This window comes from Elaeis guineensis, chromosome 5, assembly GCF_000442705.2.
Source record: "Elaeis guineensis isolate ETL-2024a chromosome 5, EG11, whole genome shotgun sequence".
In the NCBI taxonomy this organism is placed as follows: Eukaryota; Viridiplantae; Streptophyta; class Magnoliopsida; order Arecales; family Arecaceae; genus Elaeis; species Elaeis guineensis.
In genome coordinates this window covers 15,685,172-15,754,873 of record NC_025997.2, presented here as the reverse complement: position 1 = coordinate 15,754,873, position 69,702 = coordinate 15,685,172, and the positions used below count along the sequence as shown (strand labels likewise).

Below are 69,702 nucleotides of genomic sequence, written 5' to 3'. Positions count from 1 at the left end.
AAGGAGAAGGAGAGAAGGATGAAGAGAAGAAAGGAGAGGGAGAGCACCGACTCTAGTCCAACAAGGAGAATCCGAAGACAAAAGGCAATCTCGAGCAAGGAGGAGACATGAGACTTAGCACTAATGCATGATCGAGATTAGAGGCAGCCAAGGTTAAGAGTAAAATAAATGGGAAACCAGCTGACTTGTGATCTCCTAATATTTGATTTAAGGGACAAGATGTAAAAGAGTTGAAGGCACCGATTTTATTTAGTCCCACATTAATTGTTTTAATGAGAGTTTCTCACTTTAAATTAAAATTCTCACAGGCAAGAGCAAGATGGCCGGAGAACCATTGATTGAAAAATATCCAAGACAAGTCACTAGCTTAATTTGAAAATATATATATATATATATATATATATATATATATATATATATATATAAAAGAAAAAAAGCCTAAGTCATATAGCCAAGCCAGGTTATCAGGTTTTGAATTCAAACATAACAACATCCAAATTCGATGGATAAGAAATCAGATCCTATATGTAGAATCCAACTTTGATTATCAAAAACTAAATATGCTCCATCACAATAATAATCTTGTTTCTGGAACACCTGCTCAGTCACTGCCATGGCCCCATCAAACATTTAATAAACTAAACGTCAACAAGAAATCCAAGTGATGAAGTAGAATTACATCGTATAGACCACATTCGATCCCAGATAGCTCCAGCCTAATCTGCACACCCGTTTTTGGTGGAATTTGGGATCATATGCCACCACATCTGGTATCCGCTCCCTTACTCCCCCTACCAGATATAACTTTACGGGCCAAGCTAACAATAACTCTCCACCCCCAGTTATTGGAGCAGTTGGGAGTGATTGCTATTGCTAATGTACGGCAAGACACTAAATAGAAGAACACTGGAAGGCCCACAAAAATTTGTGGAAAGATTGAAATTAATTACTCCAGCACCAGCAACAGAGATTGTGGCCCTTAACGGTCCTACCCACGTAATCATTGCTGATGACCGTGGGAGCCTCTGAATCAACAATCAGGTATGGAACGGGACAAGATTCAACAAGAACCCACCCGATTAACATGTTTTAACAGTAAAAAAGCTCAGATCTCAAAGAAATCAACTAAATCCATGTATCAACCAGATCAGTTTCAAATTCAATGGTTTGAACCCTCTAATCCATTTCAACCCGATCATCAATGAAATCAAGTTCACCAGTCCACAATTCCACCCATCTTTTTGAATAATCATGCATGTCAAGTACATATGACTCGTATGGATCACGAGAAATTTTTTTTTTAAAAAAAATAATTTTTCAAAAAAAATAATTTATGTTTGACTGGTCATGAATAAATAACTTATTAAAAAATAATTTATATTTAATTAAATATACATATTTTTAAAAATACTATATAAAATACCGATTATATCTTTAATATATATATATATATAACCTTACATTTTACTTCTAAACTTTATATAAATAATAATATTATAAATATAATATTATATTTTTACTATTCAGGATTGCACCCTTAATTATCCATGATATTTTGTAAAATTTAAATTTTAAAAGAATATTTTAGATAAAAAAAATATCCCCATTTTTCATCTCATAAAAAAATGCCGACCTCCCACAAACCAACCGAGTCCATAATATAATTTGTCTGCATGTCATACAAATTTATTTAATAAAAATTAAACTGAACACATACTTTCCACCCACCTCTAAACTGTAAACCTCCGGCCCAACCAAATCCAATGACCTTCCCAAGTATACGATCTATAATAGAGGACCATGTCTAGCAAATTAAGGCTAGACCTCACTGTCCCACATCGAGGTTTTAGTTTTGACTTGACATTATATAAGGCCCATGCCAGACTTAAACCCTGCTCGTTTTCAATGCCAAGAGAACTTTATTTTCTCACAACCATTTGCACAATCACCTAGCAACCAGTCACATGCATGCGAGTGACAGGCCACCATTCTGTGATGAAGGATAAATCATTTTGCGAAAAATCCAGCGGTCAGCACCCAGCATTCACACAGACAGATTAAATTCGCAGGAGTATCAGAGCCCATCAGAAACCAGAAAATAAACACAAAACAACATCTGTTTCAGGTGTGATCAAACTAGTATTCTTTAAAAATTCAAGTACCAACGAAATCTTGGACTTTCCTAAATTTTCATAAGACAAAAATAATCTTGTTGATTGAGACAGAATTACAAACAATCTTACAGACTTAAAACTATCTAAATATCCATATTTCAGTTATACGCTTCTTAATTGCAAAAAATCTAGACCAATTTCATTTTCTCCAAAGAACCTGCCCACCGATTTCTTCCAAATTTTGAACTCAAATATAATTAGTTTTTAATAAATCAGGGGACTAGATTTAGATAAAATACATAATAAGAAAAATTTTAGGGAAGAGAGAGAGCAATGTCAGACAATGCTTTCCAGGCAAGTGCACTTCCATCAAAACTATTTGCAGATACACTGCTCAGAGCCCAGTGCATTTCATCATCCTATTTATGATAAAGAAACCGGAAAAAGTATTTTAAACTTCGTCCAAAAAAAAAAAGAAAAACCATTATAAACCGAAAATATTTATTTTCTTCTAGAGGATCCTCAGCTTATAATTTTCATCGCTAATTTAAGATCAGGTCTCAAAGATTTCATGCCATCATAGGATCCCCCATCGAACACAAAGCCAGATCAAATCCATCACCAAAAAAAGAAAACAAAGGAAAAAAAGAAAAAGAAAGATCAGAAAACTATCGAAAAACGAATGAAATAAATTTCGGAGAAATTATTCGCTGCACCTCACAGAGATATCGAGTGGTGAAGCGACTCAACATCTCCTGAAATACTAATTTAGCCCTTTCGAAAATCCTACCCCTAGGAATCAAAGAAAGGGACGGGTTCATCAAAAGGGCTCTCTCTATATTTACTGATAGAATATTAAGCAAAATAACATATTTATTCGATCCAACAGAGAGGAAATTATAAAACAAAACAGAAGAGCAAACCTCCACCCGCCCGCCCCCCCACCCACCGGAGAAGCCGCTTCGCTTCGCCCCACCGCTCCTTTTATGGAGCATTTTAGGGTTTCATCTGAGTCGGGGAAGAAAGACCTCGTTTGGATGTAGATTTTACGGGAATGCCACGGTTTAAGAGGTCTACAAACCTCCAGATCCGTGTGGGGGTCGAGCTGATCGGACGGCCGGAGGTCCACCGTCCTGTGGGGCTGTAACATCATTCCAGAACAAGTATGATACCCGCGATGGACGGAAGGATGATATAGATATGAATTTATGTAATAGAAAAATAAATAATTTCTCAAAAAATGATATGCAAATTTCCAATAGAATGTACTTAAGATTTTATTGATAATTTTAGTTCAAATATATTATTAAAAAAATTACAAATCATTAAAAAGATTCCGGGCAACTACAAAAAGAAGGCACATAAAACTCTTATTTAAATAGTTATTTTGTAAAAGAAATACAGCAGGTAGTTCTATTCATGAATAGAAAAATTCAAAATCAAGGTAAAATGCAAATTGATGAAAATCATTTGAAGGGATGTGGTTCATGTAAGGATTGAATTCTTTTAAAAAAATTATAAAATAAAATACCATAGGTTCTAAAATTATTTTGTTTTATATGATTCCTCCCGTTGCTATATGTTACGGCCAATCTCTTATTGTGCCTAGCTCCAGCAAAGAACCATCTACAAAAAAAATTCACCGATCAAAATCGTATCCAGCGAAGACTCTCAATGCTTAAATCAGTGAGGAGTGGTGAACAGCAGATAGAATATTCAAAGTGGTAGAGTATTAACCCAAAAGAACCTTACCAATGCTGCTCATTTACCTTCTTTTTATAGGTGAGTTGTTGGTAACCGTATGTAATGGTTAGACACGTGGATCCCACTTATTTCGGTATTATGTGATTATGGGATAGACAGTTAATGCCCACTAATGATTATAGTATGTGGTCGTTATGCACTTTCTACACTGACGATTTCTAATATGCCAATTTTATATCGTAGTCAGAGTGCGCTGATCGTAAGTCGGCAATTATAAAAATCTGAATGACCATCAGTTGGAGACTCTGGTATATCGATTGGCCATCGATTTTGAAGTCGGTAGAGTCGCTATAGTTGAATTGTCTCTACCAAAGAAATTGGTTGAAAGTTACCGACTGTTAGTTGGCTTACTGATTGATAGTCGATAATTTATGCTATTAGGACGATTGAAAGTCAGGTGGTATGTTATAATTGAGTCGAAACTCATCCCGTAGTGTAGCTTTGACGGTCCATCACCTGCAACCGATAGATGGTCAATTGACTGACTATGAATCGGAGAAGCAGATTGAATTACTCCAACAGTTGCCCCCCCCCCACTTCCAAATCCAAGGTGGCCTGACATGTGGATTGACACGTGGCTTGATATGTTGAATGAAAGAAGTTGTCACGTGTTACCTTGAGCCCCCATTCAGCTGCAAACATTAATGATTCTTCAAAAAATGAAGAGTCTTCAGTCGTTTTGTTGCTTCGATAATCATAAGATCATCATTGGGATGTCGATTCAAGAAGACGATTAGGCGGCCGGACGATTCGATTGATTTGATTCTGACTAGTCGATTGTTGCTATGTGTCCAAGTATTATTGGCTTTTAATCATTCATACGGATAGAGATGATATGGCATGATCTGACGATTGGTGCATCGAACCATCCGATTAGTGGTCGGTCTTGATATAGCTATGTGTCAAAGTATGGGATAATTTTGATTTGAATAAATTCATCTCGACCATTAACGGATCCTATATATATGATGTCACTTTCATTTGAATTTTTCTGTTTCTTTACTTGTTATTCACTCTTGCAACTGAGGACTTTGTTTTGGGTGTTAAGAGCTTCAAGGTTCTTGGAGCTTTCCTTCTTGTATTTTTGTGGTCTCCAAATCATCCTTTAGTTTCAAGTTAAGTTCCTCCTTTTCTTCCTCTTCTAATCTTCTTCGATTTCTTTTCCTATCATTTTCAATGGCTAGTAGGAGTAGGAAGGATAGAGAGAAGGTTTGAGTATATAAGGCCCCTCAGGATAGTTGATAGGGTGATCCGATTGATGATTCTCCTTTGGATCCAGACATAGAAGTTTTTTTCTTATCTGGATCCAATGTCGATCAATTTCGAGAACAATATCGTATCACAGAGCAGTTTCAGCTTTTTGTACCTGGTCCAGATGGTCGGGTGAGTTTTCTTTCTCTGGATCAGATGGCGATTTATGTGGAGGACCTTTGGACTGGTCTTCATTTTTTTATTTCGGAGTTTGTTCGAAATCTCCTTCATTATTACTGTCTTTGTCCTGCTCAGCTAGCTTCGAATTCCATTCGGTTGATCATCAGTTTCGCTCTTTGTGTCACATAATCCTGACCAACCCTTGGCCTTCTCTTTTTCATACTTTTTTCATTCTTCGTCCCCACCCAAAAGCTAAGGGCTAGTGGTTTTTCAACTCAAGAAAAGATTTGTCTTTTATTTCTGATTTTCCTTCGTCCATCCACGGGTTGAAGAACTAATTTTTCTTTATTTCTTCTTCTTCATCCTAGGGCTTTCTTTCATCCTGGAGAGATCCGAGAACAAGTCCTAATAAGCATAGTCGGGTCAAAGTTATTGATCGGGAGGATTTTCTCTAACTGAAGGATATGAAAATCCCCGCTCAATGAGAGCTACTGATGGAGCAAGCTCTCTATAATGTCGGACTTAGTCTGATGACTTCTTTAGGTATAGCCTCATCGATCTTTCACTTTATTTTTTGTTTATCTTTGAACTTTATAACGGAGTCATTTTATCTTTTGATTGCAGTTATGCGACCAGCGGTGCAAGTCTCAGCGGCTGATATTCGACAACATACCACTAAAAAGAGAGTAGCGACTGATGCCGGACCATCCCGAATGACAAAGAAGAGTTAGGTCGATGGGAAGTTGGCATCAATGAGGGAGACCAAGATTCCATCGATGGTCATCCCCAAATTCGAGCCTATCATTGCGCTGTCTGCTCCGACAGTGCTTCCACTGGTCAATGCACTGCCTGTTAGAGAGGAATCGGCCAGAGATGGTGAGGTCGCAACCATCATGTCGGTATCGGCCAAGACAACGCCAATCATGGTTTCGTCAGTGGAGGGCCTAGTAGAGTTTGCTGCTGCGCCTGAACTAAAACCGACCATTGCTGTGCCAATGATACCTCGAGCACCTTCGACTAGGCGAATGCTATCTCGGGCACCATCAACACCCGACTGGATGGCAACTTCGAGTGAGCGACCACCAATTGGAGAGCGAGAAAAAGCATCGCCATTTCTTCTAAAGATGGATCATCGATAGGCTTCACTGCACTTTTCGACATTCAGATTCCTGCAGATGAGTCGGTTTTAGTCAATCCAAAATTGGTCAAGCGACTCATCGAAGCTGCGCTTCTTCTGACTGACAAGGAGAACAAGAAAGATCGGATTGTGTCTGAAATATTTTCATCTTTCTACTCGATGATGCTCAGCATAAGTTGATGATGCTCTTCTTCTTCTTCTTCTTTTGATCTGACTTATTCTCTTTTCTTTTCAGCTAGCACATGATATGCAGGTATGAAAAAGTGGATATCGAAAAATTACCGACTTTCATCAAATATGGATGGAGAAAGTCCCGGTTGCAAATGCTGAGAAAGCTGTACCCACTGAACAACTTCGGGTGGCAGTCGAGCGAAAGGTAAATTATCAAGGGAGAACTCTCGCATGAAGATCAAACTGGAGTCGGCAAGAGCCGAGTTGGAATTAACGAGAAGCGAATTGCAGTCAGCTCGTACTGAGCTGGAATCCACACAGCAGACTGTCAAATCTTAGGAGTCCCGAATAAAGAAAAAAATATGAAATCAGTCGCTCCAAAAAGATCATAATAGTTACGCTAAAGAGTTGCAGGAGGAAAGAAAAAGGCATCGGGCTACCGAATCAAAACTGGCACTACTTGAGGCAGAGTCGGCCTCCGCTAAGGAAAAAACACAGTCAGCCAAAGATGCTCTGAGTCGGGCATGGGAGCAGGCCATCGAGGATTACAAAGAATCGCAAGACTTCAAAAATGAAATCCTCGAGGATGGCTATGCTTCTTATTATGTCGGCTATGAAGATGGCAGGGATGTGGTCGGCAAGTTGTACCCGAACTTGGACCTGAGCAGCATCACCGCCTCTGGTTTGGAAGAGAAAATTGTTGAGGAAATAGTGCCGACTGAAGAAGTTACACTGGCTGCACCAGAGTCTGTTCTCGCTGCTGAAGAAGTCGTACCAAAGTCGATTGCTATCAAAGGCCATAAGATTGATGTTGCGATGACTGTCCACAGAGCCAAGGAAGAGGCCGACTGGTGATCAGTGTAAAAAAAAATTTCTTTCTTCATAGTCGACAATAATCCAACTCGATTTGTAATCGGACTTTTGATCCAATTTTATAATCCTGTCATTTATGAATGAAAAGATAAATTTTTTTAAGTATCAACTTTCTTTCTAATCTTGATGTATATTGTTGTCGATATTGCTGAGTACCAGTTGGATAAGTGAATGTCTATCGATAATCGAAGTTGTAGAATTCATCTGTTAATTGTTTGCTAGCCAAGTGATTGTGGGTAAAAAAATTTTCAAGTATTGTCAGACATCAACCGACTAAACTTTTGAGATAAATTAATTTTTTTTAAAAAATATTTGATAGATAGACTTAGCTGAATATCCTTCGACTGATCAAAGTCAATCGATTTGTTATTCTGTTTAATCATAATTGAATCGGCATACTGTTCTGCTTAGCCATAGCTAAGTCGGCATGAGTAGTCATTTGATTTGAGTTGATTTCCACAGTCGTCCGACCAAGATGTGTTTGGTATATGTTGGTCGATTATTTATCAGTCTGATGTAACTTTTGCAGAAAATCGAACATTCGAAGAAGTTTCTGAATCCAATCATTCCATTTCAAATGTGTCGTATATGTGAACAACTTTACTGATAATATATTTTCAAATTATCGACATTCCAAATCTGAGGAATAGTTTTCCATCGAGAGTTTCTAGTCGGTATGCAACTGGATGAAATATTTCGATCACCTTGTAGGATCCTTTCCAGTTTGGAGATAATTTTTTTTGGTCCAAAGGTCTTGAAATTTCTGTCTTTCTCAAGACCAAGTCTCATGGATGGAAAATCTTTGGTTTGACTTTGCATTGTAGTACCGGACTACTCTCTGTCGATATGCTACCATCCAAATTTGAGCTTGTCAAACTTCTGGGAGCAAATCCAGATTAGCTCTTCGCATTCAGAATTACTTGGCTTGACATGCTGTTCGAACCTCACCGATGGTAATCCAATCTCCAACAGGATTACTGCTTCTGTCCCATAGGCCAAGTTGAATAGTGATTCTTTCGTTGGTATATGAGGAGTTATCCGATATGCCCACAAGATCGGATATAATTCTTCCATCCAGAGACCTTTAGCTTCATTCAATCTGATTTTGATACCATATAAAATCGTTCGATTTGTCATTTCTACTTCATCGTTAGATTGTGGATAGTTGACTGAAGTAAGTTTGTGTATAATATAAAATTTTGTACAAAATTTTTTAAAGTTCTGATTGTCAAATTATCAATCATTATGGGTAACAATGGTATATGAAAAATCGAACCTACATGTGATTGATTTTTGGATGAAGTCTTCCATCTTATTTTCAGTGATCCATTCCATGCCAAAGGTTCGATTTTCACCCATTTGATGAAGTAATCTATGGCAACCACTATAAATTCTCTGACTAGATGCTAGAGGAAACGGATCGAGTATATCGATTTTTCATAGTACGAAAGATCATAGTGTAATGATTGATGTCAATTGGTTGGCTGGTTAATATTGTATGTTGGTATATTTCTGATATGGTTCACACTTTCGAATAAGTTCGGCTGCATCTTTCTTTATGGTGGATCAATTATATCCTTATCGCATGACTTTATGAGCCAATGATTTGCCTCCCAAGTGATTTTCTTAAATTTTCTCGTGAACTCCTTGGAATGCATAGTCGGCGTCTGTAGGTTTCAAGCATTTTAGTAGTGAAAGAAAAAATGACCTTTTGTAAAGTTGTCCATTCATCAAAATATATTGTGAGGCCATCCATCTTAGTTATTTGGTCTCTGAAGGATTTTCAGGTAGAATCTCGTCAGTCAAGTATTGGATGATCGGATTCATCCAACTTGGTTCACCATTTATTTGTAGCACTTCATCAGTTTTATTAATACTCGATTGTTCAAGATATTCAATGAATGTTTGGCCGAACAAATTGGATAAAGTAGTTATGAGTCGAGAAGGTATATCAGCTCGAGCATTTTTTATTCTTGGGATGCAAAAAATCTTAAAATATTTTAAGATTGATGTAATATTTTTCACTTTCTGTAAGTACTTTATCATAATCGGGTCTCGAGCTTCAAACTCACCCTTGACATGTCCAGTAATCAATTGTAAATCGATGAAGACCTTTAAATTATTTATGTCGAGTTTTTTGATAATTTTTAATTCGAATAAAAGAGCTTCATACTCGATTTGGTTATTAGAGGCTTTGAAATTAAACCGAAAGACATACTCAGTCACGATTCTTTGAAATTGATGAGGATGAGGTCAGCTCCACTACTTTGAGCATTGGATGCTCTATCAACATGTAACATCCATACCGATGCTAAATCGACCTTAGAAGTTTCAATTTATTTCGATTTGTCATCGAATTTATCTTCAAAATTATCATTGGATATATTGCATCCAATGATAAAGTCAGCTAAAACTTATGTCTTCATTGATAGTCGTGGGTGATATTGAATATCAAACTCACTAAATTTAATTGCACACTTCATCATCTAACTAGAAGTATCAAGTCGATATAAAATTGCCTTTAAGGGTTGATCTATCAAGATGACTATCGAATGTACCTAGAAGTACGGTCGAAGTCATTATGCCAATATGATCAGAATGTAAATCATCTTTTTCACTTTTGAGTATCATATTTCAACATTGTGGAGTACTTTGCTAGTATGGTAAATTGATCGTTGAATCAGATTTTCATCCTCTCGGATAAATACCGAACCGACCACCTCTACTGAGGTCACTAGATAAAGATACAATGTTTCTCCTATCTTCAATTTTATGAGTAATGATGGAGATGTCAGGTATTTTTTTAAGTTCTCGAAGAATTGTTAGCATTCATCTGATCATGAAAAGTCTTTCATTTGTCGCAAGGTCTTGAAGAAAGGTAGACATCTCTCTACTAATTTTGAGATGAATCGACTGAGTGCGGTGATCCTTCTGTTGAATTACTGTATCTCTTTCTTGAAACTTAGATGCTTCATGTCGATAATAGCCTTTATTTTTTTAGAGTTAGCTTCGATCCCTCGTTACGACATAAGGAATCCAAAAAAATTTTCAGCAATTACTCCGAATGTACACTTGATCGGATTCAATTTCATCTGGTGTTGTTGAAGTGTGTCGAAGATTTTTTCTAAGTTTCAAACATGATTATAAGTTTTAAAATTTTTTACCAGCATATCATCGATGTAGACCTCCATATTATGTCCGATTTATATTTTAAACAGTTTGTTGACTAACCATTGGTAAGCCGTTCCAGTATTCTTTAAATCAAATGGTATTACTTTATAGCAGTAGATGCTTTTGTCGGTTATAAAGGCAATATGCTCCTTGTCTTCAAATGCCATTCGAATTTGGTTGTAGCCTGTGAAGGCATCCATAAAACTTAAAAATCGATGTTCCAAAGTCATATCGACTAGTTAGTCGATCTTTGATAAAAGAAAACTATCCTTTGGACAAGCTTCATTTAAATTAGTGTAGTCGATGTAGATTCACCATTTTTCATTGATTTTTCTCACCATTACTACGTTAACGAGCTAGTCTGGATAATTAGATTCTCTTATAAAGCCAGCTGTGATGAGCTTATCAACTTCTTTATCGATGACTTTCTGTCTTTTAGGAGCAAAAGATCTTTTTTTCTACCTCATTGATCTAACTTTGGGGTTGATGTTTAATCGATGAGTTATTTCTTCTGGAAAATTTCTGATATATCGATTGCCGATCAAGCAAAAATATCAGCATTTGCTCTTAGTAGGTTCATCAGTTATTTTCGCTCCAGATCAAGTAATTGCGATCCAATTTGGACTGTTTTTACAGGATCATCTTCTTTTAGCGAGATTGAAACCAATTGTTTAGTTGGTTTATCTCTTTCTTCATTTTCTCTTTGATCTAGTTTATCGACCGACAGAGAGTCTTCAAGTTTACTGTTCTTCGTAGAAATCATAAAATAATATCAGACCAATTATTGATCTCCACATATTTCTCTAACTCTATTTTTTATTAAAAATTAGATCAATAAATGGTATGTCGACACTACAGCGCCACCCCTTACAGCAGCCCCTGGTCCCCCGGCCTGCCTTCATGTGACCAGCCCCCCTTTCATCTCCCCCAGGCCTCGATGGCCGTCTGCGGGAACACAAACCACCCCATCCTTCACCCCTCGGCCATCCGTACTGCCACTCGGCCCATCACCATCGCCCCCCACCCCTCGTGGTGCCCCTCCACCTCACCCTGTGGGTCCGCACCCATCACCACCGCCCCCAACCCCCACCCCATCCCCGCCAAACACCCCCCCTCCCTCTCCTTCCTCCATGCCCGGGCACCCCCCCACCCCCTCCTCCCTTCCCTGCGGAGCCAAAAAAAAAAGGTTTACTTTTGAAAGTCGATGGCGACAGCGGGAACTAAGAGAAGCAGGTGACTTTCAAGAGGGGGTTTCATAGTCTAATCAGATTTTTATTGAATTTTTAGTGACGCAAGGTGATTTTTGCTGCTAAAAATTATTATTAGCAATGGATATTCTATTTCCGTCGCTAATAATTTCCATCAAATTTTTTTTCCACTAAAAAATTTTTTCTCTAAAAAAATTTAACCAAAAAAAATTTATAAAAAAAATTAATTTACAATAAAAAAATAAAATTTTCGTCACTAATAAGTGTTATTAATGATGTAAAATATTTTTTTGTTGCTAATAATTTTTGTCAAAAAAAAATTTTCCTCTAAAAATTTTTCTGTCTAAGAAAATTAACCAAAAAAAATTTATAAAAAATTATTTTGTGAGGAAACAAAATTTTTAGTCACTAATAATCCTTATTAGTGATGAAAAAAATATGTTGCTGTCGCTAATAATTTTTGATAAAAAAAATTTTCTCTCTAAAAATTTTTTTCTCTAAAAAAATTTTACCAAAAAATTAGTGATAGAAAATATTTTTACGTTGCAAATACTTTTTGTAAAAAAATACCTAAAAATTATTTTTCTCTAAAATAAATTTTATACAAAAATAAATTTTTTATCGTAAATAAATTTTTGTTCGATGCATGGAGTGTGTGCATGTCGTTCGATGCACTACACACATGCTGGCTCGCATGGCATGCGATGGATAGGTGGAGATGCACACCACCTATATTATGATTGTAAATAGAGATGACGAGAACTCCGATGTGATGCAGAGAGTATAGAAATTTCAATAGTTTTTGAATCGTTCGATGCAAAGTAGTATGCACATCATTTGATGCAATATGGGATGCATGCTATTCGATGCTCATAATCTTCGAAGTGATAATGAGCCACTCGTGACCCAATCTAAATCAATCCGATTAGATCGATCCAAAATTTTTCATCATCAATGATAGAGCATTAGCGATGGAAATATAGTATCCATCAACAATTCATCCCTCTCGACTTTTGCCACGCTCGAATTGATATTTTTTTCGAGTAAGCCTGACGGTCCAAAAATCCTTAAAATTTGAGAGTTAGTATAAAAGGAAAAGAGTAGGAGATGAATGGGATGAGCAGAAGAAGAAGTTTGGAGAGTTGCAAGTTGGACTTTGCGGCTAGTTGAAGAGAATATTAGTACAACAGAGGGACAAAAGTCAATAGAAAAAGAATAGCAGGACAAAAGTCAGTAGAAAAAAATTTTCATCACAAATAATCTGTCATTTATTTTTTTAAAATTTTAATTTTTTATCAAATATTTATAATAAAAATTTTTTGTCAGAAATAAACTAGTATTTGTGATGGAAAAATATTTCACATTATAAATATATAATTATTTGTGATAAAATATTTTCATTATAAATAATCTATCATTTATTTTTTTTAATTTTAATTTTTCATCAATTATTTATGATAAAAATTTTTCATCAAAGATAATTTAATATTTATAATGAAAAATATATTTTCATCGTAAGTACGAAAATATTTATGATGAAAAATTTCATCATAAATAATTAACTATTTATTTTTAAAATTTTTAATTTTTCATCGATTATTTATGATGGAAATTTTTCATCATAAATAAACTGTATTTGCGATGAAAATATATTTTCATCACAAATACTCTATTATTTATAATAAAAAATATTTTTTATTGTAAATAATATATTATTCGCAACGAAAATATTTTTTCATCGTAAATATAGTTATTTGTGATGAAAATATTTTCATAGCAAATAATTCCGTCACAAAAATCTTATTTTTTTGTAGTGACTTGAGCGATTAGATCATTCTCATCGCTCATAAGTTATCCTCTTATTTTGTGTACTTGATTCCATAGGGATTGATGGTTCATCTATATAGCCAAATCCAAATTTCCAAACTCCAGAGTCAAGATAATCTTATCTTTTCGATTAGCATAATGATCATCTAATAATATTGGAATACAAGAAAAATCATTAAAAGAAGTAGCAGTAAAAATAACTACAATAACCAAAAATAAACATACATCAATACTATGAAGCATAAACTTGATTTGAATTAATCAATTATTAAATTTAATAGTAAATTCTAAACCTTCCCATGAGTAAAGGTTGCAAACATGCATAGAATTTACTTAATTCTTCACTAATAAAACTTGCAAACATTAACATCAAAATGAAATATTCCTTACCTATGGGTCTAGAAAATTTTTATTTCGATGTATAGTTTACTATCTTATTCCGATTAATGCATCAAAATAGCTATCTCCCTGTAGGGCTGAATGACTATGTCATTAAATAATCACTTATCTATATACCATTAAGATTCATCACACATCATAATGACTTAAGATGTTGGGGCTACTCCTTAGTTTACAATGTTTCAGAATTTATACTGTAAATAAATTATCAACTCATCCAAATATTGATAAATAAATAAATCAATTATGTAATGCGCAAAACAAACATGTTGTTACATATAGGTCCCATCCTTAACTGTGAATAGAAATTCATAATAGATCCTTCGAAAATTATTCATAGATCTCTATTTTCTTTATTCTATGATAAATCCTTTATGGTTTAGATGAAACGAGTTAGATTGATTCACATGAACAACAGTCAAATTGGATCAAATAAAAGTCTATCTCAAACTAATTAGACAGAATTAATTAAATATTATATGAAAGATATAGGTAGTCATAAGTTAGGTTAATGAAATTTGGTTTGACCAACAACTAAAGTAGGATATTATCTTTTTATAATTGATGTGATACCATCGTATCAAGGTACAACCATCAGTTATCCTCCACAACTATCAATTATCCTCTTTTCTTTAGGACTCATTTAGTTCACAAAAAGTAGAGAGAGGAAAAGATAATTTCTGAAAAGTAGAGAGATATCCTCTTATTTGGTTGAAGTCTTAAAAAGAGAGAGAATAAAAAAAATCTTTCTATGAAAAAATAATTTTCATGTTTCATAAAAAATAAAAATTCACGGAGGAAATGGATTTTGAAACTTTCCATAGGATGAAAATTGATGTTTCTTTTTTTCTAAAAATATACTTTTAAAATCTAGGACTGAAAGTCTATAAATTATCAATGGATGATTAAGATGAAATACTGAATAATAATATATTTCTAATATTTATATTAATATAACATAATATTTATATCAATATAAATATTATAATATTTATAATATATTAATATTATTTAAATATATAATATTTAACTAATATTAATATAATATTCATATTAATATGTTAATATAATATTTTATTAAATATTATATTTATATCTATGTTAATAAATTTATTATATTAAAATATTAATATAATGTTAGTGTATATTAGTATAATATTAATATAATAAATTATTTCGATGTAATGTTATATTATAATATATTAATATTATATTTATATTAATATAAATATAATATTACTATTTATATAAAGTTTGTGAGTAAAAAGATATTATCTTATACCTGTTAAGGATATGATTGATACTTTACATAGTTTTCTAAGAAAAGTGGATACTCAACTAAACAAAAGTCACTCTTGATAAGCTATTTTAATTTTTATGATTATCTAATATATGATATATCAAAATTATATTTTTAAAAAATTATTTTTTGAAAAATTATTTTCTTAAAAAAAAATTCTTCTTGCGAACTGAATAAGCCTTTAATATATTGTTTATAGGGGTGCATCAAGTTATGCATCAATGGCATTAGGCGACGTGAAAGAATCACAGCGGAAAGCCACTATGAACGGGCCCATACTAAAATGGAGATCCCATCAGATAGAGAGTTAGACTCAAAGATTAATAAGCCCTGGGTGATAATTTGTAATTAGATGATTGAATTTAAACGCTAATAATTTAAGCTTATCCAAAAGTGAAGTGCGATTGATGGGATGCCTTATTGGTCGCATGCAATACAACCACACCAATAAATGCACACAAGCTTTATCGCGTGGGAATGAGATCTTGGAGACCTCCTCCGCTCCAACATGGTCGAGATTTTCTGCTGGTTGGGCTTGACGGCAGTGCATGATCTGTTAATATCCATGCTCCCATCCATTGTGCGGTTCGTTATGATTCAAAGTATGCTTATCCAAGCTTTCCATAGTGAGAGGAGCATTTTTCTTATTTCTTCCCGCTACTTCTTGACTATTGGAAAGGATAACGTAGAATTCAAAGGTTTTGGCTGTGCCATCGCCGATTCTCTTTTCACCTCCATATTATTATTATTATCAATATGATCAAAACAAAACTTGGATATTCCACAATATTATTTGAAAATTTTTAGTATACTAAAATAAACAGACAAATATAGCATATATAAAATTAGCCATGTAATATCAAGATCACGTTTTTGATTTAAATCTAAATACTAAACCATAAGACTAGGAGGTCCTCTGATACCACAATGAGAGAAAATATCTGAAATAAAATAATTTTATGTAGTAAAATTATTAGTGGTGCATATCTATAGCCATTATTGTTCAAGTATTTGAATAGAGATTATCCAAAAAAAAATTTGAAGGAGAAAGAGTCTTCTAATCTATGCCTCTATATTAGTCATTCACTGATGGATCTCGTAGGCTTGAATAAAAAGACTAGGCTTGAGATTCTTATCAGAAAATTAAGATATCAACAGTTTCCTTCTATCGTGAAAATTGCCTTTGTCACACTGGCGACGGTGGATAATTACAAACCACCCAAAAATATTCCATCACAAAAGCTTTGTATGTGGGCCACATAAGTAATATGTCCAACAGATTCTTCTCATTTGATTGGTAAGCTAAGCTTGGGTCAAGTCTAACTCTTTTGAGTAGTCGGCTTGGAGGACTAGGCGAAGCTTACCACTAGTAGGATGGTGGACTTTAGAATAGCCATGGGCACTATTTAAATCTAGATACTATAAATAAACTAGAGCGAGTCTTGTAAAATTTCAATGGATCCTTTTGAATCTGTTATTCCTAAATTAAATTATAACAAAAAGGTGGATCATATATTGACAAAAAAAGAACTTCATAGTTAGGAGATCCTTTGAATTATGGAGAATCCAACAAATTTGATTGTTTCTCCTCACACTCTTCTGAGCAAATATAAATCCCTCTTCCTTAATTTGGAAGGGAGAGAGATTTTACTTTCTAAAATATCTCTTTCCTATGCATAATGATTTTTAGCATATTTAGATACATATGGCTTCCTAAAATATATTTTTTTATTAAATAAACATTCCTCTTCCTTAATTTGGTAGAGAGAGATTTTGCTTACATATTTAAACATGTATGACTTCCAAAATTATTTTTTCTCTAAAATTTTTTGTATGTAACTTTTATTTTTTAAAAAATATTGTTGATTTTTAGATGATTATTTTCATTTTTCTAAAATTTGGAGAGCGGTTTAGTTTTTTCTCTCCTTTGTATTTAATAAGTATATATAGATACATACATAGATAGATTTTTCTAAAAAAACTATGGATATTTCAGATTATTTTTCTATATCTTATAACAATCTTTTTGAATTTTGGAGAGGAGATTTATTTTTAATAGGTATAGATATTTGACAAAATTTCTAGATTGGTTAAGAATGTCGTCTAACAAGGATGACAACTTATTTTGTCCCATTGGATACCCAATCTGACCCAACCCTAAATGGAAACTAGTAACTTGCAATGGATTTCATGGGGGAATGAATAAGGATAAAATTCATCTAAAAAATGTGACCCATATATATATTGCTCACAAGGATGACAACTTATTTTGTCCCATTGAATACCCAATCTGGCCCAACCCTAAATAGAAACTTGTAATCTACAATGAATTTGATGGGAGAATGAATAATGATAAATTCATCTAAAAAATGTGGCCTATATATATATTCGTCTAAAAACTACTACTCACGATAAAAAAAATAAAAAATTGATTTGCATGCAAAAGAAATGATTTTATAGTGTTATTCAACAAATCCATTGAATCCACCCTATCTAACTCACACTTCGAGGCTCTATCCACCCTATCCCGCCATAATGTAAATACAAGCATGGATAATAGCTTACCAACCTATACTCGATATGTTGCCGTCCATAATTGATAATCCAATTGATAAGATCAACTCATGTGAGCTTTGAGCTCCTAATGTTTACACTGGGACAAGTCTGGTTGGGAATAATCTTGTATGGCCCTATCAAAGTTGCCCATATTGCATGTAGGAGTGGCCAGTGGATCAAGTTTGGATTGGATGCAGATGGCTCAAAAGTTTATTAGCCCAAACTTAACTTGTTTATTAAACAAATTAAAAATTTAAATATGAATTTAACCTGTTTATTAACTAGGTAGTCAGATCTAACCTACATAACCCCTTTACTGTATAGGTTGAGCCAAGTTAAATGAGTTTGGTAGGTTAAGTATATCAAAATAAATAGGAGAGAAACAGATTAAGCATATTTTGAATGAGTTAGATATGTGTTAAACGCGTTAAACAAGTATAGTTATAACCTGATCCAAATATTAAATAAATCAAAAGTATAAACATGAACCTAACATGTTTAATAAACGGTCTAGATATCGATGAGCTTATGTTTCAAATTGATTTATATTAGATTGGAACATGCTTAAAATGAGTCATTTGTCGGTTCAATCGTTCGGTGGAGTTATAAATTGCCATCTCTGGTTGCACACTTCAAATTGCTTACAAAAAACGTGCATTTGAAAAGTGTAGGTTTTCTCAAAAGAAAAAAAGAGTTTAAAGGTGGAATCTTACTAGATATGGTCTAGTACGCGAATCAAAGTCTCCAAGCCTCCAACATTGGGCTTATGTAGGATCATTTTAGTCGGCTTTAGCTTACAAAATACCTTACCAATTTCTACCCAACCAAACCAAATCCCCAAAATTGAGCATTGAAACTTAACTAAATCACATTGAATGATATAAGAGATTTATGTCAAACCAAAATCTAGGCTAAGTAAAACATGATCAAAATTCTTAAGAAATTCATTCCTGCACAAATTGTGTTTTGGATTGTCAATTTGGGACGCAGATTAAGGTTAGGAGTCGGATAATCACGCCCATCGTTAGGCCATGCCGTAGTCATTGGCCATTTCCTTTTCGGGAACCATCCCTTCTCTAGATACTAGGAATATCACAGGCCATTTAACCTTCGAGACTCAAAATAAAGAAAAACAAATAAAAAAAGCAACAGACCACCTTTGTAAGGAGCCAATCGCGTCGAGCCTTTGGATGGCCACGAATAACCGGCCAACCGTCATGGAGAACCAGGTGCCGGTTCCCTCACCGAGAGGCGACGACGTCTACCTTCTTGGACCCACCGAGCAACATTGCTCGCGAGACCCCCTTCTCCTATAAAACCCACCACCGCTTCGTTTCAACGCCAGCCCAAGTCCTAGAGACCCCTGACAACAATTCCTCCCCAGAATAAAAGGAAAGCCCCCCAAATGTGCTCTTCCGATCGATACCCTAGCCGCGGCGATGCGGTCGCCGGGCCGGCGGCGGACTTCCGGCCGGCCTTCGACGTCCTTGACGCCGACCGCGATGGCAGGATCAGCCGCGACGACCTCAAGGCCTTCTACTCCTCCAACTTTGCCGCCTCCGCACCCAGCGAGGACGACATCGGCTCCATGATCTCCGCCGCCGACGCCGACCGCGACGGGTTCGTGGACTTCGACGAGTTCCAGCGCATGCTCGGCAGCGGGAGCGTCTCCGGCGGAGCCGGGTCGGTGATGGAGGAGGCGTTCCGGGTGATGGATCGGGACGGGGACGGGAAGGTGGGGTTCGAGGACCTGAAGGCGTTCTTGGGGTCGGCGGGTATCCCCGCCGGGGACGAGGAGATCAAGGCGATGATCCGGATGGGCGGCGGCGAGACGGCCGATGGTGTGAGCTTCGACGCCCTTGTGAATCTCCTGGCCGTCGATTCCGACAGCTCCAGGAATTGAATTGAATGCAGTCGCGGGGGTGCCGTGACTCCCCCAAGTAACTGCTGTCATGATGCGACTTTTGCCTTTTGGACGGTTCTGATTAACTTGGTTGGTCGGTACGTATCGGTTCCATGAAATAACTGTATTGTTTATTTTGGTAAAAGGTAAAATTTTCTGAACGGGAACGGTAATGGTCGGTTGGTCGCAGCAGATATCCCGTCAAAACGGAGGTAAATCACCCAAATCCATATCATTTTTCCAGTCCTAACGCAACGTAGTAAAATCTGTCATCTTCTTGGAAAATTCAGCCAACACCGTTACAATTTAGCTAGGTTGGATGGTTAACATATTCGCATTTCTAGTATGAAAACAGCATAAAGATAGTATCTTCTGCAAGAAATTAGTCACCTTCTTTCGTAGGAATCCATTATTATTAGACCTTGCAACGGCTGCTTCAAGATCTACATCGGCAAATAAAATAAAAAATTCACAATGTTTTGAAAATTATGCAAAATGCGATCCAATATTTATCACAAAAAAAAAAAAGGTCAATCATTCTTTCATGCAAAGATACAATTTGAATCCGAAATCAAGATATACTGAGGTTGGCATTGATGGATCATATGGGAGCTAATATGTCAGCAAAAAACTTATTTATTTGTGAGAAAAATACAAGTCTTACGAGTACTGAGGTTGACATTGATGGATTATATGGCACGCATGTTGTGGCCCATCGTTGAGATGAAACCGAGAGGCAATCAAAAATATTACTCCACAAATAGGTGCCCTCATTATAGTTCTTGGTAAGATAAACTGCCGAAAAAATGATGTTGAAATCCAAGCGATTGTTCCTCGGCAACTTCAACATTAATCGCCAAACTTCGCATTTGGATACATGGTTGGCCGTTCAAGGATAATATGGTATACCCGATGAACAAGCACAAGTCAAGAAACTAAGCAATAAATACAAAGTAGAGCCTTGGAGAATCCAAGCAAGGAGTAGCTAAATTATGAATGATGAGCGAAGATGGTGGTTCATAATAAACAACATCACCATGCCCTACTTAAATACTGGGATGGTGTAAAAACAAGAACAACAAATGTAACCAATATTAACTTGCAAAGGAGATTGCATCAACGGAAATATGTAGTCATGAGAGGCTATCAGGCTTCTTCGGATAAAGCACAGGTCCACAGCAGCTCCATACACTTGCAAATCGACAAGGTAGACCTTCCAAGTTATCCTTAAAGATAAGGTTTCGAAGGGGCTGTTTGGGATGCGATGATAACCCCAAGATAAAGGGTGATATAGATGACGATAATAAGATTACAGTGTTTAGTTATACCACAGTGATCTTTTGTGACAATAATCTCAAATTATCCACATTTTTTCGGTCACCACTCAACCTCATAATAGAAAATCTTTTCTTGAGAATGAGTATCTAGGATCATCTAAGGACAGTGATTTGGGACTTTAATTTGAAGACAAAAATATCCTCAGCCAGTCCAGTAGAAAAATTAATATATCATTAATATATTATATCAATATTTATATATTATAAATATATTATATATATTATTTATAATATTATATTATAATATATTATTAATTATAATTTACATATTATTTAGTTATATTTTTAAATTATAATAGAAATATATTATTGTACTTTATATTTATATTATATAATTATTTAATGTTTTACTTCTATTTGCCTTAATTTTTTGATCAAGAAAATATTAATTTTAATAATAATTAATATATTTTTTTATAAAATTAATAATTTTTTAGGATTAATAAATATATTTTTATGAAATTTATTAATAAATATTAATTAATATATTAATAATTTATTATAATATATTTTATACGATTAATAAGTATATTTTTATGGAATATATCAGAGAGTAGTTTTAGTATTATATGGTGAATAATCTCGAATTTTTATAGAATATCAAATAAGTTATTCGTAGATATCCAAATATTTTTAATTACCGATACATAGCATACTAAATACGGTGATCTTAAATCATCAGGAGTTAAATTATCCTAGTAGAAAGATTAGCAATAATCTAACATCACCTAAGTGATCCATCTTTTTGCTCTTCTCTACATTGCAAGACTAGTTCAAATCAATGTAGAGATCACATACTAAATCACCCCATCAATAAATAAAGGTGTGGTATGTATGTGATATTTGGAATGTTGGTTAGTGCTGTTGGCTCGTTCTTAGCAAACAAGTGAACTAGGGTGCAACGTTGCCATGAATAGACTGGGGAAGTGCGGGAAGCGAGAACAAGAAACTGTGACTATGATCATTAGCATTGAAGAGATCGACGTTGTTACAATAAACAGGCTGCTGGAGGGAGCAAAAGAAATAAGAGGATAGGTTGTTGTTGCAAGTGTTGCCTTATTGGAACAAAGTAGATGTAGGTTGCATCAGCTATGTTCCAGTGGCCAAAGAGGAGATGGGATGGTCGAGCTCGCCCTTGAAAGCCGCGGTGCGGTGGTGCAATAGATTGGAAGGAGGGCTGGCCCGATTGCACGGTTGACTATCAGACGCGCGAAACAATCCTGGCCGTCCATTTCGGAACACAGCCGGTGAAACATGCTTCGCGGGGGCTCTAGCCGTGCCGCTTTCCAAGTGCTCGGGGCATTTCCATGAGATTGTCACGGGAGGGCGGTCGTCGTGGGGACTAATCCACCCTTTATAAGGGGTGGCTGCGGTGGTGAACTTTTTATTTTTAAATTGTATGATAGGAACGATACCAACATATAATTTACATACCTGCGGGTTATTTGTAAAATTTTCATGCTAATTTCAAATCAGCCGGCAAAGTACTTACCGATTCTATTTTAGAAAAAATATACAAGTAACCCCCTATAGAACGCTAATCTATTATACATATATATAAATGAAGCAGCTGTGTTGAGACGTCCTCATTTGACACTTTGCTAAAAAAAATACATGATGCTTGGCTATATATATATATATATATATATATATATATATATATATATATATATATATATATATATATATATATATATTTTTTTTTTTTTTTTTTTTATGCGGAGGTGTTACCCAAGAGCTCCGCGGGGTCCCAATCGCGGAAGTCGACGGAAGCAGGGACTACGGCTGGGATGGAGACGGGATCGGTGGCAGAGGAGGGGAGAGGGTTTTGCTTTTGGAGAATCCTCCCAGACGGTGACGTCGGATGGACAGTGGCGGGGAATGTGAAGGTAGGGGGCTTCTTGGGGTTGGGCTCACAGGCGGTGAAGGAGTGGTTGATGTTGGCGATAGTCGTCTTTCTGGACAGCACCAACAGCGGGGGTACGATCTTGCTGGACTTTTTGGATACCAACGGAGGTATTGCCCAAGATCTCCGCGGGGTCCCAATCGCAGAAGGCGACGAAAGCAGGGGCTGGAGTTGGGGCTAGGATAGAGACGGGACCGGTGGCAGAAGAGGGGGGAGGGTTTTGCCTTTGGAGAATCCTATTAGACGGTGATGCCGGATGGACAGTGGCGGGGAGTGTGAAGGTGGGGGTCTTCTTGGGGTTAGGTTTGCGGGCGGTGAAGGAGCGGTTGATGTTGGCGACGGTCGTCTTTCTGGGCGGCACTGGCAGTAGGGGTATGATCTTGTTGGGCCTTTTGGATACCATGTATCCAAAAAATCACGTGCGCGGAAGTGGATCATAGGAGCTGGGGCCATCGCACATCATCATCGGAGTGCTGCCTGGGCTCAATGTGTCGGCCGTCGTGCGTCGGCAGCGGCGGTCGTTGCCCATCATCATCGACAGCCTCTCCCTCTCCGTCGTCGTAAGTGTTCGTGGAAGTGAATCGAAAGGAATTGAGGCCGTCACGCGTCGTTTCTCGGAGCTCTATCTTTCTCTATCGTTTGATCGATGGACCTCAAGTCGATGATGGACAGTCCCTAGATGGAGGAAAGCCACTCATTCTTTCTCAACTAGATGAAGGAGTCCTTCATCTGCTGAATGGTGTAGACCTCCAAGCATCATGTTCCGCCTTGACAGTGCCATCGAGTCCACCCGCGACTTCCATGGTCCATGGCAGAGCTGCGGCATTGGTTGGCCCGAGCAATCGCTGGTGTTGGTAGAGGAGGAGCCAGGTAGGGCCTAGGATTCCACTGCTTTTTTGATTGAAAATGAATCATTGGCATGGTACAGCATTCTCGATGGGAAAGTGATCGGAGACCATTTGCTCGATCACATCAGGATCCGATGATGTCGAGAAAAGATTAAAAAAATAAATAATGAATTATGAAAATAACCTCAGATATTTTGAGTTTGTTCGGTGGCCTTTTATTTTAGAAGAAGGGGTTGTTAAGAATTGACGTTTGTTATGATGACCACAAACTACTTGCTTTCGAATCTGATAAAATATCTGCAACTCTCTTTGACATCTGCACTCAATTGTTTACAAAACATATCTGTCGTTTTGTGATTCTTTTGATAGAGAAATGAGAAAGAGATAATATATACTTTCGATTCTTGATTTATGGGACGATGAGATTAATGTTGATCGAGGATTGCTGAGAAAATTTAAAATTTTTGATGTCAAATAATTTTTAACCCTTCAAATTTTTGTTTCTTTCTATTCAAATATTTTTTTTTTACATATTTGATTATATTTTTTATAATTTTTTTTGATGATTTTAAATAATTTTATTATGATATAAAAATAATTGATTATGAGCTTTTTATGGCTTTAGTAACTGTTTATGGTGAATAGTGAATGGCTTAATTCATTATGGATATTTATTTTTTAATTTTAATTTTTTAAAATTTAAATTGAATGGTAGATCAACTCAATAACTACGTACCGCGCATTGTACGGATCTTAAGCTAGTATTTTTATATAGCCTTCGGCATCCGATTCAAGCGCAAAACCACCGCGATAGAATATGCCTCCCTTGCTGCTGCGAAAGCTTATTCAGTTATTCTTCCCCCTTTTCCATCCCCTTGAAACCCCGATCTACCGTCCACGTTCCCACCCCCTCCAGTCTTCCCCGTCTTTCCTGCTTCTCCACCGCTGGGAAGCATGGCCCGGACGCTAGCCATGGCCTCCGGCCGCCGGCGGAGCAACGCCGCCGCTCGCGCCTCGCATCCCCAGCCGCAGAAAGTGGAGTTGGGCAAGGTCTCGGCCGTCTTCTTCAACACTGACGGAGTCCTCTGCAACAGTGAAGAGGCGTCGCGGATGGCCGCGGTTGACGTTTTCGCCGAGATGGGCGTGTCCGTCAGTCTTCTTGAGCAACGGTGGATTTGTTTCAAGGTTGATGCAAATTTGGCTGCTTCTGGCTTGGCCATTTCCATTTAAGTGCTTTCGCTTCTCTTTGTTTAATTGCTTGCTTGGTAAGTTATGTGTCTATATTGGCCTTATATCATGTAGTAAGGACTGGGAGAAGATAGAAGGTTCCAGTGTTTTTCAGTTTCTTTAAAAAAATGTACATGATCTGCAATATATCACAATCAAATTGTCGAAGCATTTTGTTCCTATGTTTCATGTTAATTTTGTCCAATTAAAAACCCCTAGGGACAAAATCTTGTTATTAGTTGTTGGACTTGACAACCAGAACACCTGAGCTTCTAAACTTTTGGTAGCAAACATATTGTTTGACACCTAGAATGCTAATAATTCTCAAATTGAAGTAAAGGAAATTAATAAGGAAAAAACAGCCAGTATGGTTAGAATTATGTTTCTAGATCTTGATGAAAAAAAAAAAGTTTCTTCAAGGAACTTCTTCAATATATGACATGTCAAACCATTGAAGTAGATTGATAGAAAGTAACCTTGGAGATGATTCTGGTTCTTTATTTGCTACACATATGTGTATAAATATTTACCTACATGCATACATACATATGTACATATATATGTATATGTATGGAGAGAGAGTTAAGCTGGAATGTTTTTGACAGCATTTGATATCAAATGCTTCCTAGTCGAAAACAATGAAGGACCTCTCAAAATGAAAATCAGGACAGTTAAGTTTAACCTAAGATATATAACATGCTTATAATTTTCCTTTTTTTTTTTGGTAATTTTGAGTTATTTTCCTATGCATCAAACTAGGAAAATATGAATGGTAGAAATATACTTACTGTTGAAAAACATAGCATAAATTAACTGTTTTCCAATTCTAGATCATTGATCCTAATTTACATATATTAAAACATGTACATATCAAATTTTAACTAATTTGCGTGTGTTTCCAAACTATAGGGCAAGCTGAAGCATGATGTCGCCATTGAAATGGTCAACTTTATTTTCATTTGACCTGCAGGTAACAGATCTCAAAAATGCATAATTTTTTATTTCTAGCTAATTGAAAGACTATAGATCATGATCAATGGTGCTGATTTTCATTTTGAGAGGGCATTCATTGTTTTTAACTAGGAAGCTTCTGGAGCCAAATGCTCTCAGAAGCGTCCTAGCCTTACTTTATTCTATTCTTCTCCCCACCCGCCCCTCTCTCTCTTCTATATATATATCCATCCATCCATCCATCAATCTGTCTATGTGTATATGCATTTGGAGCCAAATGCTCTCAAAAGCATCCTAGCCTAACTCTCTCTCTCTCTCTCTCTCTCCCCCTCTCTCTCTGTGTGGGGGGGAGAAAGCTTCTGTATGGAAGGCATATTGCCATCCATGAATAAGCACTATGCTTTAAGCCATTAAATTTTTTGATTGACTTTTATGCTGTCAACTCTAGATATGGTCTTTACAAAATATGAACTACTTATGATGAGTGACTCCATATGAGAGAACAAAATGGACCATTGAACTGCAAAGTAACAGTTCTACTAATTTACTTGCTGCAATGGCAAGGGTATATGTTTACCCTTTAGAAACTAAATTGTACTTGCAGACCCTGAATTATGTAGAGGAACCATTACATATGCTGAACTTTTATTCCCTTTTATAGTTTTATCCCCCTAGATGCACAAGGATTATAGTGGTTTGTCTTTCTTTAAATGCTACAAGTTTCATGGATTTGGTAATGGTGTGGAACCTGTTCTGCATATCAGATTTGATGCTATTGCTTCTGCTGATGCCTTTGAGAACTTAAAGCCTGCTCCGATATATTCTTAGCCACATCAAAGAGCTTGAGCGTACCCTCAAGTTAGGTAAAGGATGCCATTTATCTTTTATTGGACTAGAGCACATTTATTTTTGTCATCACTCACTGCTAAGGAATCTAGCATTTTTGTCAAGAAATTTTGCTATAATTATGAAACTCAAGATGATTATCAGTATACTATATTTATCGTTTATTTATTTATTCATTTTTAATGCATTTCTTACTTTTTTGATAATATTTATACTTTTCATTAATGTTGCTGCATTTTTGTGTACATTCTAGAGATTTGGAGCTTGCTGCGCAGTATATCTTTATTAACAAGTTCAAAGCTACAGCCTGGTATCCATGATCTTCATTATCCTTTGTTGTGCTGAAGTGAGGTTAGATACTCAGGCCATCTTTTGTGAGGTTCATTTTTCTCTGCTCTCTAAACCTCCCAATGAGGATGGTTATCAATCGTAGCCAATTCACATTTCATTTGATTATTGTTGAATATGTCAGTTGACCCTTCTTGTTATACAACTACTAGATCTATAATTAAATATGATTAATGACAAGTATCTTCTATTCAGAAATGTGCAATAACAAGATCATCACAAAGATTGGCTTTCAAAATCACTTTTGGTTTGTAAAGTTCAAATTAAGGCTTGCTATGTAGGATCGAACTATTTCATGTGGACTAGATGTCTCCAAAGCAGATGAATAAAGTTATATCTCTCTGGATCAGCTTTATGTAAGAAAGAAAAGAGACCGGAAAACTGGGACAAGGAATATAAAGAGATGACCTAATAGAGCTAGTAATCAACTGGTGGCACAAATTTGGCTGTGTTGTATACTATGACTGCATGATTGTTTTGGGGTCAGCACCAAGAACTTCTCAAATGATTTGAAAAAATTGTAACAGTAGGGTTATATGGAGTCAGATAACACAAGGAAGAGCACCTAATGTTCCCTTATTGATTGTAAAAACTTGAATGCAATTTGGTTTCTGTAGTTTTGAAGGCATCCCAACAACTCTAGGCTTATTTTGATATTGGCTACATGATAGTTTTGTTGACTTTCTATAAGAAAAGCCAGATTTTGTGATGTTAATTATCATTCCCTATGTGGACACAAAATTTCATTGGTTGAATCAACATGTAGTAAACGAGAATTTAGACTTTTTATATGACTCTTAGAAGCCATTTCAGGATCCTTGATGCAATATGATTTGGGTCTTGATTTATGGTAGTGATCGGATTCTATTGGTATAGTTTTAGTTAGTTGGATGCATCCCCCTATGCGTCAGACTTGGCGTCTTTCCACCCTGCATCCTACACAGAGTATGTGAGCAAAGGTTCTCTTGGGGCTCTCTTTTTTGATGACAATTGTTTGGGCATTTCTTGGGTCTACTTGTGTTTGACATAGGCAACCTCATTTCTTCATCATGAAGTTCTTTTGGTAGGAGACATTGTTCCATATTTCTAATGAAGTTGTAGAGTTAATAGATTATTGTCACATTTTTTTAAGCATTGTCTTGTCTTGATAGAGATCAGGCTATACTCAATAGCTGTTGGAAAATGGATAGACTAATTAAGAAGCTATGGACTTAGCTGGGTTTTGGGTTAATATTTTGATCCGGTATTTCTAGTAGGCTTGTTTATGGGCTGGGCCTGGTTAGGTTTTGCCAAAGGTCAACAGATTTTCTTGGGCCTAGGCTTGGCCGAGCTTAGCCTTTGGGCCTACCCTCTAGGTCCGAGCCGGCTCTTACTTGGGCTTTGGGCCTCAGGCTGAGCCTTGGGCTTCATGACTGCTCTAATTTTTTTTAAATAAAAAATAGTTAAAAATATTTTTAGAAAATACTAAATATAAATAATAAAATATCATCAACAACCGACAATATGTCCCGTTAATCAATAACAATTGTCAATTAAGTCTATAAACACATCAAACATAAACAAATAACACAAGAAAAATAAAAAAAAAATCAGATCGGGCTGGGCTTGGGCTGGCTTCAATCCCCATGTCCAAGCTCACCCAGGCTTTAATCCCCAAGCCTGATTGCTTGTCTAATAAATGACTTCCTGAAGAAGGAGTGTCTTTTAGAAAAGTAGTAGCCTAAATGCTATCTGTTTTGTTGATGAGATAGGTACTCTGGACTTAGAAGGCATGCATCTTTGTAGCTTGTAGTTTAATTGTTCACCATTGTAGATTGTCGTGCTAGAAGACAAAGATGAACCAATCTCTATGGTAGGCCTTTCTAGTTAAGAATTTGATACCTTGTGACATGAATTAGTGCAGAAGTTTGTACTTATATGAAGCAAGGATGAGCTAATCCGTCATGGTAGGTATTTCTAGCTACAATGGACTGCTTGCAAAAGTGACTCCTCGCTATTTAAATTTTAGTTGAGGAGCAAGTGTTTTAAGACATTTGACTTGCTTCATAGGACTTAACACCCAATCTTAAACCAACCCCAATACTTGCTCCTTTACTCCAGCATAAGCATCTTTTATCCAAAGAAGTTATATAAGAGTTAGTTCAGGTAAAACTTTATTCTCTATTTGCAGTCTGTGGTAATCTGTCAAAGTAGGTATTTCTAGCTACAATGGATTGCCCACAAAAGTGACTGCTCACTATTTATGTTAGTTGAGGAGCAAGTGTTATTAAGACATTTGACTTGCTTCATAGGACTTAATACCCAAGCTTAAACCAAACCCAATATTTGCTCCTTTACTCCATCTTAAGTATCTTGTATGCCAAAGAAGTTATATCAAAGTTAATTCAGTTAAAACTTTATTGTTTACTTCCATCTGTGCCCTGAATATGTCGAAGTTCACAAAATAGTTATCGCTGTTGTATTTGCAATTCCTAAATGCTGTCTTGTATTTTCTACGGGAACTGTTTGTCACAAAATAATTATCACTGTTGTATATGCAATATTCCTAAATGCTGTCTTGTATTTTATATGGGAACTGTTTGCCTCTCATATTGGTTCCTCTTGAAGCCTACTAAATGGTTAACTAAGAGACATTTGTGTTTATCGTTAATGGGCTTTGCGTGACAGAAGCACAATAGTCATCTTCTAATATGATAAAATAATAGATGCCTCATTTTTTTGATTCTGAATGGCAGGAAGCCCTTGGCAAATTTGATGTGGAATCTGAGCCTGCAAATGCAATTAATATTCAACTTTCAAACAGAAATTTAAACCAGGATGGAGCTGCATTGCTTCATTGCAGAACAATTCCACCTGCAACTGGTAGAATGAACTGTGAGGTATTCTTTCTGACAAAAGGTTCCTAGATTCAGGTAATTTTTGTAAACTAAGAGAAACACAGTTATCTATCCTTGAAAATTTTTTGAGCATGAGGATGTAAATGGTCCACAATTTATGATGTTTCAACTTTCATGGTAAAAATAGACTTTAACACGTGTAAATAGGAGAGATTCAGCAATTAATTGTCCTTAATTTATGTAATTCGTGATTGCATAAACTCTATTGGTCGTTAATAGATCCTTGAAATTAGCATACTAAAGGATAGCAGTGGACCCTTTAAGACAAAATTGGTGCATCCATTTGTCAGTAGAACTACTCATATCACATCATCATCATCATATATTGATTCTGTATCATACATCTTGGTACATGCTAAAGAATTGAAGATTATTCTAAATGCCTTTTCTCAAACAATTAAGGTACTTCAGTAGATTTAAACTGCAGGTTTTACTCCGTTCTTGCTGCTGTTTCTGTCATTATCACATTATACCCATAGATCTGGAAATGGCAGACTTGTTACTGCTAATCTTGGAAGCTATTTGAGACAAATAGATGTGAGAGTTCTAACTAACAGTGGTATTTCTGACCGTTGATACTATCTCGAGAGTGGAATCGGTGCTGTTGCATTTGACTGGTTTACGACTGTAAGGAGGGCGAGGTTTGCCTACACCGATCTCTGGTGTTTGATGCATCATTCTGACAAGGAGAGTCAGAGTCTTCAAAGGCCAAAGTCTCACACTCATATGTTGTTACTTCCAAAGTCCCTTCAGGTACATCATAGTTAATATCTAGCAAATAGGTCATTAAAAATATAACATAATAACTATATGTTTTGTTCCTTTATTGACATCTTTTACTTATTTCATAAGTCCATAATGGCAATAAATGTCACGAGCTTTTCTTTTTTTCCCCAGATGTATGGGATTGATAAACATTAGGTCTAATAATTGTATGTTCTGTTCACTTATTGACGTGTTTTGAACTTATTCATAATTCATAAAGCCACCATCACATTAGACATCCCGAACATCTTTTGTTTTTGTTTTCCAATTTGTTGTTTTGAAAATGTTGGGTTTATGATTGTCAGTTTATGCCCCACATATTGGGTGAGAGGATAAATGTTGAGACCCCGAATCACATTCTGCAACTCTAAGACTACCAGAGAAGTTTTTTTCATTGAGTGGGAAACCATGAAATCATTTCCCTTCTCTTAATTTGCTGTATTGTATGTCTTATTTTGTGTGTCAGCCTACGGACTTAGTTGTTTTTACACTACCAGTGATGGCTCAGGAAGGACCTGCTCTGCCTTGTGTCTTTGGAATTTGTACAGGTGCAGTCATCTTGAGGTGATTTGGCCATGTTTGGTGCCTCATATTATACAAGGGCATATGAATATCTAGCCCCCTCCATGCCTAGCTAAAAGACATCTAAATGAAGACTCCTTTCAGTCATATTCTTATTGCATGATTAAGGTATGTCACTCTCTTTCGTGGGGCCAATATTTTATTTAAACAGGGTAGACATGGTATGTACCTAAACTTTTAAGTAAAGCAATCATTTGATATGTTCTCTGATAGATTTAGAGCATGAGACCTAAACACATGCTTGCCTATTTGAAAACTATGATTTTCTAAACTGTTCCCTGTCCTTGATCTGAAACGAATAGGAAATTGGAGGATTAGCAAGAAAGTGGGTTGGATATATATTAGAATAAGGTTGAATTTTATTGCTCATCGCGGAACCATTAGGTCGGTAATGGTTCTTATCTAATGTTGGCTGTTAGGAGGGATCAAAACACCAGAGAAAACTCATGATCTGCTTGGACCCTACAAATTGACATGTACAGGATTAAACAATCCTTGTTCAGCTGGATCACATTATCCAAAAGATTCATCTAAACTTCCTGTCGCTTATGATTCAGGTCTATACAATAGTATGCTTATTAGATTGGGATCAATACATCAAGGAGAATGTTTTAGTATTCAATCTGGCTTTTGAACCTTTGATTATATTTAATTTATGCTACAGCTGTGATATGCCTTGCCCTGTCAGTTTTCTGAAAGCAAAATAGTGGCAAAAACAGGAAATCCTGTCTTTAGAGCATTCTAATCTTACCCAAGTTAATATCTTTTTGTTCATAGTCAATATATATATTTTTTTAACCCATTGCCAACCATAAAAATGCATTCAATCCCAATCCAGTCGTATGATGCAGGTGCCCAACATATTGCATGTTCTATAGGGAATTTCTCCCTGCTTTCCGTATTGAAGACTCACAGGTTAGTTTTCCAACACCAGGGCAAGCAAGAAAATCATATATGGTGGAGGCCTTATGGAGAAGCCTAGGTTTTTTGGTGCAGCTAGACTACGGACAATGATTTCCACTTTGACAGCACGTTTTAATGTAATCAAAATCCAATATCGTCATGACATGATGTCTTTGCAAGAGTCGGTATGTGGGGTATGGACACCAAGTGCTAAAGATTTATCCATTCCATGGTGCGGCCATGAACCACGTGTCAGAACAGTAGAATGACTAGGTTAATAGCCTTCACATCCTATAAGTCACTATCTTAGCGTCGGTTGTTTCAGATAACCAACAAGTGCATTTCTTTATTGTAGGGTCTTGTGAATTGGAAGTGTTATCTGAACCCAGATAATGGAGGCTATCAAAGTCATCCCTTTAGTCTTGCTTTTATGTAGATCGTTATCCATCATGATGTTTCGCCCTCTTTTGTCCGGTGCTCTGTTAGTTATCAGATGACCACCAAATAAGAATATTTGTTTGAAAGATGGACCTGTTTCACCTAAAAACTGAAAGGAAAGGATATGCAAGTAGGCGTTAGAAATACTGCTGTTGGAGAGAAACATGATGAGTACATCATAATAGTTCCGAGTGCTTAATCTCTGATTATGTGGAATATTTAATATTAGAAGCATCATAATCATATTTTATTAAATCGACAACATTATTATTTGAGGGAAGATTGGCAGTAACTGTTAAACGAATTGCCAAAGGTGTGTTATCTTGCGTCATTAATGCCTTTGCATTACCTCATCTGCCTCATAACTATTACATGATTCACTTGCTTCACTTGGAAAGGGTCATTTAAGTTGAACATTTAAACAAGTTAAGCTACGACATAGAGCACACATGTGATTTTATACGAATATTTATACTTGGATATTCCCCACTAATCGTAATGCTCGGGATTGTGATTTATGGTGGAGGGTATGGTAACATATTTATCAGCAAGTTATAGGGCAGTGACCATCAGTAATTTTGTTGCATGCTACTTAGTTAGCATATGGATGTGTCCCTGCATTGATCACCAATTGCTGTTTTGGATATTTTTTTTTATTTGTTTGTTCAATCTCCATTGGATGATGCACTTGCTTACGTTAAATATAGGAAAATAATTTTTTGATCTGCCTTTGTGACGAATATGTGGAAGAACTCTTTCCACTCCGAGAAAGCAGGAAAAGAGGCCAAAACCTGGAGATGATGACATTTAAATTTTTGCATCGAGAAAGAAAATTATAATAAAGCTGGCGAAAAGGAAAAGGGGGAAGAAGCACAATTATGAAGAGGTTAGGAAATGGGGCCGAGCAAACTATATAGTTTCATATGCATGTCGTGCTTCCATCACCCACCAGTCATTCCAAGGGGACAAAACAAAATGGTTATCATCCCCAGGAAACCGTATGGTGGAAGACAATGACAGGGAGAACAGCCACCGAGACAATTACACGGAATAATCTTAGCTTTAGGAAATCGTGATTGTTATATAAGAGGTTAGAAAACAGGGTAGCGGCTATGTGGGGACACCATTCGGTGGGATTTCCCGATATGAGAATGTGGGTTCCGTTCGATCGTTGCATCAAGAAAACTAGAAAACTTGAAATTTGTCCATTCCATCAATCCAACAAATATAAGCAAGAAAGGGTTGTTTAGCTATTTTGCCACTCCCTCTAAAAAAATTCTTCAGGCGAAAATGCGCATCCCAGCACATTTGCAAATGCTTGTTCTCTAATATAATAATGGGACAAATGAGAAAAATATCAACTTGTTAAAGGTTCCACTGCCAACCAAATGGTTCAATTGATTCTGTCATAAGCACACAATGTGATTCTCTCTAGCGATTTTAAATTGCTTTCTTATTAGCTTTTCAAATCCGAAAACTTTAGTAGTAAGGGAATATTTTAAGTCACAGTCTATTGCAAATAATAATTATGGGAGCCGGATTTGGGACGTACTATTATGACCCAATGCGTCATGTATCTCACTATCGTTGAATATCGTGGGAAAAGTGCAGTACTAAGGGCCGTTGGATCGTAACAATGCCCTGCAAATGTCATTTTACAACCCGTTGCAGTTGTGGTGATTTGTAAACTAAATGGATTCCTAGTAGAAAAAATTAGTTGTACATTATGAAGAATGTAAAACATGAAGCACAAAGAATTTCATCATATTTTATTTTGGACCACGGGATTACCAATGATGAATTAGTCAAGATTGTCTGCATCAATCATGTGTTAACCCTGTCATGGCATAAGATATTGAGGATAACGAAGTGAAATGGCATCAGAAACAGACACTAGCAACTACCTTGATTGGTGCTTTAAATTATTGCCCTATTAGTCAGCCACTTTTTGGAGAGCGAATTGATGTTAACTCACATACAAAGTTTTTCAACAGAATGAGTTCCGTAAACTTATCCCCAGTACATAAAGTGTAGTTTTATTCTTGGCTAGAAGATTGAGATCACTTTCTAGGATGAGCAATGTATTAAATTTGGGGATGCTAAATGGAAGGTTATCATTTTTTGTGGAGTTCAGCTGTTCAGAACTTTTGGATCATGCTCCACATGACGCAATGGGGACCATATGGCTCTTGAAGTGCAATGCAAAAGCTATGGGAAGGAAACTGTGACTTTGCGCACTCAGACAACTTGCTAGATTGGCCTATCCATTGGTTATGAAAGTTTAGTGTGACTTCACTTATATCACTAGTGTTGCTATCCTTGCTAAATCTGGAAACATGAAAGTCCCTCCATTCAGTAGCAAGACAATTACCTCAAAAAAATGAAAAAGGACAATTATGATTCTCTTTTATTCTAAAATAGCAACCAAATCATCCATATCCACTTGCCCTCCTATCTCAAAAGTGCAAGAAAGAAGGTGTAATAAGAATCCTGTAAAAGATTTTCTCTTTCATGCAGAGTGCATGATTACCTTTGAACTTTCTTTTCTGAAAATGTAGCTATTTGTTGAAATCAATGGAACAAATCTATAAAAGAGAGTTTATTAATTAGATTGGATTTACAAACTTATAAAATATTCATTCTCTTTCATTTTTCTTACTTTTCAGCTAACATAAAGAAGATTTTTGTCAAAAAAAAAAAAAAAAAAAGAAAATATAATTTAACATTGTGCTTGGTTACATAGCAAAAACAAGCAGAGAATGGTGTGCATTTACTATTGTGCACTCCTAGCTGTGATCTTTTTTGGAGTGCAAGGATATTAAATATTTATAAAACTAAAATAAACCATGCAAATGATATCTATTATGTTAAAACATTAGCTGAATATAGATAATTAGATGAAGATTTAAATTAAATTAAAAAATATTTTGAGCAAATCTATTCTAACGATCATGGTTTCCAAATATTAAAAAAAAGAATTACTTTTTACTCATGAGCACTGCCCTGCACGTGTCCACGTGCTCTTTGTCATCGGAAGTGACCAGCAACGTGCGCGTGGCTTTCCACGTCATCCACGAGACCGCCCATTCGCCTTTACTTACGGGACGGGACAAGAGACTACGGACCCTCCGCCTCGCCCAATTTAGAGGTGCATGCGTCGTCCTATCACCGCCGTCCATCATTAGATAAATGTAAGCGATGGACGGTCTGATGTTTGAGGACCCACTGATGGCAGAACGTAATATAAGACTTAAAACCGAGGGCAGTTTAGTCTGGTCGGAGAAAAACAGCGGTACAAACGTCAAATCCGGCAACTATAGGGCGATTATTTATTACAATTTACGAGGCGATCATTTTGACTTCAAGACAAATTAATTTAATTAACTGGTAATAACAATAATATTATAAGATCCACGCGTAAAAAACCGAGGGCAAATTCGTCAAAATGGGATTATAAAAGGAGGGAAATATTAGCGAAAAGGAACCTCGTTAGGCGGTGCGAGCGCACGGGAGGAAGGAGACACCGAAGGGGGAAGAGGGGGGATGCTATTAATTAAGGATTAAGAACGTGACGCGTGTCGTTTTAGAGTTATTACCACCCCTTTAAATCCCCTCGCTCCCTCCCCCTTCTCCCCTCGCCCCCTCCCCCTTCTCCCCTCCGCTTCTCTCTCTAGCCGCTAGTATTCTTTCTTCGCCGGACCCAGATCCCGAGAGTTCTCTCCTCTACTTGGGGTTTGGGTATAGAGGGGTAACAACGAGATCTCTCCCAGTTTTTTTCTTCTTGTTGGATTTTGATTGTTATTTTTGATTTGATCATCTGAGAGCGCAGGAGTTTTCTCTACGAGATCTCTCTGGCCTAGATTCTCGCCGGAGATTTTGATCTCTATTCTCCCGGCGATCGCGACCTCGAATGGCGATCTCGAATTCCGAGGGGGATTCCGCCGCGAAAGAAAGGGAGAGGAAGCGGAAGCGGAGCGCTGAGGTCGGGCCGTCGCCGTCCAAGTGGAGGACCGTGAGCGAGCGGACGCTCTACTCGTCGAAGCTCCTCGAAGCCCTGCGTCGCGTCCGCGGCACGGCGCCGGCGGATCCCCCCAGGAGCCGCGCCGTCCGGGAGGCCGCGGACCGCGTGCTGGCGGTGGCCGCGCGTGGCCGGACGCGGTGGAGCCGCGCGATCCTGTCGAGCCGGGCGCTCAAGCTGAAGCCGCGCAAGCGGCGGCCCGCCGGCCCTGCCCGGTCCAAGAAGCCCCTCGCCGGCGCGGCGGAGATGAAGAGATCGCCGGTGCTGCAGCGGAAGGCGAGGGTCCTCGGCCGGCTGGTCCCCGGCTGCCGGAAGCTCTCGTTTCCTACGATTCTCGAGGAGGCTTCCGACTACATCCCCGCGCTCGAGATGCAGGTTCGCGTCATGAGCGCCCTCGCCGCGATGCTCTCCTCCTCCGGCGCCGGCGCGCCGCTGTCCGACCGGCTCGGCTCGTCCCAGCCGTTCTGAACTCGTCACGCCGGGTGCAGGCCTTTCCCCCACCCCAACCAAACCCCTCTCTCTCCCTTTTCCCCTTATTTTTCTCCTTTCAATATTCATGTAATTTATTGTAAAATAATCTCCCCTTTTCGGATGCCAAATGGTGTGTTGAGGTTCGTTCTCCGGCCTGCTGAAGCCAACTCGATGGCATTTTCGTAAATACATGTTTTCATAGGTACACTTCGTCTCATCGGATAAGCTCGACCTAACAAAGAATATTTCCGGTTGTGCGGTCCAAAAAAATAGTTTGATATCAGTCCTTAAACCAACCGTTGGATCGGTGAATCCAAGTAGTTGACACATTTGCCCCTAGCATGCCGCTGTGTGTAAAATAATCAACCCAAAGGTTTTTCATTTTTGTAAAATAATATTTTTTTTAATTTATTTATTTATTTATTTTTATTCGGCCTTTTTTGCTTATACGAACTGCAGCAGGTTAGAAACTTGTACGGAAGGCATTATGGGAATAAACCAAGAGCAAAAGAAGAAAAAAAAAAAAAAAGTGTTCTCATGGTTACGAATTAACATTGGAAGGAAGGGTAGAGAGCTATTACCGATTCACCGTGGGTACGTGCGTCCTTTTCTCTTGGCACGTCACGTAATAATTAGAGCCACAGCTAGGGGTGAAAAGGCTTTCCGGATCTCCCTCGTGGGAGGGCCACACCGGGAATTTAAAGCAAAAAGAATAATCCTTTTTTTCTTTTTTTTTTTTAAAACTGTTTGAGGGGTAAAATGGGAATGAAAGCGCGATACATGGAGCTGGTGCGAGAGGGAGGAAGAGCAGGAGACGGAAGAGAAGAGCACGGAACTGGCTCTCTCATCTCTCCTTCTCCTGGGCCCTAGGATGGAAGGAATGGACGGTGGATGGGACGGCGTCATCATTGAACCCAGGTGGGGTTGTTCACTGTGCTACCGGCGTGCTCCGAGTGACATGAGCCATGTGGTGACCCCCATCAATGCTGGGTTTTTTCTTCTCCCCACTTTCTTTTTGTGAGTCCGTGACATCGTCATTCGGGCCCATCTCTCTCCCTCCCTCTCTCTCTGCTGAGCCTCTGGAATTTTCTTCTTTGCTGATGGCATCGAGCTGACCACGTGGGATGGATTATTAGTGCCATCCTGAGCTATCCATAAAAGTGAACTCCTTTGGACTCTAGTGGCTCTTTAGTATGGCTCGTCTTCAATGTGGGATGGGATGGAATGGATCATGCTCATGCTCATGCTCATGCTCACATCCTCCTCCTTCCCCATGATTAGAGACTGGTGATAAAAGCTGGCATGAGATGGACCATGCTCATGTTCACATCCTCCTCCTTTCGACCCCCTTCCCCATGATTAGACTGGTGATGAAGGTTACCGTGTGGTGGAGGGTTGAGAGACTAGGCTTGATTGGGTTGTGGGGAATACAAATAGGTTGAAATTTTTTTGGCTTGTTAGGCTGCATGTGAAAAGGTTAGTTGGAGTGGATTTGTGTGTGTGTGTGGATGTTTTACCTCAGGACTCGCGCGAAGAAATTTTTCTTACGATAAGATTTTCTTCTTTTCTGAAAAATTTTAGTATGGCTTATATTGGTTCAGCATTTATTTTTTAAAAAATTATATAAAAATTTGTTATGTTTTCAATAAAGAAAAAGATTTTATCATATTTTATTTAGAAGTTTAAAGACATATTTAAAAAAAATTACCCTAATTTTCGAGAACTGGACTTTCTCATTTTTCATATAAATTTTTTTTTCATAAAATGAAAAAAAAAAAAATCTGATTCATATGAGAATGTTATATTTTCATCTCCTTTTTGAAAACTCTAGCTAAATCTAAGATCTTTCTCTACTTTTTCGTTAACTATATTTTTTTCTCTGCTCTTCCCATGAACCAAACTAGTCTTGAGTTTACCGTCTCGAGTGGTGGTCTTTGGGATATCTTATCCTTCTCTTCTTTCCCATTTTTTTGTTCTTGTCAGCAGCATTGTTTGAAGTTCTTCTTGTGGATGTATTGTTTTTAATACTTGAATTGTGCCACAAGGCTATATTGTGCATGTACTGAAGTCCAGCATGATCTGATTGCCAATAATCTGCTCGGTATCCAGAAAATTTTTTATCAAATGACACACAGCATGGCTCATGACGTAGCCATCTTAGGAGACCAGATTTCTGAAACCATGGATGAGATGGTTGAGAATAAATGGGGGAACCATGAGCCATGTGGTTTTGCTTACCTGTGATACCTTTTATTTCGGAGTTGGATATAAAATGGCCTTAGGGTATTTGGTATGAGAATCTAATTGATTATTGACTTCAGGGAAAATGGCCACACTTGCAAGCAATCAATTGAGAATTTTATGGGACCATTATACCTTATCCTATTAACCACCAAGATTCTACTGTGACATATTCATCCTTGATCATCTAGTAAAGTCCAGAAGGAACATTTGTTTAACATATTCATCCCTATCCATGGTCATCTGGTCAAGAATTCTATCACATTTTTTTAGAGGGAGAACCCTAGATGGTTATCAGATGGCTTTCAAATTCACATTTTGTCGATGCTAGACTATATCCTTTCTACAGGATTTTTATCAAATTATACCTGCATTGTTCGCTCTTGAGATATCGCATATTTACAAAAAGTTTTAGTGCAACTGATTGGATAGCCAATGTCAATATATCCATCCTCATGGAACGGAGGAAAATATGTGACTTAATCCTTTGCATAAAATTATAATCCTTATATTTATTTATTTTTTTTTATCTAAACCCATCTGGAAGTCCTTAATTGTGTACTCTGGATTAGTTCACGTGACCGCTCTGTAAAGCAATTTAGGCCACCAAACTAAAGTTACGATGATTTGATGGATTCAATCCACCCTTTAATCAAGATTGGCCTGAGAGATAAGAAGGTCAGAAAGCTATGCTCACTTTATGGCTTGGATAACAATTTGTTGCAATGGCTGCCACTGTGGAGGATGCCCTCATCACTCTCCCTGGCTCCTTATATCATGACCACTTGTGGCATGAGATGGCCCGGGATTTGGGAATGGCCTCTCAGAGAGTGCAGGTCATGGGTCCATCATTACCACTCAAGTCCTTCAAAACCTTTTCTTTTTGAGACACTCAAAGAAAGGCTTTTAAATGACAGGTAAAAGATAGTGGTATATTGCTTGTTCACTTGTTATTACAAACTTCATTATTTGGGTGAAAGTTTTAGATATCCAACAATATTACAGCTATATACGCCAGAGAAATAAAAAGAAGATTTATAATTGAAGACGATGTGCCCAGCAAAATAAGCAGCCAAGTTCCAATTTATATATATATATATATTATATATATATATATATATATATATAAACAAAAAAAGCAGATGAGTTATATGTTAAGGGGACATGGGGAAATAGACACCTAAATGAGAACACAAATGTTATCTTCCAATGATTTGAGTTAGACAAGGTGAAGTAGATACCTAAGTGAGAACACAAATGTTATCTTCCAATGATTTGAATTAAACAATGTGAAATATACACCTAAATGAGAGCACAAATGCTTATTTTCCAATGATTTGATTTAAACAATGCTATTTTGCAGGAATCTATGTCTTTTTTTATCATGACATCACCATCATCTGGTTATCCAATTGCTCGTAAATAGAATTTTTTAGTTTTACTTGAAAGAAAAATTAAGAGAATATCATGGTCTTGGTGAACTTCTCCATGTGCATGCATTAAAAATTAAGAATACAAAAACAATCCAAATTGACCACTTAATATGAACTTCTAAAAAGAAAAAACAGAAATATGAACGATATCCAAATGGACCACTTAAAATTAAAAATTGAAGATGACAACAATTGCAACAAGAAAAACTATTGGATAAATCACCCCCTGCTTCATTTGTGACAGATGACATGATAAGTAGGTCAGTGCCTTTTTTTAAAATAAAAAGTTGAGAGAAATAATAGAGGGGTCAATATCGAATGCCTACTAACAGGAGCTTAAGCTTTTATTAAAAGAAACCAGAACCAAACCCATACAACCATTACAAAGACTAACACCAACTAACTGCAATTTCAGACTTCCATCCATACACAAACCAGCTACCCTGTTACATCCTGAGCCAGAACAAAAGATAAAAACCCTAGCATTAACTACTTTACAAAAACGGCCAATGGTAGAAAACAAAACTGCAGGCAAAACCCAGCCTCCATATCCTATCTGCCAGATTGGGAGCCTCTCAGCATTTCAGCCTGCAACATAGAATAAAACACCTGATGAAAGAAATCTCCACTGTTGCAATAAAAATCTCTCTGAGCCGCCAACTTAGCAGCATAATCAGCAGCTCTATTGTTACCACGACATGTATGAGAAACTAAGAAATTGAATAGTTGCACCTAGCTTGCCACATAAAAATGTCTTGGAGAATAGGTGGATCTGTTCACAAACCTAATCTTTTAATGAGCCAACCATGTGATATCTCTCTATCTATGTATTAAATAAAGGTCCATATCAAACATGGGAATGTTTCTTGAATACCATCGATCAAAAACTCAGGCTTTCTTCGCAGTACGAAGCTTCTTAATCCATAATAAAAACCACAAACCATATTGGTGAGAGGGAAAGTTGAAAGATTACAAGGATCAAAACATTCTTTTTCTTGCAACTTGGGAGGAAGATTTGGTGCGTATATATGATCATACAAATTATTTATCTTACGCTCTAACAAAAAAGAAGAAGAAGAAGAAGCAAAGATAGCTGAGGAGTCCCTGTCATTTATTGAATGCCAAGTCAAAAGAGCTCCATATGCCAGCCCTTATAATTGGCATGGATGAAGATGGAGAAAAAGATAGGCAACAATTGCAACCACAAAAGACTCACGAGGACCAAGAATGGAGAAAGGGTGACATGGGGCTGATAGGGCCTCTTTGTGACAAATGCGTAAGACTATGAAATGAGCACTTTTTAGCTGTCCACGTCCCACTCTCGTGGACCCCAATAGGAAAACGAGAGCTCCATGGTTACAGCCTCGGAGGATCAAAAAAATTATTGGTTGCATCAGATTTATCGTGGATCATTAATATATAATTTATTATATTGAAACAAAGAAAGAGGATGTACTTAGTTCCTTTTTCCTCCTCCCAACTAATAAATTATTAGTGGCCATGGTGCATCAGGTTCATCTATCCCCCTCCACCCTGAAATTATGCATTATAGGAAGCTTCTCACTACCTTCATGCTCGCCCTTTATATATATATATATATAGTAAGGCATTTTCAACCATCCCATTTGTTTATCCACTTATTTCTTATTCTGCCTTCTCTCGTTACTTAGCCAAATTAAAAGTTTCGATGTTATGTTTTTCTATTAATAAATAAAATATCATATAAATCATACAAAGGATGACTGATTAATATTTAATATTTGTCACATTGCTGGCAAAGTTGCATAGGATTCAACATGCAATAGCATTGTTTTATAACAAGGATCCACCATTTTTTTTGGCAAAAACTTATTAGTAGCTGTAAGTTTGCTAATGTAACTCAATGCAATTTTAATTAATCTTTTATCAAGAAATATGATAAACTAATAAACAACAGTCGAAAACAACTTTGGAAAAATAAGGTAGCATCTAAATGAATGTGTTTGGGATGATAGCCATTTGCTTAGGCATACATCTTATTGTTAATGTCACCTATAAGAGACACATTTTAGCCCAGCATTTTCCATTTTTAAATAAAATAAATATTAATTAAGTATGAGGTAGTCGTGGAAGGACCACTAAGGGGACCCATTTTAAATGGTTTTGTGATGGAAAATGAGATATAAATAGTGTTGACTAGTTGAATAGTTGGCATGTTATACCTAAAATAGAACTCTCATCATCTTTTGCCTTTTTTTTTTTTAAAAAAAAATGAAATTGTACATCAAGAAACCAGGTTGAAATCGAGGAAAAAACAAAATAAAGGGGCGCTCTTAGCCGTTGAAGGGAAAAAAATAAAAAGTTAACAGGATGTATTCTTTCAGCCCAATACTTAATAGTTAGCGGTCCCTTAGAAAATTTTAGCCATTAGTATTTATCCCTTACCAGTTAACCAGCATGTAAAATTATTAGTTGTTTAATTAATACTCCATACCTACCACTAATGATGACCTGTAAATAGCATAAAGATGATATTAAAGAAATAATAAAAAATACAATCAAGAACGATAGATAAATAGGAAGTGTTTGGACTGTATCTTTCGCACAAAAAAATGATTGGCTCTATTTTGTAATATCAATTATTGAATTGCACATTGCATAACTTGTAAAGTATTCGTATCTATTCGTATAGATCTCAAAGTGATTATTGCATGGTCTGATGGTGAACATGTAAAAAAAAAGAAATCATTCTTTCTGACGAAAGCTACGGGCTTTGTTCTTTTTGGATGTTGATATTTTATTTATATTTTTCTTCGATCAATTTATTAAATATATTTTTTTAAAATTTTATTTTTTAATCTCTTACTATTTATACTTAAATTTATTTGATTTTTTTTAAATATTTATAATAATAATTTTATAAATTTCATGCATGATCCATTGCACTATGATTTTTCTTATTAAGTTTGGATTGCATCTTTCACGCAAAAAAATGATTCACCTTCTTTCACAATAGCAACCATTGGATCATGTAAAGATGCGCTTCAAGACCTGTGCAAATAGATTGAAGAAAGAGATTATAGTGCTTTGAGATCCGTAAAATATATGATCTAGTGGTTGCCATCCTCAAAAGAAGATCAATGATTCATTCACGCGAAAGATACAGCTGTCCTTCCCAATTCAAGCGCGGCATTTTTTTAAAAAGGGTTTTTCTTTTTAAAAAAAAAAAAAAAAAAACTGGTGGGCTTCTTTAGGAAGAGCCAGAGGCACACCAAAGATTCTCGTTGAGCGGCATGATGACATTGGTAGGCAGCACGTGGCGACGTCACCCAGCACATGGAACCATCTTTGGGACAAATTTTGTTGCCACCTCCCACCCTGGCCCCACTCAATTGCCACGTGCGCACTCTGTCCCTCACTCCTCTCATTGGGCCAAGAACCATGTGCCCACAATCCAAAAACCCTAACCCTAGCAAAAGAAATGCAAGAGAAAGAGTTAAAGGGCACTACATCATGAATGCAACGCTTTATACCACATGGGGGTTATGGCCTGTCTGCAAAAGATACAAAGAAGGAAAGGGAGGACAAAGGGTAGGGAAGGGCTTGGCTGCAATCATGTTCTCCTTTTGCGGTGTTGTAGCACATTGCCTCGTGGCCTTGGCAGAGATGGTGATGATCGAGATGGCGGAGAAAAAGGATATTAGTGGCTAAACTTATATAACATGTGGCTTGTCGATGACCACTATCGAGCTGGTCAAGTGCGATATCATGTGCAATACTCTTATTGATATCTTGTAGGATTTTAGTTTGTTTGAGTTTCAAGACAGCATAATAAATCAAATTAACTAAGAATATAAGTAAAAAGTATCTCATTTTTCTTCTGAAAGTTTTGAGGTCTTTTTTTTTTGATAAGTTTATCATAATTCTACGTCATCATGATTATAGTTCCAAAGCCATTCATGTTGCAACCGTAGCCTAGGAGAAATGCAATCATTAAGAAACTATTCTTTCATACAAAGTTTAATTTAACACTAACTAACAATAATATCATGGCATTAATCATATCATGTCTACACCCAACACTCAATTTCTACATAGCATGCCCTAGGCCAGTTTCTAGCATGTTGCACAAGTGGGCAAATATTCGCATTCGGATTGATGATGATTAGTCTCTTTGAACAAATAAAGGAATAAATAATGGAAAACAGATTGATCATGACCATGTGGAGGCGTTAAATTTAAGGCAAGAATGTTGGACGATAGCTTTTTCCAATTGAAAGATAACATTAACATATGAGCGCGACAAGCCTCAATTGCTTCTCCAGGTACAATACAACAAGAAAAGTTCCCCATGTTGGGGACTCAAGGGTGCTGCAACGCAGACAAGTGCCCAACTTTAGGTGAAGCTGGTGACCGTGTCATTTAGCCACTCAATTGTGACCAATGTCTCAAAGCACATGCATCATGTCTCGGCCACCCTTAGCAAGCCAAAGTATTCCAGAATTAGAAAACAAGAGAGGACAAGATATCCACCACTGGACTATAGCTTCCCACATTGGATTACAAGATATCCTTGTGGGGGAATTGGGTGGCCCTTGTTTTAAAGGTATGTCTCCTAGTTTAATATCCATTGTCTGGCGGGACCAATATGCCCCAGGATTTTGCCAATGAAAACTGTACATAATCTATGACTAGTTCCATGGTTTCACTATGGCATGCTTATAGTACTTGCCGATGTAGAGAAGCCTCAATGCTGTAGTTTTTACAGGGAGGATAAATGAAATGTGTTCTTGGAATAGACCATGGTACCCCTGTTTACTTAGGAGTCTGAGTATGGATCTTTAGCAATAATATACTTTTTATACTGTAGAGTGTTGTACTATGGATAGATACTACGTCATCTATCTCAGAGATGGATGGTTGCCATTCATTGTAAAAATTTGAACGATCACGCTTGGTGCCATACACGATGCATATCTCAGACAAGCATCAGCCGTCCATCCCAAAGATGGATGGCATGGTCACTATCCATGATCATGGTAATACAGTACTTTGCAGTACAAAAGGCGTATTGCAGAGGATTCGGAGTCTTAGTAGTTACCTAATTCCATTTCGAGACAAATACGATCGTCTTGTTTGGACTGCTAGATATATTAGATGGGCAATGTTTTGGATTCGGGTAAGGTACAATAGATGAATAAACTAGAGTTTAGTAAATGGGGATTCAAAGAACCCACAATCTTTAAAAAGATAATTGGCGTTTCTTAAAACATTTTTGAAATGAGTGTTGTTTAGGTCCTTTTCAAAGCAAACTAAGTGCTTCGGATCCAAATGTAATACACAAGGGATTTTGAAATTTAGAAGGCATCCAACGACAATGATTTGGTGTAATACAGGCACACAGGATCAACACAAATCTCAGAGTGTACCATACATTAGAGGCAAGCTTGAAGGGAAAACATAGCTAATATTTTGCTTTGTAGGGATCTACACTGTACTTTGAATTGTGGTGCATGACCATAATTTTTCAGGGACCATGCGCTCTCACTGCATGTATCGATGTGTCTTAGCACAATAGTCAATAAAATTTATTAAAAAAAATATATAAAAAAAAAAACTGCAGAAAAAAAAAAGAAGAAGAGTATCCACCATATTTCTCTCTGTCTTCAAGTAATGTCTTAAATTAATATTTTCTAATAGGTATTACAAAGCCTAGATTTCTCCTTGTCTTCAAGTAATGTCTTAAATTAATATTTCTAATAGGTAGTACAAATATTCTTCCAACCATACCATTTCAAAATCAAATAATTGAGCTATATTTGCAAAAGAATTAGCCACTTTGATTTTAAAGCATCTCACACACCTAAGCGTGCATTTGATGAAAGCGGCCAAATATAATAATCGCAGGGAATGATGTCATAAGCTATTTCTTGCATAAAAAGTCATTATATTTCTGCATTCTTTAATTTTCATTAATTATTACTATTATGAACAGAAACACCAGGAATCAAAATTATTCCAAAAGTTGTGGCCAAACAATTGGGGCATAACTACCCAACGGACAACTAATCCTTCTTAATTTTTTCTCATTCCGAAACCGAACACAGCACCAGGGTAACGTACGTGGAACTCAACTAAAAAAATAATCAATGACATATGATAAAGGGAAAAAGCACCTAGTTATCTTCACAGCTTGACGTGGAACTCAAACTATCGGGTGACACTTGGACACAGTTTCTGTCATCAAAGATGGGTTTGGGTTGCATCGTTCGTGTGAAAGAATAATTGATCTTTTTCCCAATATCAACCATTCGACGGTGCATTAGCTGCTTTAAAGCTGTACAATTAAAAAAAAAAAAAATGCTTTGAGAGTTGTGCACTATTTTAATAGCATGTGATTGATTGATGTCAATCGTTCTTTCACGCAAAAGATATCATTGGAACCTATCAATGATACCCTCAAGATGGTGTATGTTGGCCACAATTTTAGGCCTTGATAAGCTTTCCAGCAGCTTGCATGCAAGTTGGCTCATCTTGCAGCCATAGTATGCAATATTAGAAGGGGTTGCCTTCAGACTCCATCCCCTTCACGTTGCTTGCGCATGAGAAAATATCCACACACTGCATTTGCTTCAGAAATTTCACCCTTCAAAGAGCTTATCGACCATCTGAACATGCTAAGAGAAATGTGCAAGGAGTGGTCTACACTTTGGGTTACACATTACTAATTGTTAATACAATTACTAATATGGAACTGCCTCAATTCTAGTGAGACCAGGGTTCAGTCCTAGGTCTCTAATTGTTAATACAATTACTACGAAATTACCAGATGGCTTTCTGGCCTATCATTTAATTTTTTGTGCTGGTGGTATGCATCAAAACCTCTCAAAATCCCTTGTTTAAAACAAAACCAAAAAGAAAGTTCATGGCATGGGACCTGCCATTTTCTCCTACTTCTAGCTCTCTACCTCTATCATCAATTAAATATCCCTAATCCACCTACTATAAAGTGTATAATATTATTGTCTAGAGTTTGAAAACTTGGAACCTTGGACCACCCTAGTGTCATTAGAATCAACAGCTTAGGCCTGAGCATGTGCCCTGGAAGCTCAGACGTGAACACCGCAACAAGAAGTTCATTAAATGGAGCCCATCCCCGTATCATTATAGAGATGGATGCACTTGACATGGATGCTTTTTTTTTTTTTCCTCCCTCACTTTTGCACCCTGTTCATATTTTCTAATTGGATGTTAGGTACAATGTTCTACTAGCTAAAAGCAATCCTTCTGCTCCTATTTCCAAAGCTATTTCATCAGTAATACAACTAAAAAGTGCAAATAATAATAGCATGATTATGAGAAATAATGATAAATTATACTATCGTGACATAGGTCCGTAATATATCTACCCACTGCAACATAGCATGTAGTGTATTCTGATTGCCAATGGGAACTAAGTGCATGTAGGGGCTCGAAAACAAACCTTGTTCAATATTAGGATCGATGTTTCTTTTAGAGATGGACATAAGATCCTGATTTCCCGTGACACTAAATTTTTAGAGATGTTTCTTTAGAGATGGACATAAGATCCTGAGATTTGTCATAACTAGTACCAACATTTATCTCAGCAAATACTTTGCCCAGGCTTGCAAGCATAAGTTTTTATATATCCATTAATGATAAGCCAGGCATGTGTCCTGGAAAGAAGAAGCCTCATGATTGTGACAAAAAAAAAAGGCTTATTGTTAAGACGCTTACAATTATCGATTCTACTCAAGGTTATAGGAAGAAAAGGCCTAATGGCACATGTTGTTCAATTGGCCTAATTGCTCGATTCCCTCCCATGTCCTCCTGTTTAATAATTTTTAAAGCACATAAGATTACGTGTTCTTTGCAATATCATGTTTACCTGCATGAGACACGTCGAAGCATAATTAATAAAAGAAATAATTTTTAACTTCGAATACTTTGGTATTAAGGAACAAGCCTGATCCAAAGATTAAGATTTAGGCTTCCTTCGCTTTGCAACCACATACATTGACAAGCATGCACACCTCATGGTTGTGCCAAAACAATAGGTCAGTGCCGAAGATACTTCTTTAAGCTCACAATTATGGATACTACTCCAAGTTATCCAAGAAGAGGCCTAATGACACATGTGAGTCATTTGTCCTAATTGCCCAATTATCTTCTGTCCCCCTACTTAAATAACAAATTTCAAAATACGTAAGATACGTGTACTCTACGTCGCCATGTCTGGCTGCACGAGACACGCTAGAAGCATAATAAAAGAAATGATTTTTAACTTCGAATACTTTGGTATTAAGGGAACAAACCTAATCCCAAGATTAAGATTTAAACTTCCTCCACTTTGCAACCACATACATTGCCAGGCATAAGCACCCAGAAGTATCCATTTCATTAATTAAAATAACTTAGGGTTACCTATTGGGAAACACAAGCCTAAGTCCTCTGCTTCTTGAGACACCTAGCTTGAGGGGACCCCATGACAAGTATGAATGCGCTGGACCAAGTTTAGGAAGGCCCATCCAGCCCTAATAGAATACAAGGGAAAGGGAATAATCCAGGGTGTTTTGATGAGCAGGAAGATGGGAACAGTAGAGAAGGAGAGGGATAGGGATGGGATCAGTAGGTTGGGCATGTTTGTGTGAGCATGTGAATCCATGTGCATTGAATTAGGAGAACATGACCTATATGCTACAAGGAACCCTTTCCTGACTTGAAAAAGTCCCTCTCAAGAGTTCCATCCCCATAGAAAATTTTAAATTTTGTGGGCCTGTCCGCTTCCTACGTCCAAGAAAATATTTAAAGACCTCCTCCCCAAGGCCATGGGATGCACTTGGGTCTTGTACTTGGCCAACAAGTCCTTCAAAGACCCATGGATGCCTCCCTAGAATTCCTCCTCTTCGCACTAAGCTCGACCGACATCTCGGATCATCCGAATCTATCTCATCATGACTCCCTTGCGATTCATGCGTCGGTGAAGCAAGCACGTAGGAAAAAGAAGCGGAAGAGCGCTATGGACTTGACCGAGAGAAGGGACCTTCTACAAGGAACTAGAAGACCCATCAGCCATGTCGAGAAGAGAGTTCGAGAACTGAGAAGGCTTGTGCCGAATGGTGAGTCCATGAAGCTCGATGGGCTTTTTATGGAGGCGGCAGATTACATCGCATGCTTGCAAGCGCAGATAAAGGCAATGCAGATCATGGTCAAAGTGTTATCGGATGGCTCCGGCAAATGATCATCATCAGAAGATTAAGCAGTGACCAGAAGAATAGCTTCCTGCAGTTGATTTGATCACCACAGTGTCATAGCTATTTAGATTTGTTTTGACAGTACTCCATGGCCCCGCAGGAGAAAAATGTTGCTGTTTGTATTCTCTCGTGTTCGACACGTCTTGCTATTCTTAGTGGAATTGTGAACGGTCGTTATGTTTCGTGAATTTGAATTCCTCTTTTCCCTCCACTACCTCACTAGGCCGAGAAGCCCACCTAAAGGCATCTGGGCCTGAATGAAACTACTGCTTTCCATCTTGCACTCTGGAAAGACTGATGTCGGCTAGCTCATTGCCGCTTATGAGAATGGGAATAAAAATGAGTTGCTCCCAATCCAACTATTTGGTTGGAGGGAGCCCCACCCCCGTTCCAATTTCAAAAAGGAATGAAAATGTTTCAATCCCCAAAATCCAATCCAAACTCTCTCCTAGTATTCAAATTTTATTTTAATTTTGATTCTGGTCATGAATTAAATGTGGTGATGAATATGATTATTCTGATTTTAATTTTAATTCTAGTCACGAACCAAGTATATCTTAGATTTCCGTAAAATATAAAGCTATGTTTGTTCTAGCTCCTCAAGTCTTTGTACACAAACAATCCAGGTTATAGAGACTTTTAAAAAATTATAATTTTTTTTTTTGTTTTTTTTTTTTTTTTTAGGATAAGGGAGGCAAGAACAACAAACGCATCACCTACTAGAAAATCCACTTTGAGTTTTGTTGAACATCGCCTACTAGAAAATCCACTTTGAGTTTTGTTGAAGGTAAAAACTTTGATTCATTGAGTTGAGATTCTACTAGCTGGTGTTTTGTTATTGAAATAGAAATGTGTTAAAGATGATAAGAGGAGAAAATGAACTTAAAAAAACATGTACTTTTAAGAAACAAAATTTTGGAACTTGTCCGTTGATTGAGAGTCGTATAGAAAATTTACAATCTCATGATTGTAGGGCTGTTGCTAGAATAGTTATTTCGAACCACAAATATCAAATAGCATGCAAAATCATAAAATGTTTTATTTTAGCATAACATCTAAATGTATGCACTGTATAATTTGGATGACACTAATTACTTTGGCAGGTTGCCTAGCTAGTTGGCAACTTGTTGATACGTGGTTGAATGATTTTTAGGATTTCATACGATTAGGTGCCATGGAATAGATGGTTGTATTCATCATAGGAATGAGACAAGTAGTGAGGCATCTTGACTAACAAATAAGGCTATATTATAATTAAGGTTGAGCAAATAATCGAAACCCGAAGAAACCCATTCAATTCGATCCAATAAATATCAGTTTCGGTCGGTTGCAAGGCATATATTGGATGGAATCAGATTGAGATTTGTAAAAAATCGATCATTTATGGTCGGATTTGGTTTCTACACTTTTTATCTGTATGAAATTGAATCCAACCGATGTAGTATTTTACAAACTTATTTTATTTTTGGAACAGCGTCATTTAAACTTCAATACTTCATTCTAAAAACCAACCCGTCACCTATTTAGATTTATAAAAATATTAATGTTGAATTGTTGATGGAAGCATATTAATTTGAGATAATTCTAAAATAAAAGCTTTCAAATATAGTTGCTTTCATATGAGTAAATTATTTTTATTTTTATTTTATTTGTATAAGTTCAAAAATAAGTCTAAAATTTATAATTTGTAAAGTTTAAATATTTTTTATATTAAATTGATTAAAAAAATAAATAAGCTTAAATAAACCAACATTAGATTTAAAATCAATATTGGGTCAATATTGGAGTCTAAATCGATACAATTCATTTGAACCTGCTACAAACCGTTCACTTTGATTTCAAACAGTTTATACATGATAAACGGTCAGTAACAAGTTGAATTTTCTTCAACTCGATCGAATTTGATCGGATGAAATTTTCTCTTAATCCGATCGAACCCAACCCATGCTCAGCCCCAATCATAATGAAGTATCTAAATTTGATCTTATAAATAATTAAATATATTATAGATATTGATTCTTTATATGACCTAAGCTACCCCCATGTTGTGTGGTGTGCCTCAAATTTGATGGCAATAAAAAACTAACTTTTGGGATCTAATTGAAAAAATTAGAATATTTGGAGGGTAAGTGCAAATCATGAAAACTTGAAGGAGGTGTCACCATAATTTTTTCTTTATATTATTTCTTTCATTTATTGAAAAATTTGTCCTCATACTGAGACACATATATATTATGGGTGCTTGCATGTTATCTAGTATTTCGTGTAATAATTTGCTCTTCTGATGCCTTAACAAGTGTATTATCTCATCTGTGAATTTATATAATTAAAAAAAAAATGAATGGATCTTGATCCTGCATTGAATTTTAATTAATTTGAGTTTTGTATATACTGTTTTGCATACTATTAAGGTTTAGGCAATGAATCCTTGAGCCAAAACTTGATCTCTATCTGCATCCAATGACATGGCTTATGACTTTTGTTGAAAGCATTTGATCCTTATGATTCCTCCCATCATCTGCCCCACATTTTTGGGTGATTGATGTCTAGCATGTTAAGTACTCTTTAATGTAAAAGACGCAGCTAGCAAGTAAAATCTCTGCAGAAGTGTCAAGACAAATTAAACATTTGTTGCTTCTCATCTTATTTTGCTTATTTAACTTTTGCCCTTTTCAGTGTGATGCTGTTGGTTGGGCACCCAAGTAGTACAATCCTGATGAGAAACAATCTACTAGTGATTTGGAGCAAAACACAGATGCAGAAGCACTGGAAGGTGGTTCAGCTCCTCAGTCTGGGTTTGCGTGGGATGAGAAATCTGGTTATTATTATGATGCTGCCTCTGGGTTCTATTACGATGGAAATACAGGTTAGTCTCATGTTTATTTGCATCCTGAGCAAATTTCTTGGACAACCCGGTGTCAGCTTGGAAGCCATTTTGTGAAATCTATTACTTTTGCCTTATGAAGTTACTTTCCTATTTTTTTCATAAAAAAAAAAAAGATAAATTATCTGTATCTATTGCTTGTCTTAAAGACTCCGAATAGGATGCGTCATGCTTTCCAGCTAGGCTTTCTTAAGTCATGACCTTTGACTTCTTTATTCTGTATCCTTTCCAGCTAAATGCTGTTATCAACAAAAAAAAATTAAAAAAAAGAAAGGATTATGAATGATCCTGATTCGATTTAATTTTTTAATTAAATCTAAATATTAGATTCAAACCTAATCCATTAGAAGATCAGATTAAATCGAATTAAATCCATGATCAAATTTTTTGATCCAATGGATCATTCGGATTGGATCGGATTCATGTATAACCTGATCTCGATCTATAAAATACGAATCCAGTTTGGATCCAAATTCAGATCGATTCGGATCTGGGTTATAACTAACAAGATCAATAAGTACCAAAAAAGAATTATCATGGCACTATTTTGTACGACAACATGGTCCGAGGATTTATTTTTTTTTAGCGTGTATTCTTTATTATTGGCTTATGCATCAATTTACAGATTATTAATTAGATGCTGAATCTATTGCTTATTTTTAATCTATATCTAGTTCTACTTATGTTCTTATTCTTGTTGATATTTCTAATAAAGTCTATAAAGCTAAAATGAGTATCAAGACTTAATTAATGAGAGCATATAAAAATGAGTACCAAGATTTTTGACATAATTTGAAAAGCTAGTGATGACAATCTAAAACTTTTGATCAACAAAATCTTGATTTTTTTCCAACCTGTGTAAAGTCTGGCAAATGAAGATAGGAGAAATTTAGGAACTTCTATTTTATCCATTTTTAAATTAGTATGCTTCACTCATTTTTGTAGTGTTAGATGAATAAATATTTAATTCTACTTTTATCGTGCTTCTTTTACATATGTTTAAAACCTTGAATAAAGTTGATGGAGCAGTAGAAATACGAGTTTAAAAGTACTATCTTTCCAAAAATTCAAGGATTGTAATTGTGAAAACAAATGGAGAAATAAAAAAAAATAAAAAGGAGTAGAGCTAAAATTCAATAAATAGAAGAGAATGAAATAAAAAAAAAAAAAAATCATGGTCGGGTCTTGTATTGGGTTTGGGTTGAATGTGTCAGGTCGGGTTATTTATTTTAAGATCTAAATTAACCCAAAAATCTTCATGGATCGGATCGAATTAGATCAAAATTCAATAAATCTAGATTCAATCCAGAAAATGGAACAGATCCTATTTTAAAATATGATCCAAATTCATGGATCCTTTAAAATAGTTCAGATCATATTCATACAGATCGGATCATAGATCAATTCGATCCATTTGCAGCCTTAGAGTATACTCCATCTGTTCCGAATAATTACTTGTATAACATATATATTAATTAAAGAGTCAAATAGTAGTTATATCTGTTGAAGCTTGCAGTTTCACGAAGGCTGCTTCAAATTTCAAGATTACACTAATATTATTTTGATAAAATATTATAATTAAATTAAATAATCATTTGTAACTTTAACTATAATTTTAAATTATGTTTCCCCTGTCTCCGTGCATTTGCACCTGCGGCTTTACTAATGAACTTTTAAAACTATGAATGACTTTTGTTCTTGATTAGTTATTCAACATAAGTGGTCCAGTGAAAACTTGGTGTGGATACAACATATGGATGTACCTATGGCTTAGTTAATTACTGCATGGTTGGGGTTAAAGCTGCTATACAAGAGCAATGTGCGAATCAAGTGTGGCCAGAAGGAGACTCTAAAATAGTTATTAGTTGGATAAATATATCTGAAACTTGTTTAAATGTACATGTTCTTTTTTTGCAGGATCTATGGCAATGGAAGCGAACAGCAATCCTATTCAAAGTGTCACATATCGTGCGAGAGGTAAATCAAGTAGCTGATAATATTCTCATATTGTTTTACAAGGAGATTTTCTATGGACAGATCAGGCCACACTAGATCCGTTATGTGCGTATCTTTTAAAAGCAGATGGATATGGAGTACTATTTACAAGAGAACAAGTAAGCAAATTGTTAGAATGCTCAGGTCAGGATATCAAACACTAGATCTTCATTATGCAGCTGCTGATCTTCAAGCTTATGTTATTGACTCGTGCTACAACCATCAGACATGGTTCGGTGGATAAGCAAGGATGATTTACTAAGAAATATGCAGATTTCAAAAGAACGTACATGGAAAATTGAGATATATGCAAAAAGCAAAAAAAAAAAAAAAAGAAATCAAAAAAAAAAAATGAAAAGAAGAAAAAATGAAAAGAAAAAAAAAATAAAAAGAAATCAAAAAGGGAAAAAGAAAAAGAAAAAAATAGCATAGGAAAAGAGGAAAGGAAAAATAAAAGAAAGAGAAAATCAATGGATGAGAATGGAAAAAATAGGCTTTCCACTAACTATGTCTTATTTTGGCTACAGGTATCCAAGTCAATATGTATTTTCATGTGTCAACTTGTTTGCTTCGCCTCATTTGCTTACATCAAGGAATACAGCCTTTGGCACGGCAGATGGTGCCATTGGTATCAATGGTCGTATAGTATGGCTGCTTCACATTGCTACTTATTTCAGGTTGCTGACTTAAAATTGGGGAAAATATTTTGGAGGACCACACTACAAGTTCATATGCTGCCACCTGAACTGTATAAAATTTGGGTTTATCAGTGGCACGGCGATACACATACTCACTTCATGTCTTATTACAGTGGACTCTTACCAGTAAGTATTAACCAGAAGTTGTATCCGGTGTATGCTTATATGGCTCAATATTATCTGGATCAACACATCATTACATGAATTTTCTGAAATCCATATAGGATGATGTTGGGGCGATCCAGCCGACCCCCGATTCCGACTTACGATCAGCCTGATAAGCATGACTTACCGACTATCAATCAGTTAGTCGATTGATAGTCAACTATTCGTAAATTTGATGGACTCCAACCATGACGACTCGACTCATTTCAGACTAATGACCATCAACATATCAGAGTTATCGATCGATGACCATTCGGACTTCCACGACTACCGACATACAATCGACATATCTCGATTACCAATGTATCGTCAGCTTATCTGAAACTGCCAGCTCAGGAAGCGCGTAATGACCAGAACATGATCAGTAACGGATATAACCATCCACCCCACGATCACATAATGTTGGAATAAGTGAAACCAACGTGTCTAACCGTTACAAACGGTTACCAACCATTCATCTATAAAAGGAGGTAAATGAACAGCATTTGGTAAGACAATTTTGGGTTGATACTCTGCCATTCTAAATACATATCTACTGTTCGCTATTCCCACTGACTTAAGCATCGGAGGGTCTCCGTCGGACACAATTCTGATCAATATAGATTTCATTTTGCAGGTGCTCTTCACCGACGACAGGTGCAACAGGAGATTGGCCACAACAGATTGGCGCGTCAGGAAGGGACAGAATACGAGCAACCATGGCTAAGATCAGAGCTCAGCATTCAACATGATCCGTGAGGCAATCTTCCCGCTAGAAAGATATTCCTCTCCTCCCCCATTGGCAGAGCCCAGCTCTTCGCATCCTGTAGTCACTACGGACGCACAAATTGCTGCCTTGATGCAGCAAATGAAAGTGGAGACAGTTCACAGTCTCCAACAGAATAAACACAACAGCAGCAGCGACGCCGGCAGAAGAGCTGGTGGCTCATTAGTGCCTTTAGGCACAGCTACCGTCCTCCACAGCGTTCACCCTCTTCATCTCCAGAACGACGGTCGTCTCGGCATTCTCATCGAGTCAAGCAACCATATTCTCGACATTCTCGTCACACTGCCCATCCTTCGCGGTGATCTCCTTCTCCTTCCCATGTATATAGTATCAAAAAGGAGAAAAGGCCACATGAACATTCTCCTTCTCCATCCTCAAATTCTTCGGGGGACTCTATCCTCAGATTATCTCAGCAATGGTGGCTCGATGACTACGAGCGCAAGTTCAAAGAGATCGATCGTCAACTTGCCGACTTCAAGTGGAAGGTCGAAAATCTTCCAGTGACTATGACTTCCACACTATCCAACCTCTCTCTCAGCGTATCCTGACGAGCCGATTCCATCTCGATTCAAGATGCCACAGATAGAGCCTTACGATGGCTCCACCGATCCAATTGATTATCTGGAGAGCTATAAGGCTCTTATGATGATCCAGGGGGCAACCGATGTCCTTCTATGCATCGGCTTTTCGATGATTATTCGGAAGGCTACTCGAGCCTGGTATTCTGGACTGCAGTCGGAGAGCATAAACTCCTTCGAGTAGCTCGAACATTCTTTTATGGTCATTTCAATACTAGCCGAAAGGTGCCACGATATCAGACAGTCTTTTCTCCCTCAAGCAAGGTAGACAGAGATATTGAGAATTTTATGGCTTTTTCAACGCCTCACACTTGAGGTCAGAGATCTCAATGAAGATATACCATATCGATCATGAAAAGGAGTCTGAAGGAATCCAGATTCACCTATTCTCTGGATAAGACTCTTCCTCGGACCTATGCTAACTCTTGAAGCACACATACAAGTATATTCGCGTGGATGAGGGCACTTCTGACCGATGCCAGACAAAAGAAAAAGTTAGAAAAAGAAGCAAAAGAAAAGTGAAGCTCCGATTGAATCAAGTCAGTCAACCATCAATAAGCGAGCTTCACCTTAATGATGGAGTCCAAGGCCGAACAACTATGGCAGGTATGACTCTTATACTTCTCTTTCTGCTCTCCGTGCATAGATTTTAATGGAGATCGAAGGAGAGGAGTACCTATAACGTCCCCCATCGATGAAAGGCCACCGAGGAGCCGTGACAGCAAGAAGTACCGTCGGTTTCATCGTGATCACGATCATGATACCGAACAATACATTCAACTCAAGGACAAAATAAGACCCTGATTCGATGTGGCTATCTCAAAAAATTTCAACGAGATCTCTCGACTCAACCTCCCACCGACCAACAGCCTCAGCCACAAGCTAAGAAGACAATCAACAATCGACCAACGACAGGAGTAATCAATATGATCTCTAAGCGACCGAAAGATTGGAGGGCAACTTTCAAAGAAGAATCGATGAAGAAACGATGACTGGACAATATAATCTGTTTTTCGGAAGATAATGTGAGGGAATACAAACTCTTCATAATGATGCTATCATCATTTTGACAACGATAGCAAATTATGATATTAAAAAAAATTTAATTGATAATGAAAGCTCAATTAATGTTGTTTTTTACTCGATTTTTTTTCGAATACGACTACCGACTGACTGACTCAGAAGAGTCTCGACACCATTAGTCGATTTTACTAGAGATACAGTTACCGTGGAAGAAAAAATCACTCTTTCACTAACTACGGGAATAGATCCATAATAAAGTATTATTCTCCTGACATTCACAGTCGTCGGAGTTCCGTCGGCTTACAACGTCATACTTGGATGATCTGGACTTAATGCCCTGAGAGCAGTAGTTTCAACATACCATTTATTGATCCAATTTTCAACAAAAAATGGAGTCAGAAAAATACATGGAGATCAACAGCTTGCTCAACGTTGCTTTCTGATCTTCATAAAGAATAATCAATCTGAAGACTCTTTGTCCGTTAATAAATTGGACCAAAAAAAAATAAAGAGAGGGGTGAACCAGCCGAACAACTGATTTCCGACCCGTTAAGAGAGGAAGATCCTGAGAAGACGGTACAAATTGAATCGTAATTATCTGATCCGAATCGATAATAATGGTGAATCTACTAAGAACAAATATCATATTTTTGCCTAGTCGGTAATCGATATGTCAGAAATTTTTTGAAAGTAATAACTCACCAGTTGAACATTGATCCTAAAGTTAGGTCAGTGAGACAAAAGAAAAGACCTTTTGCTCCGAAAGGCAGAAGGTCATTGATGAAGAGATCGACAAGCTCCTAGCAACCGACTTCATCAGAAAAGTAAATCATCCCGATTGGCTTGTCAATGTAGTAATAGTAAGAAAAGCAAATAGAAAATAGATAATCTGCATCGACTATATAAATCTAAATGAAGTTTATCCGAAGGACAGTTTTTCTTTATAAAAAATTGACCAACTAGTTGTTGCGACTTCGGGACACTGACTCTTAAGCTTCATGGATGTCTTTGCAGGCTATAATCAGATTCAGATGACATCCGAAGATGAGAAGCACATTGTCTTCATAACCGACAAAGGTATCTACTGTTACAAAGTAATACCATTTGGTTTAAAGAACATCGAAGCTACTTATCAACGGCTAGTCAACAAACTATTCAAGGCATAAATCGGGTAAAATATGGAAGTCTACATTGATGATATGCTGGTAAAAAGCTCTCAAATTTTCGATCATGTTCGAAATTTGAAAGAAACCTTCGGCACACTTCGACGATGTCAGATGAAATTGAATCTGACTAAACGTGCATCAGAGTAACTTCTGAAATTTTTTTAAATTTTTTATGTCACAACAAGAAATTGAAGCCAATTCTAAAAAAATAAAAGGTATCATCAATATGAAGCATCCAATCTCCAAGAAAGAGATACAACAACTTAATGGAAGGATCGCCGCACTCAGCCGATTCATCTCAAGATCGGCAGAAGGATGCTTGCCTTTCTTCAAGACCTTGAGACAAGCAAAAGACTTCTCATGATCAGATGAGTGCCGACAGTCCTTCAAAAATCTAAAAAGATATCTGACGTCTCCACCATTGCTTACAAAATCAAAGGTTGGAAAAATTTTGTATTTCTATTTGACAACTTCGACAGAAGCAGTTAGTTCAGTACTCATCTAGGAGGATAAAAATTAAATTCAACGGCCAATTTACTACACCAGCAAAGTGTTTCATAATACTGAAATAAGATATTCAAGAGCGGAGAAAATGATTTATGCTCTAATCATATCATCACAGCGACTTCGTCCATACTTCCAAGCACATTCCATTGTTGTCTTGATAGATCAGCCGTTGAAGGTAATTTTATACCGACCTGATACTTCAAGTTGAATAATAAAATGAGTAATAAAACTAAGTGAGTTTGATATTCAATATTGCCTACGACCATCGATGAAGACACAAGTTTTAGCCGATTTCATCATTGAGTGTACTATATCTGACAATAACTCTGAGGATGAGCCCAACAACAAATTAAAGCAAGTTGAAACTTCTGAGTCTGACTTAACATTGGTGTGGGTGCTACGTATTGATGGAGTATCCAATGCACAAGACAGTAGAGCCGGTCTCATCCTCATCAATTTCGAAGGGATTGTAACCGAATATGCTCTTCGGTTTAACTTCAAAGCTTCAAATAATCAAACCGAGTATGAAGCTCTCCTAGCTGGCTTGAAAATTACCAAAGAACTTGACATAGACAATCTGAAGATCTTCGCCGATGCACAGTTGATTACCGGATAAGTCAAGGGTAAGTTTGAAGCCCAAGATCCCATTATGATGAAGTACCTTCAGAAAGTAAAAATCTTACATCAACTTTAAAATATTTTGAGATCTCTCACATTCCAAGAATGAAGAATACTCAAGTTGATGTACTTTTTCAATTTGCAACCACTTCATTCAACTCACTGGGTCAGACGTTCATTGAATGTTTCGAACAGTTGAGCATTGATAAAGTCGAAGAAGTGCTATAACTCAATAACGAGCCAAGCTGGATGGACCCGATCATCAAGTACTTATTGATGGGATTCTACCTGTAGATCTTTCAAAAGCCAAACGACTATGATGGATGGCCTTGCAATATATTTTAATGAATGGACAACTCTATAAAAGATCATTCTCTCTTCTCATACTGAAATGTTTAAGACCAACGGATGCCGACTATGCACTCTGAGAAGTTCATGAAAGAATTTATGAAAATCACTTGGGGGGCAAATCTTTGATTTATAAAGTTTTACGACAAGGATATTATTGGCCCACCATGAAGAAAGATGCAGCTAAACTTATCCGAAGATGTGAACCATGCCAGAAGTATGCTAATATACAACATCAACTGGCCAGTCAGCTGACATCAATTATTGCACCATGACCCTTCGCACAATGGAGAATCGACATACTCGATCCTTTCCCTCCGACATCCGGTCAGAGAAAGTTCATTGTAGTTGCCATCGATTACTTCACCAAATGGGTAAAAGCTGAACCTTTAGCACAAATCACTGAAAGTAAGATGGAAGACTTCGTTCAGAAGTCAATCATATGTAGATTTAGTCTACCACACACCATCATCACCGATAATGGTCGACAATTCGACAATCAAAACTTCAAAGAGTTTTGTATGAAATTTTATATTACGCACAAAGTCACATCAATCGACCATCCATAATCCAATGATGAGGTGGAGATAACAAATCGAATAATCCTACATGATCTCAAGACTAGATTGAACGAAGCTAAAGGCCTTTGGATGGAAGAATTATATCCGATCCTGTGGACATATTAGACAACTCCTCGCATATCGATGGGAGAATCGTCATTCAACCTAGCTTATGGGATAGAAGCGATGATTCCACTTGAGATCGGATTATCATCAGCAAGAGTAGAACAGTATAATGAGTCAAGCAATTCAGAATGTTGGAGAGTCGATTTAGATTTATTTTCGAAAGTCTGACAGCAAGCTCAAGTTCGAATAGCAGTATATCAACAAAGAGTGATCCGGTATTATAATTCAAAAGTCAAGTCGAAGGTCTTCCATCTAAGAGACCTGGTCCTAAAAAAGATAAAAATTTCAAAACCTCTGGATCGGAGAAAACTATCTCCAAATTGGGAAGGACCCTACAAAATAACCTAGACACTTCGATCGGATGCATATTGGCTAGAAACTCTTGATGGAATGACTATTTCTCGAACTTGGAATGTCGATAATTTGAAGATGTATTATCAATAAAATTATTCCCATGTATAATATTTAAAATGAAACATTAGAATTCAAAAATGTGGAAGCTTCGATCAACTGCATCTACGGAATGATATTAGACCGATAAACAATCGATCAATTTTTACCGACTACATCTCGATTTTTCACTATAAAAATCGACCTACGGACTATATCTCGATTTTTCACTACAAAAATTGACTTTCGTTGAATGACTATTCATGCTGACTTAGCTTTAGCTAAGTAGAACATTATGCCGACTCGACTTCGGTCGAGTAGAAAATACACCGACTTGACTACGATCAGTCGAAAGATTTTTGGCTTACCATCATCTATCAAATATTTAAATAAACCGACTTAACTACGGTCAGTCGAAGGATATTCGGCTTATTACCGTCTACCAAATATCTAAATACCTAAAAAGTATATAAGGTATGTCAACTGACATCTGACTAACGAATAAACTCTGTTACAGTAATCGCTGGACATCCAACTCATCGATGGATATTCGGTTGTCCGACTGTGATTCTACGACATTGACAGAACAAGTGCAAAGAGAAGATTTCATACTTGAAAAGTTTTTTTCATTTATTGAAGAAAGAAAATTATAAAATTAGACCCAAGGTCCGATTACAAAACTGAACTGTCTGATTACAAAAGGAAAGAAAAAAATATTCTGTTGGTCATCAGTCGGCTTCTTCATCACCTTGCTCCGGCACAGCCTCGGTAGTTGGAGCAGGTGCTGGTGTAGTCGATGCATCTTCTTCAGTCGGTGCAGTAGTCTCCTCAGCAATCTCTTGTCCCAGACTAGGGGGATGATGTTGCTCAGGTTCAGGTATAATTTTTTGACTGTATCTCTGTCATCCTCGAATCTGACGCAGTAGGAGGCGAATCTACTCTCGAAAATTTCGTCCTTAAATTCTTCTGAATCTTTGAAATTCTCGATAGCCAAACTCAGGATGCCTCTCGCCGACTCAGCTTCAACCTTCACAGAGGCTAACTCAGCATCGGCCAATGCCGGCCTCTCCATGGTGGCCCGATGCCATCTGCGCTCTGCTTCCAGCTCTTCAATGCATCCATCTCTTTCTCTCTAGAGCCAACTGATAGAATGCTTCTTGCTCCTGATCCAAAACTGAAGAGACGTGATATTCTGATGAGCTGACTCAAGTTCGGCTCTGGAGGACTGTAGGTCGGCCATCATACGGGAGATCTCTTTTTGGAGCATCTTCTCCCATTCAGTTGCCGCCTGAAGCTGTTCGACGGTAGCAGTCTTTTCGACGTTGGCGACCGCCACCTTGTCTATCCACACCTGACGAAGCTCGACGATCTTCCGATATTCACTCTCTAAAGCGTACATATCGTGCACCCACTGAAAGAAAAAAAATAAGTCAAGTCAGATTTAAAAAAAAAAAAGAGGAGAAAGGAATGTCAAAAACTTATCCCAATCATCATCGGGTAGAATGAGAAAAATATTTTGGACACCGTCCGATTTCTCCTGTTCTCCCTATCAGTCGGGAGAAGTACAGCCTCAATGAGTCGTCTGGCCAATGATGGATTGGCCAAGACTGACTCACTCACAGGGATTCTAATGTCGAAGAGGGTGGGGAGGCCCGCAGACGACCCATCGTTGGCGGAAGTAGTTGACGCCTTTCTTTGATCTCCAACCGACGGTCGTTGAGACCGCCATAAAATCAGTGCTTGACTGCGCCTGAGATCGCTCTCCTGGAGGAACAACTGGCGCAGCAGCAGATTGTTCGGGTTTGGCCGTGGCTTCTGATTCGGCCCGAACTCCCATTGATGGAGCTACTGATGGTTCTGCCATAGCATCTTCGTCTCTCACCGCCCCGACCCCGACAGATGGAGCTGACAATGCTATAATTGGCTCAGGAACTATCACCAACAGAATGTCGGGTTTCCTTGCCGGTACTGACTGAGAATCAATCCGACTTTTTCTCGATGGTCGAGAGGGCCCAGCATCGGTCGCTACTCTCTTCTTGGCAGCATGCAAGCAGATGTCGGCAGTCGAAACATGTGCCCTCGTCTGCATAGTTACAATCAAAAACAGAGATCAGTACAAAATTTAGAAACAAATAAAGAAAAAAGTGACCGACTATATTATACCTAAAGAAGTTACCGAACTAAGTCCGGCATCATAGAGAGCCTGTTTGGTCATCAGCTCTCGCCGCGGTGGAACTTTCATGTCTTTTAGTTAGAAGAAGTCTTTCCGATCAACAATATCTACTCGAACATTCTCGTTGGGGTCGGTTCTCAGATCGTCTCAGTACGAAAGAAAGCCCCAAGGAGATGAAGAAGAGGCAGAGAAAAATTGATTCTTCCATCCATGAATGGACAATGGAAGATCGGAGTTAAAAGAAAGACCCTTTCTCGGGTTGAAAAACTACCAACCCTTGGCCTTGGGGTGAGGATGAAGAATAAAGAAAGTTCGAAAAAGAGAAGGACGAGAATCGGTTAGGATAAGATGACATAACAAGACAAAACTGATAATTAGTCAGATGGAGTTCGGAGCCAGCTGAGCAAGATAAAAACCATAATAGTCAAGAAGATTCCAGAAGAACTCCAGAATCGAAAACCGACCGAAGGTCCTCGGCATAGAATGCAACCTGACCCGAAGGAGAAAAATTCACCCAACCGATCGGATCAGGAGCAGAAAGCTGATATTGCTCCGGGATACAGTATTATTCTCAGAGCCATTCGATATTGGGGTCGGACAAGGAGGAGACTTCTATCTCCAGATCTGAAGGAGAATCACTGATCGGATTCTCCGACCGACTATCCGGAGAAGATGAAGCTTTCTTACTTCTACTTGCCATTGAAAAGGAGAACCAAAAAGAAAATGAAAATCCTAAGAGAAGAGAATGGGAACTCGACCTGGAGCTAAAGATAACATAAGGAACAAGAGAACTCGAAAAGCTCTTAACACTGGGGCAGAACCTTCTGCTGCTGAGAAGAATGACGAATGCAAAAGTAAAAAGTCCAAATGAAAATGACTTCATATATATATGATCCCACAACGGTCCGGATGAAATCATTCAAATCAAGATTTTCTCAGATGTCGACACATGTCTACATTAAAACCGACTATTGATCGGATGGTTCGACACACTTACTCTCAGATCATGCCATCTCACCATTATCCACATAAACAGCACAAAGCCAATAACATCTGGATACATGGTCAAAATCTACTAGTTAGAATCAAATCATTCGAATTCTCCGGACATCGAATTATCTTTACGAAATGACATCTCAATGATGATCTCACGGATATCGAAACGACAAAAAAGCTAGAGACCTTTCATATTTTGAAAAATCATTAATGCCTATAGTCGAATCGAAGCTCGAGACAATATGTGACAACTCCCTTCGTCCAACGTGACAGACCACATGACAATATGCATATCGGACTACTTTGGACTTGGAAGTTGGGGGCAACTGTTGGAGTGATGCAGCCGACCCCCCATTTTCGACTTACGATCGGCCTGAAAGCATGACTTGCCGACTATCAATCGGTTAGCCGACTGACAATCGGCTATCCGCAAATCTGATGGGCTCCAACTATGATGACTCGACTCATTTCAGACCGATGACCGTCAGCATATCAGAATTATCAATCGATGGTCATTCGGACTTTCATGACTACTGACATACGATCGACATATCTCGATTACCGACGTATAGTCGGCTTACTTAAAACTGCCAGTGCAAAAAGTACGTAATGGTTAGAACATGATTAGTGACGGATATAACCACCCATCCCACGATCACATAATGCCGAAATAAGTGGGACCCACATGTCTAACTGTACAGACGGTAACCAACCATTCATCTATAAAAGGTGGTAAATGAACAGCATTTGGTAAGATAATTTTGGACTGATACTCCACTATTCTAAATATTTATCTGCTGTTCGCTACTCTCCACTGACTTAAGCATTGGAGGATCTCCGTTGGATACAATTTCGATCAATGTGAACTTCATTTTGTAGGTACTCTTCACCAATAATAGGTGCAATAGGAGATTGGCTGCAACAGATGAGTATGCATTTTTTGGCACTTCAGTTGGAGTATTTTGGCCTGTTATGCTCCTCTGTCAATCATATGTACATAGACAATGTCCTGTACAAAAGGGAAAAGAAGGGAAATTTGAACCAAATACAAAAAGCAAAGGCAAAAAGGAAAGAAAAAAAAAAAAGAAAATACAAAAAGAGTTAGGAAAGGATAAAAAGGAAAAAAAGCAGAAAAAATAAAGAAAAAATAAATGAAAAAGAAAAGCAAAGGAAAAAATTGAAAATCAATATGTTTATCACTAACTCTCTTTGTTTTTGGTTACAGGTTTCTATGCTCAATTATGCTCATCTGTTGCAACTTCTTTATTGCTGCTGTTTGATTTCATATAATTACAGTAAGGGACGTAGATTTTGGCAGGTAGGCTGTGGTTATATGGAACAAGAGATTCATATTAGGACTGATTCATCTCATTACTTGCTTCAAGCTGCCAAGGTTAATCACAGCAAAAGGGCTCGTAATTCAAACGATGCCGGAGCAGTAATGCTGGAAAAATTAAATACTACAAGCTTGCGAGGATCACAAGTACAATTGTTATGTTGTCAACTGATCACCAACGTAAATGGTTGGGCTCTTCACACCAGCAGTAAATCAGAAAGTCAATGTCCAATTTGCCTACATGTCTCAATATTGCATGGGTTAATACATTGCTGCATGGGTTACCTGCTGTTGTGGGTAGGCCTCGGGAGGGCAATCCTCAAAAGTCCCACATCGGATATGTCAAGAGTGTCTATGGCCTTAAGTAGCCCAAGAGAATCTTCTTTCCTCACGAGGTGCCTTTTCCCTCTCCGGAAGGCGAAAAGACAAAACCGTGAGGCCGCTACCCACGTGGCGCCAGGCCCACCCCGGTGGAGACCACCGAGCACGCTCTCGGTCCGAACCCAGCCGAAGCGGACAATACCTCGGTATCGAGAAAGGTACCCGTAAGCTCTTGACCCATATCCACATCATTGGCACCGTCTGTGGGAACCCGTCCCCTACCTGCCATAGCACCCTCTTGACAGGAGGGCTGTGTTGTGGGTAGGTCTCGGGAGGACAACCCTCGAAAGTCCCACATCGGATATGTCAAGAATGTCTGTGGCCTTAAGTAGCCCAAGAGAATCTTCTTCCCTCACGAGACGCCTTTTCCCTCTCCGGGGGTTGAAAGGACAAAACTGTGAGGCCGCCACCTACGTGGCATCAGGCCCACCCCGGTAGGGACCATCGGGCACGTTTCCGATCCGGACCTAGCCGAAGCAGACAATACCTCAGTACCGAAAAAGATACCCGCAAGTTCTTGACCCATATCCACATCACCTGCCATATCTGCAGCTTATTTGGCTTTCATTTGGTGGTTCTAGCATAGCGCTTTTGGCATGTTATGTTGCGCCTCAATTATCTGTAATCGGGTCATTGCTGTGTTTTGCTGCTTAACGTTTATGTATTTTGAAACTGTATGACATTGAGCTCCTGTTTTGTGCTTTACTTCCACAGGATGCTCCTCGTGCTCATTTTGGGTGTAATATATTTTTCTGATCAATGAATAGATTTCTTTACCAAAAAAAAACCTTGGTGCTGATCCACATTAGACTGAATCCAATAGACATCAGGTAGTATATACGGCTTAGACATACCGAACCAAGATCCAACGGTTCTTACAATAATGTTAATATCCAGGCCTCGATGCTTCCCGATGGTTCAAAGAACCAGTTTAAATATGTATCCCAAGAAGGGCAAAAAGAAAACAGTTTAAATAAACCCCTAATGACCCTGGGAAAGGGTTTAGGGCGATTACGCCAGAAGCCGTTTGCCTTTCTTTCCTCTTTTTTTTTTTTGATAGGATGGATAATGCAAGCATATCTAGTGTGAATACATTCAAGAATATCAGAAAATAAAATATCTCTAAAAGAAAGGAGGGCGTCGCGCAAGTCCATCTATGGGAGTGATCCTGTATGCTCCGCAACAAAAGCTGCTATCCAATCCGTCGTCGTGTTCACCTCCTAAAAGATATGCTTGATGATGATAGCAACACATGCAGATAGCATAACCACGATATCCTGTAAGAGGGGATGACTAGTATCACCTTGAATACACCTCTGGAGCCAAGTAACAACCGTAGCTGAGTCACCCTCTATGATAAGGTGCTTGGCATGGAGGGACCGACAAGCAAAAGTGATCCCAGCCCAAGCAGCCCGAAATTCTGTAGAAGGAACAGACGGATTCCAAAGCTTGCTACCGCCAGCCGCAATGAATCTAGAGGCAGGATCGTAAATGACAAAGCCAGCTCCATCCTCCTCCCGCTGACACTGCCATCAAAATTAGCCTTGAGATACCACAGAGGAGGGGGATCCCAGGTGATAAAAATCCGACGGGTCGCCACGAGAGCAGGGTGGGAATACCAAGTCTCCATGTGTCTCAAGTCAATATCAATCACCTTTGTCGCAAAGGCCAAGACCCTCTCCAGGATAAATCTTGTTGAATACCTCCTCGACTCAAACACTAGACTGTTCTTGGAGAGCCAAATCTACTGTATGATGTAGGCAGTCTAGATACCAACTGACCTCAGTCCACCGCTACCAGTGCTCCTCCTCAGAAGATCCAAAAAATCCTGGGTAGGAGACTCAGACTGGGAAAAAATCTCTATAATCACCTATCATGCTCCATACCTGAGCCGCTCTCGGGCAAAGAAACAGCATGTGCTCAATCATCTCCTCTTCGATGTCATAAATCGGGCAGGTAGACTGGATATCCATACCTCTGCCTCTAAGAATAGATCTGGTCGGAAGCCGCCTCCACTCGACCTTTCAAATAAAAAGACTCACCCATAAGTGCACTCAAATCCTTCAGATCCATCCAATATCCAGGCTCCTCATCGGCTCCCTCTAGAAATGGCGATAAAGATCAACCATCACCACCCTCAGTAGGCACGAAGATCTCCGGACCCTAACATTCTGGTGCTCTGGGTCGGAATCACAATAGACTGCACGTGCTCAGCCAAACTCTCCCCTAACAGTTGGTTCAAAGCTCCCAAATCCTATCTCCGATCATCCTGGGCGGGCAGATCACACACCCTCACGGAGGCTCCCACCTCTGAGCTAATAAAGGTCGGCCACAGCACAATGGTATGTCAGTAATCTAAACATCTGACAAAACATTCACAGACCGACCATCGCCTACAATCCACCTAGTCAAAGGGATAACCTCAGGCGCCCGCGCACAGATCTCCTTCCAAAAGAAGGAGCATTTCCTAGTCACCTGGACCTCTAAACCAGTGATCCTAGGGCTATACCTTGCTCTTGTCACCGAGCTCCACAAACTGTTGGGATCGAGAAGGAAACATGCAGCATACAAGGCAATAAGGACCTCCTGCCTAACAACCAAGGAATGGATCCCCAATCCTCCATCCGCCAACAGCTGACACATCGTATCCCAGGCTAGAACCTATCAGACAACAATTTTTGAGCTAGATGTAGATGAAGTCACCACACTTCATAATCATGTTTCAGAACAAA

The 69,702-nt window shown here is 37.7% G+C and overlaps 2 protein-coding genes, 1 long non-coding RNA gene and 2 other non-coding genes across 11 annotated transcripts; 3 read left to right on the top strand and 2 right to left on the bottom strand.

The window, feature by feature from the left end:
- Positions 1-2,447: 2,447 nt before the first annotated feature.
- Positions 2,448-2,536, bottom strand: LOC114914287 (small nucleolar RNA snoR118). The gene has a single exon (XR_003801072.1). It is a non-coding gene; the product is annotated as a small nucleolar RNA snoR118 (small nucleolar RNA).
- Positions 2,537-2,632: 96 nt separating this feature from the next.
- Positions 2,633-2,699, bottom strand: LOC114914279 (small nucleolar RNA R66). Its single transcript, XR_003801064.1, has one exon. It is a non-coding gene; the product is annotated as a small nucleolar RNA R66 (small nucleolar RNA).
- Positions 2,700-18,916: 16,217 nt separating this feature from the next.
- On the top strand, positions 18,917-20,190 carry LOC105044995 (calcium-binding protein CP1). The gene has a single exon (XM_010923136.4). It carries the CDS (start codon positions 19,298-19,300, stop codon positions 19,793-19,795), a length of 498 nt encoding a protein of 165 aa, XP_010921438.2. The 5' UTR covers positions 18,917-19,297; the 3' UTR covers positions 19,796-20,190.
- A 4,474-nt stretch (positions 20,191-24,664) lies between these two features.
- On the top strand, positions 24,665-32,824 carry LOC105044994 (uncharacterized). Of its 7 annotated transcripts, none has more exons than XR_012141405.1 (8): positions 24,665-25,071; positions 26,023-26,083; positions 26,829-26,927; positions 27,164-27,261; positions 29,994-30,170; positions 30,583-30,908; positions 31,469-31,610; positions 32,354-32,824. It is a non-coding gene; the product is annotated as an uncharacterized lncRNA (long non-coding RNA). The 7 variants fall into 7 exon arrangements; XR_012141402.1 differs by having other exon boundaries at positions 29,994-30,908; positions 32,354-32,678; positions 32,761-32,824; XR_012141407.1 differs by having other exon boundaries at positions 26,829-26,922; positions 29,994-30,908.
- Positions 32,825-36,374: 3,550 nt separating this feature from the next.
- On the top strand, positions 36,375-37,460 carry LOC105044993 (transcription factor bHLH148). Its single transcript, XM_010923135.3, has 2 exons — positions 36,375-36,591; positions 36,673-37,460. The coding sequence occupies exon 2, from the start codon at positions 36,754-36,756 to the stop codon at positions 37,327-37,329; it is 576 nt and encodes a 191-aa protein (XP_010921437.1). The 5' UTR covers positions 36,375-36,591; positions 36,673-36,753; the 3' UTR covers positions 37,330-37,460.
- The last annotated feature ends 32,242 nt before the right edge of the window (positions 37,461-69,702 follow it).

What these genes read in the sequence shown, in the direction of transcription:
- LOC105044995 (XM_010923136.4), top strand. Translation starts at nt 19,298, where the DNA reads ATGTGCTCTTCCGATCGATACCCTAGCCGCGGCGATGCGGTCGCCGGG.
- LOC105044993 (XM_010923135.3), top strand. Translation starts at nt 36,754, where the DNA reads ATGGCGATCTCGAATTCCGAGGGGGATTCCGCCGCGAAAGAAAGGGAG.